Source organism: Alligator mississippiensis, chromosome 2 (genome assembly GCF_030867095.1).
Source record: "Alligator mississippiensis isolate rAllMis1 chromosome 2, rAllMis1, whole genome shotgun sequence".
Classification (NCBI taxonomy): Eukaryota; Metazoa; Chordata; order Crocodylia; family Alligatoridae; genus Alligator; species Alligator mississippiensis.
Window position 1 is genome coordinate 80,214,656 of NC_081825.1, and position 71,406 is coordinate 80,286,061.

The following is a 71,406-nucleotide window of genomic DNA, read 5'->3' on the forward strand; positions in this document are numbered from 1 at the left end:
CTCTGCTTTCTTCCTCACTTCAGATTAACACCGCTAACTACCTCTCTCAATGACTTGGCTGGCATCTTATAAGCCAGTTACCCCTCAGGTTAGACTTGGATGTTACATTTTTTTAAATGGCATACTCTGTTTCTGAAAGATGCATCCCAATTTGACAGAAAAGTCATTTAAAAATACCCTACCACACAGGCATTTTACTGAAGTAGATTTGGGTGAATTTCTCAATCTTATGGTTGATGTTATTTCTGGAACAGCCAAGAATTTTGGCCTCAGTCTGCCTTAGTCTCCATGGGCTAAGAACAGACAGTCAAAAAGCCCCAGTCTGAATTGATTCAATCTTTTCAAGTTAGTCTAAACTGCATAGATCGAACCAATAAGCAAGTGAATAGACATTCACTTTTGAAACCAGAAAGGCAGGCAGACTCCTGAAATGACCCATACCAGTAGCTAGGAGATGATAGAGCACACCTCTCAGCCTGCTGGCCACTGCCAAAGGCACCTGAATGCAGACAACCAGGGCTTATCTTTGATTACCTGCCCAGCATACACCCCCAAAACCCTTGCAGGTCCACCCCCAGGGGGAATAGTCCCTCTAGCCCAGAGCTGACTGGGTCCCCCAGTCTCAGAGTCCACCCCCCCCCCCCATCAGCCCTGTAGCTGCTGCAGAAGAAGGATTCCCCATCTTGGTATCAGATTAATATTAGACTTTAGGGTGGGGGAGAAAACCATAAGAGGAGGGAGAAAATATTATTTGGGGGGCTGAGCAAAACTTAAACTTAAAAGATACTTCTATACACACATGCAGAGACACAGAAACATACACACACACACATAGACACCGCCCAGCAGCTAAGTGTGTAGGCGGGGGAAGTGGCACAGGGGAGGGAAGAGTGTAGGGGGGCAGATCAAGGCCCCTGCTGTGAGGAAGGGAGTGGGGCAAGGGCAGGAACACGGGCTGGGGGAAATGGGGCTCTGGGGGGGTCATGGGAGGGTCAGAGCCCAGGCAGCTTATCCAGGAGCACAGGGGGGCTACTGCCACTGTGTTCACTCCCCTGGCAGACAAGGGGGGCAGGTGCCCCCCAAATCTGTGCACTGGGTGTCACAGAGGTGGGCTGCTGCTGTGTGCTGGGCTCTGCACCCTGCTGCTGGCAGCTGCACAATGCCACATGCCTCCTGCATGCTGGCTGTGCTGCATCCCCTGCCCGCCCCAGGACAGGAGGCACGTGGTATTGCACAGCTGCTGGGGCACTGGCAGTGGAGCACAGAGCCCAGCCCATAGTGGCATCTTGCCTCTACCCCATGTACAAATCCGAGGGACACCTGTCCTTTATGCCTGCCCCAGGAGTGCGCACAACACCGGGAGCCCCTCCCCCTCACCCCTGGATGAGCGGCCCAGACTCTGACCCTTCCATGACCCACCCCAGGGCCCCATTTCCCCCATCCGCTGCTCCTGCCCCACTCCCTCCATCACCACAGGGGCCTCGATCTGCACCCTCATGCCCCTTCCTTCCTACACACTTACCTGCTGGGTGCTGCTCCACACTTGGCCAGGCGAAGCTGAGTGCCCAGCTGCCTGCAGGCTGGGGCTGCTCATCTGTGTCTGTGTGCACCCCTCTCTTGCCCCCCCGCTGCAGCCTCCTAGACCCCACACCCAGGCTGCCCTGTGGTGTGGTGTGCTGTGCTGCCACCACTGCCCCTTGTTTGGGGGAGCTAAGCCTCATTAGCCCTGGCCTTCCACCACCTATGGAGAAAACACCCCCTCTACCCCAGATCCCCAGCTGAGTGCTGCCCCACATGTAGGGAGGAGAGGAGGGGGAAAATCTGAAGCAGGGGCTTTACTCCCTATTCCTTCTCAGAAAGATTCCCCTAGCCACATGCCTCAATTCTGGCTTGGGAGGGAAAAGGAGTGGGGAGGGCTGGACTCTGCCCAAGGGCACACAGATCTGCTTGGTGGGCAGCAAGGGGAGAAGGCAGGGAGCCCTTGAAAGCTTTTCCCCCATTTCTGCTTGACCTGGGGACATGGCTAAGCCCCGGCCTGGCCCCAGCTGGGGTCTGCCTGTTATGGGGAGAAGGCAGGAAGCCCTTAGAGACTTTTCCCTACTCCTGGCTCAAGCGCAGGGGGAAAGGGGGAAAGCCTCTGAGGGTTTTCCCCTGACCCCCTCCAGACATACCCTGGCTAGGTTCTGTGCAGGCCACAATGGGGGTTTAACCCCCCTCCCCCCCTGCCCTCAATGATACTCAGCCAGCTGGTCCAGGGCCTGGCCATAAACCCTGTCTCCACTTGAGTGGGGAAAGGAGAAAAAGCCTCCAAAGGCTTCCCCCCTGCCCTCCCCCCCATCCTCCCTGCCAGACTGACCCCAGCTGGGCTTGGTGCAGACCAGGTTTAACCCCCACCCACATACTCATAGATTTCATGAAATCTCAGCCAGCTGGGGTTCAGTGCTAGAAAGTACCAGCTGATGCTGCTTTGAAACATTTGCTTCTGGAAAGAACGGCAAACATACGTGTGCCCACAACCATAGACAGTTTCAAATGCGGTAGCTACAGTAGCTTAGTATGCTAGGCTGGCCAGTCTTCTCCATTGTAAAGATCTGGAGTTGGTAGTGAAGAGGTCAGGAACAAATGGAGCTGCAATGGTGACCCTACATACGGTATTTAGCATTGATCATTTTGGCTACATGGTAGGCCTCACAAAAGAATACTGGTAATGGCAAAATAGGCAGGTAGATCAGTCTGCCTGGAGAAAAAGGCAGTAAGGGCTGGAGCTGTGTGAACAATCGGAGTAGAGGAGGTTTACAAGCTGCAAAGAGCTACGACAATGATGCTATATCACAGCCATCTTCCATTCCTTAGTGACTGGTTCATTTACATGGAGTAAAACACAAAACATTTTTTCCTGTTATTTAGTTCAGCCTGTCTGCTTCTTGTCCAGATCTGAAGGACAGTTTGTGCATGCAAGTTTGTCCAACATCTCTCCTAATTATGCAATTGATACAATAACAGTTATCACAAAAAGCCCTTGGCATCCTATTATGACCTCTTTGTCCATGCAAAACACCTGTCATTGTACTTCACTGAGACCCTGAGGTTTATGAACAAAGGCCATTTTTGTTTTTGCTGTACATGTCCAGTTTCTTTAGTGCTTGACAGATTAAACTAAGGCAGAGTTAGCAGCATATTTCAATAATGCTTCATGTAGTTCTGATGAAGATACTTCATTTAATAAGATACTTCATTTAATTTTCAACTAAATGCATTCTTTCTTGGTAAGTAAATATTATTACTAGAAAGAATAAGAGGAAGTAATTTTAACACAAAGAATTGTCTTTTCTCTCTGGTGCATGACAAGAAATCCTAGCTTCATTACTGAGCAATTAATATTCCAGTTCAGTTGACAGATATGATTCAATTGCTTTCCAGCAGCTATGAGTAAAATCAAAAACCTTTGGAGCTTTTAAGTCAACAAGCTGTCTGTACTTCATGTCATACTGAGGAGCAAAGGCAGAGAGGAGTTAGAAAGAGAACATAAAGCAAATACAACCTGTTGAGCTAGTACTGATGTTGGGGATGCTGGTATGAGGAAAGTAATTAAAGCCAATGACCAGAGAGGGCAGGACAAAATCCAGGAAACAATCAGAAAAAAAAAAAAAATCAAGACATACAAAAGTCATACTTCTCCTCACTGCAAGATCTGTGATGGTTATGGCATAGCAGGACTTTGAAGTAACTTCTTATACCTTCAGGATACTTATTTCTACTGGATACATCCATTTACCATGTAACACTATACGAATAAAATTACTATGTAGTTTTATATGAATAAAAAGGGATGATTGTTTTGCTTGAGCATAATAATGAGCTTTGATGGCATCCTAGTAAAACACCATTTATTGCTATGATAAATTGCTCCGGAGGGAGCCATTTCCCTGCCTTCCCAGCTGAAGATATAGTGCTGCCATAGCAAAGCAGGGTAAGAAAGGGAGAAAACAATAGCCAAGTCAAGAAGCTGGGGCCTGACCTTAAGCATTGTGGGTGGTATAAGTTTCAGTCCAGAACACCAAATAACTCACTGAAAGGTGATAGATTTTGCTGGAAAGAGGAAATAACAAAATTGAGAAATAACATAGAACAATCATAATATGAAAGTGTATGCGAGTAACTGAAGGTAGTGAGGATTTACTTGTCAAAAGATTCTGCCATTTAGAAAAAACAATAATGAGGGAAGGGGAAAGCCATACATACCTTACTGATAATTAGGAATGATAATAAAGTACATTGCTCACTTGCTAACTGTTCTACCATGGCAAATTTTACACAACTTCCAAACCAAAATTTTAGGGTGTAGTTTTCAATTTTAGGGTGCAGTTGCTAGAAAAAAATATTTCCATTTTTGATTTCTGGCAAAACAGCTGAAGGACAGACTAAAGCTTTTCCTTGCTACCAGATTCGTGCAGTCAAGAAGGACATAAGAATCAAATCCCCTTCCATTTGCCAAGGCACTGATTCAAAGGACAGCTGGATTGGTTCTGGAAGAGCATTCATGTTCCCTTTACACAGAACAATTATGTCTATGTTTTAACAATCCCAGTTCAGTTCTGTATATTCCATGAAACTTCCAGCTGATTGAGGCCAGAAACCTAATCACTGACTTCAAAATTAGCAGTTCCTTCAGTACTAGTGGCCATGGCCTGGCTACATTTATTTTATTCAAGCAGAATTTAATACTTAACAATAATGTGTTTCTTGGGAACTTGAAGAGGGCCCATTTCCCAAAGCATAATGCAACTGTTGGCATAAACTGATGAAGATGTAGTCACACACACAAAGAACTGTTCAAAGACATTCAAGGATTGTCCTAGTAGATTGTCTGAAGAGCCATAATTTCACTTCCATGAACAGTTATTATGGAGAAAAAGCCACCCTTGTTAAAAGGAACAAAACTTAATACAATATATTTAATAAAGGATGCGGAAAAAATCTGCCAATTTTATTAAATAAAAATTATGATTTAAAAATGTAAGTAACCGGGCAGAGAAGCTCAATCAAATTTCAGTGACCAATAGGGAGAAAGACAATACATTAACAATATTTTAAATTTCTTCAAAATGATGCAAGAAGCAAGGATATGCTAGTGATACCTTTTCTTGGACCAACTATGTAATTGGATTAAAGTTAGACATACTTTTGAATGCAAGAGACCTGTTGAAGAAAGTCTTGCATTTGCAAGCTTGTCTAACTTTATCCCAACTACATAGTCGATCCAAGAAAAGATATTACCCTAACAAGTCCTTGCCTCTCATAATTTCTGGATTATCATGCCTACACGACTCTTACACTACCTTCAGAAAGATACCTCAGTTCTGCAGATCTTTTGTGATGCTGTAGAGATGCATCTTCCAGTTGCCAACCCTATTAAGTGTAGCTAGCAGAGCCAACTGTGCCGAGAGCAGCTCTCATTTCCCAACTACAGCTGCCATCCCTTAGCCCTTGCCACCAGCTCCTACCAGCAATGGATTTGACAGCTGCAGTAAGGGGGCATATGAGAGAGAGTGAGCAGGGAGGGCCAAGATGGCAGCAAACAGTGCTTCAGAAACTGTTCAGGGGTGGAGAAATGCTACTGCACAGCTCCCCCCCCGCCCCTCCTCCTCGGCAACATTCCAGTTCTGTGGGCCAGATAATTCTTGGCAGGCTGGCTACAGCCTATAAGCCAAGGTATAGATACTTGAACAGCACATCAGGAACAGGTTATCAGGAAAGGTGGAAAACTCACTATCACACACACCACACACATGCACATATAACCTGAGGCATAGGCAAGCAATAGAATTTCTATCAGAAGAAATCAGAAGCTGAATTAAAGCATATCTTTAAAATATATTTTAAAGTTATGCTTTAATTTAGCGTCTGATAGAAATTCTATCTAGAATAAGTATTTCTAGAATAACACTTATTCTATCTAGAATAAGTATTTCTATCAGAAGAAATCAGAAGCTGAATTAAGCTGAATTAAAGCATATTTTTAATATATATTTTACAGATATGCTTTAATTCAGCTTCTGAGAGAAATTCTATTGCTTGTCTATGCAGCAGGTTAGGCTGGTCGACATAGTTCATATCCCCTCCCTTCATCACCTTCAGGGAAAACAAGATTGTCTACATTATTCTCAACACATTGATAACACTTGCAGGCCTAAGACACTCATTCTAATAGAATCTCATGCTTCAGGGCTTCAGCCAAGCTATTAAAGGAGTGAAGGAAGACATTTAATACATTTTCCCTCTCAATGCACAATTGGCCTCGGGTAATCTGGGTTTTCCTTCCCTTTCTTTGAAACAAAGATTATCCTGTTTCCAGTCATAGTCAACTGATGAGATGAACCAATACTGTGTGTTGATATAGGAAATCCTCTTTCAGGTCTGAAGGGAATTAGACAAATACCTCAATATCTTTAAAACTGTGGCCTGTCACATGCAGGGGTATCTGAGAAAACCTTAAGGATCTGCAATATTCAGGTAATATACAATGATTCGTGTTGTATCAATATAAATGATCCAATGGTCTCTCTGGAATTCTGAGAAAACACGAGTCTTGTCCAAGGCTTTGCCCACAGCCATAATCACCTAATAATAGGTACTGTCCATCTAATGTACTTCACCGGCCCCTGATGAACATTTCACAGTCTTTATATTACTTATTCTGACAACAAAATGATTTGTACAGGGTCACCCCGGAAATCTATAGCTGCAAAAGGATATGAACCAGAACTTCTAAAGCAGTGGTTCTCAGCCTCATTGGATTTAAGACACCTCTCGCTAGACACAAAGCATCCCTCAGAAAATGCCAGCTCTTAGTTTTCACTTGTTTTTTGACTAGGAAAAATTATTAGAGCAATTCTTCTGTTGCAAAGAACTCAGAAAGACCACAACAGGTCAAAGTATTTTTGACACTGTGGATGCCTATTTTGAAACAGTTTATCTTGTGAAGCATGTTTGCAAACCTAACAGTGCCAACACTGTGTGGTATCTCACAGCACTCTTGAAAGGACCGCAGGATGCCACAGCATCCTGGTTGAAAATCACTGGGCTTGTCTACATGTGCACATTTAATACTCATTAGCCCAATTTAAGATGCATTAAGGGTGTGTTTTTACACATGCATGCCCTTAATTCACCTTAAAAATGGCAGTTTAAGGCTATTCAATCCTAAATATGATACCTGCATAAAGCAATTATCACATTTATGTGCAAATAGTTAAATTGCATTAGCAAACATGTAGACACACTAATGCATGTTAAGATGGTGTTTTTCCATTGACAGGAAACACTTTAGTCCCAAATTGGTCCACACACCCCCATTAATATGCATTAGCTCATGCACGTGTGGACACACACCTAAATCGCCTTCATGCACATTAGGCTAATGTGCATTAAATGTAAGTGCACGTAAAAGCACATGTAGACACACCTACTGTACCTAAGTCTCGACTAATGTCTGTACCATAGGTTTATTGTTCGTTACTCGCAAAAGCTCTGAAATGATGCAGAGTGTAGACTTCAATCTAATAATAGAAATAATCTCAGTCCACAAAGAATGAAGTAGTACCTGGAGTTAGGTAACAACTATGGTTTCAAACAAAAAAAAATAGTAAATGACAATGCAAGTCAAAGAGTGTGCAATCTAAACAAAGCAAATGAGTAAGAAAAAGTAGGAGAATACAGTAACAAAAAGATGGTGTATGCAATCCTTAGCCAAATCTCAACTCCTGAGTGCCTAGTCATTACCAGGCCACAGTTTTCTGGCAGGGATTGTGGCAGAGATTATATGTGAGGACCAACTTTAATGGAGAATAGCAGGGTAGCAGTACAGATTTTGACTAGATCTCTGTCAATCTGGTATCACTTCTAGGTTCCATTCTTCCTCCATAAAGGATACAACTTTTCATTCTGTGAGAAAAAAATAGAAAAGGAAAACATGTTTAGCTTTTATTTAAGAAATCAAATGCTTTTCTATACTACATAGTTTCATATAAAAATGGACATTGGGACTCTTCATGTGGAATGCTGTAGACTGAGGAAACAACAGTGCAGATTGTCTCCAATTTCTCTTAATGCAGGATGCACATTGAGAGTGATGGAAAGGGAAATCACATGAGATTGAAGATTACAAGAAATATCATCCTAAGTACCCCAAGAGGAAGTACTAAGAGTTGCTGGGTCTCACTGGTCCACAGCAGGGAAGTAGAAAATGAGAACTAATCTTTAATATGCTACTAGAATAAATGGTAAGAGAATGTGTGTATTCCATCACATTTTCAAGACACACTAGTTGGTAGTACCCAAAGACTTCATTTATAGTAAAAGTTTTCTATGAAAAACAGTCCTTCCACTATAGAGCTTACAAGCTAATTATGCTGCAGGTGCATGACAGGCTGTCCAGCCTCCATCCAAGAAAACAACATGGCATACTGTGAAACAGAGGCCTGTTACAGAGGAATGGGGTAGGGCAGGAACGTTGGTCACAGAACTCAAAAATTCAGATAAACATCTAAACGTTTAAAATTCCTTGCACGTGTAAAAAGAAAGTGATTTTCATTTTAAATACCTTTTCAACTCCAGATTTCATTATTACTATATACTGTATTAAGACAAAGACTGGATGCCACTCAGAAAACTCAGACTGAAAAACATAGCTGCTCATTAAGTCAGTGAGATGGCATAAGAAAAATGTCATTCTATTGGTTTCCATTTAATTTTTCCATGTAAACTAAGCACTAGTTTTGATCAGTAAAGCGTCCTATCATTTAGGACTAATTGCCTAATAATTCACAAATATTTAACAATTATGATTAAACGGTTTATTCAACAAATTCAGCCCCTCATGGAATACCTTAAAACAGATTGCAATGTCTAAGTGAACTGATATTTTCAAATCTTTTATACTAAAAACTGACCTATATTGTTTAGTGGCAATTAGTCAACTACATTAAACAGTATTGGTTGTTTCCTCAGTTTACAAGGACTTTTCTTAGGAATACTGAAATGTGCTTTCTGCAAACACTAAGGCTAATGCTCTGGGATACCCAAGGGGCTGAAATGCATTAGTTTAAGAACTAGAATGACTACTCAGGGAAATGTATTTCTATATTCAATTATCTCTAGTCCTAGGGCAGCACCACCTTAGAAGAACTTTGCCCTTACAGTTCAGATCAGCAGGGACTATTGAGCAGTCTGTCCCTAGCCATGGATATATGACTAGTGGAGGTAAGGCAGTGTCAGAAGAAGATACTTGATTCTAGATTGAACTAACATGGGCTGAGTCAGAGTATAACTCCCTAGCACAATGCAATGCCTATCTTGGAAAAAAAAAGTTGTGTAGTATTAGTTTCTTCCCTCCTTCCCCTGCTTTGGCTTAGTAAGGATTCCTTTATGCTTGTGGGGTTTTTTTTAATAATACCTTTATAATTAATTTGTTTTCATTATTATTTGTGTACATGGTTTTGTTTTGTTTTTGGTAAGCGCACATGGAAAGAGATGATAGAAGGTATGTGCAAACTCAAATAAGGAAAATAAGTAATCCTTCCTAATTCAGCGTGACATCCTCCCTTTAATTTAAAGTCTAATCAGGGAATAAGAAACTAAAAGCAGCTGTAAGCTTTTGCATTACATCTCCCCAAGGATATGTACATAAAGTTTGGATTTGTTTTCACCCAATGGAAATTTTGCAATTTTACACAGCCACTTTTTGTTTAACTGTCTTCTGTTGCAGTTTCCATAACAGAACTTATATGGTCTACAAAAATAAAAAGCAAATTGACCACACTTCAGTTGGGCAACATTCTCATCTTTTTGTCTCAAGCTTCAAGCAAATGAATGCAAAAGCAAAGATTACAGAACGCTTGTGTATTTAATCTGGCTATCTGAACCATAAATTCAGTGGACACAAAAGATTTTTATCACTAAAAACAGGTCTGGAAACTTTGTATGGCATAGCACCATGTACACTTTTCAGTTTTACTAGTGTCTTATGTTAGATGAACTTTTAAACAGGCCACAGCCACAGTCAAAAGCCTTTTAAAGCTCTCTTCTCTGTGTATATCAATCTTGGACTATGGCGCAGAAATAAAAATGCATGGTGAGCTCAGAAGTGAATACTTCCAAGTATTAAAATGTTCCACTAAGCATTCCAATAACAAGACTAAGTCAGAGAGTATGAGAGAATGTTGAGACCTAGCAGCACAAAAGGACACAACCCTTGGAATAGAGTAGTACAACAATACCTCACTATTAAAGGAAATAGGAAGAGATCCAATGGAACTGAGACACAAGCAGAAGCCTGTATCCTCTAAATTCAATGGGAAGTGAATAATCTGATTATGGTTTGAATCTCTTTGAAAGTCAGTTGCTAATTAAAAGTTTTTCAAAAAGGCCCTGCTGTTGAATCTGGCTCCAACAAAATGCACAGTATTTGTGAACAGCAATGCCTTATGAATCCAAAGCTAATGCTAGCAAACAACCTCTTAATCTGTACTTAATAATCTTTTGGCAGACAGAGAGAGTGACCCAAGACAAGTTTAATGATCAAACTGGCAATTATAGCTATTGCTAACAATTCATTTTTCTGTGCCTTCATATTAGGAAGTACATCTATTATATTCTTATATTTTTAGCTATATTTTAAAAATGAGGGACTGTCAACTTCAAATGCTGTGCAAATTCGTGTTTGATGTTAGATTACTACATGTGTACACCGTATTCCCAGTACTCCTTATTAAACCACAACAATAGGATCTTGCCAAAATTAGGGCACCATATGAAGTGTGACAGTTTGTTGATGAAATCCCTTGGCCAGAGTCACTTCTATGACTTTTCATGTATGTTTTCCTGTTGACGTGTATAGTGACACAGACAATTTAAAACAAATAAGTAGAATTTCACAATGCCATTAATTCTCTCAAGTCAAATTCTTTTGAACATGTCCAAGGACAAAGAAAACAAAAGTCTACAGAGCAAACCTTGCCCGTGGTATTTGTGCATGGCACCCATGCAAGCCCAATTCCTTCAGTGAGGCTGCACAGTTTTAACATGGGATAGAAGTAGGGCCTGCCAAGCCAATCCAGCAAAGCTCTTGCTTATGTTTAAACATTAAAGTGTAATGGGTATATTCATAGTAGCTAAGGTTAAACATGTGTATGTTCTTTGCTGAAATGGAGTTTGAGAGGGAATGCTCAGAGGCCTAACTCTGCTCTGGCTGAAATCAAAGGAAGTTTTACTGCCACAAACTTTAATGGAAACAGTTTAATCAACTTCAAGTTCATTAAAAAATAATCCCACTCTATGTATCAATGTAAATCCGCTGTTTGTTGTCACAATGTGGCTCCATTAGACCTCTTTGTTATCATCATACTCATGTTGAAATCCTTGTTTAAACCATGGTAGGGTTGATATTATAATATTATTCTATCTTTACTACAAGGAATAAAAAAATCCTCTCCCTGTTCTACACAATACATCAGTGACTCTCAGCCTCGGTACAGTAGCACCCTGGGGTGCCTTGAGACCTTTCAGAGGTGCCATGGTGTGCCACACAGTGTTAGCACTGTTAGGTTTGAGAACACGATTCATAAGATAAACAAAGATATTTCACATAGGAATCCATAGCTGTGGTCTTTCTGAGTTCTTTGCATAAAAAAAAAAAAACCTGCTCTAATTAATTTTCTGTAGTCAAAAAATTTGAAAATAAAGAGCTGGCACTTTTGAGGCGTGCTACAAGTCTACAGATATCCAGGGGTGACTCAAGTCTAAAAATGTTTAGAGCCACTGCTATAATCAATGACCATGTCACAGAGGACAAATAACAAGGAAAAAAGGAACATTTAAAAAAACAAAAACCAAAAAAAAGTTCTCATCTTTTTTTTTTTAACCAACAATTTATTCAGAGAACAGACAGATTTGGGAGCACATGCTTCAAACATGACAAAGTTTCTCCTCTGTATTTTTAGAGCCCCTTTTCGTCTTTTTCAACTAATTACTAATTTTATTTCACTGAAAACTGAAATATGAAACCAAAACACTGCAAAGCAGATTTTACTGAGGCCATTAATACACATCTTGAGTATATAAAGGAACAAAGTTGCACTTAAGGAAAGTATTAATGGCCTAGTAAAACACATATTGTTATGTCTTAAAGTTACAGTCAGTAAGAATTGCACACATGGTAAAAAAATGTTCATGTATAACTATATATAAAAAAACATTTTCATGTTATCTTTAAATTAATGTTACAAGAAAAAAAGAGCCAAGCCTGGGACCTCCATATATATCCCTAGTCAAATCATTACCCATTGTACAAAATCTTTTGGAATTACTGGATATTATAAATGTTTATTATTAAATAAAAACATATTCTTCAGCATGCTTTAAAACTTTAATACATTGTATAATTCAAATCATGACAGGGCAAAACAGATACAAGTCAAAATAAAGTTACATACAATTCAGATGGCTTTGTCTATTATTGTGACGCTCCCTTTTCTTTGCTTGAAGGGTATATTCCTGCAACAGAGAAGTCTGGCAGCTATAACCATCAACTAACTACTTGCAAATGCTAACATGCAGTAAAGTGGAACATTAATACAAGATCCATCTGGTGCACACTAGCAGAAACCTAAGGTTTAAAGCTGTTACATTGTGCACATGAATTTACACCTTAAAAACTGGCAAAAAAAGTAGACTTCACCCATAACACTTATACTAAAAGGGAGACAGCAAACCATGCAGTAACCTACCTTCATCTCAAATTGTAGATGCTGTATACCACACCCAGGTTTCACACCAGACATGAATTATCCCTGTCCCAAATATAACATGTTGGTTAGAAATTAAACACCACAATAGGAAGACCCAATTATTTTCTATTTCCCATTCTTATGACTTAAAAAGGAAGTCTTCAGGGTCTGGTAAAATAAGGAATACATCTCAGCTGACCAAAAATGCCATGACTGAGGGAGAAACAGGTGAACTACATCAATCAGCTTTGTCTTGCAACTTCATGGACATTGTTTTCAAATACACTTCTTGTAGTGTTTTCTGCCCAGTCTTCCCCATTATATCACTCAGTACAAAGTAGGCCTCATTACTAGGATTTTAACTTTATTTTTATGTATACATTATTAAAACATTTTAAACAAGGGCAAAAGAAAATGTAGTTTGAATATAAAAATATAATACGTCAATATAATAAAAGTTTTAAGAGGAATTTGTATCCTCCACACTGCTACTGAAAGTTTTGCTTGAAGGCAAAATAAAATACTTAAGGAATTCACTATTGACCTCTACTGGTTACCTTGGTGAATTTTAATAAATTGGACTTTCCCTAAAGTAAACTGGACTAGTCTTTTTTAATTTTTTTTTATTTTTACAAGGTGGGCTTAAGTTATCTGACTGTATTAGATTACTATTTAAAATTTTGTACCTTTATGCTATTTTCTATCTGTAAAGTACAGCACCACAGTAGATGAAGATATTTTAGTGCATTGTATTGGGATATTTTCAGCTGCAGGTAGAAATATTAAAAACAGAAGCAGAGATGTTGGTAACTAGACTATTGTCCCTGTCTATTTCCTTTAAACAGCAGATGGCACTAGACAATAAAGTTTCAATTAGCTATTGCAGTTATTGCTTGGTGAAGCATTAATGAGAAGTATGAATTATCAGGCTTCTAACTGCAATATAAGAATTCAATACAAGTTACAGAGTTGTAGTAAAATGCAGAATCCTATATTCATACAAAATGCATCCTACATGCCTTGATCCTGTTCTGGCAAACAGCTTCATCTACCAAATTCACATTTCACAACAGAGGCCATAACGGAACTTTTTTAAAGCAGCATTTGTTGTTGTTTTTTAATAAAGGTTAAAAGTACAACTTGCTCAGTAAGAGCCAGATTTTCTACGTACTCTCGGTAGGCTTTAGTCTTCTCCTACTGACACTGACTTCAGCAGGAGCAAAGTTAGCCCGACTGAGCATTTTTGCTCACCACCTTGAGTATGCCAACACTGAGTTAGGGCATCCTGGTAAAAGACAAAGATCTTAACAGTGTAACCTCTGTTTATTTCACCACTCTCAAGCTGACACAAAGCATCTGATGCAATCTGTTGTGTGAAAGGAAACATCAGTTACTTTTACTTTTTACTAGGGTGTGCTCAGAATTGTATGTGCATGATAAAAAAGCTTAGGACAGGATCACATCTTGATCTTGCTGCTGTGCTGTGGAATATAAATGGCAACCTGCTGCATTCCCAGACCCCACACTATAAGTGAGTTATGCCAATCCTAAGCGTATACCCCTGATCGATCAAAAATGAAATATGGGACCAGCTCTTATTTGTTTATATCATACTTACCATTAAAGTGGCTATACATAAACCTGTTAGCCAGACATTGAAAATAGCCATATGCTGTGAAAGCATCACATTGCAATGTTTTCTATACAATTTGGCAAACACAAAATTAAACAACCACCACTATCACCGACTTAGAGGAAGGAGAAAATTCAGATCTGTTATGTAAATTTAAGTAACTTCACTGATGGCAGTCATGTACATACCTCTGAATTCCCTCAGTAACCAAGAAAAAAGGTTTTGATCTTTAACTAAAGACACATCTTAGCTATTTAGATGCATCTGTTAAGATGAGTTCCATACCAAAGCATTCCCATATGCAAGTTCATGGAGTCACTGGAAAGGAACCAAGCTAGCTCTGATGACATTCAGTTTAACTGGCAATTTAAAGAGTTGATTTTGTACTTGCTGTACATGTTTAGTCAAATACATCATCCATTTGGTTTTATTTTCTTATGGAAAAATTATTTTTTTTCCTATCACGCCAAAATATAACTATGTTTTTTAAAATTAGGAACCTCAACACTCTCTGAATCTATAAGCTTCTCTTTCAGAGCAGGTAAGTTATCCATCCACTATTTTTTTTTAGATAAGTCAAAACTACTACAAACTGTCCACCAGAGGGCGCTTAGGAATTGCAGTGAAACAGAAACCTGTTTTTTCTTTATAAACTATTCATATCACTGCTTTCAGTGCGAAGAACTTGACATTTCACTACATTCACTGTAGTTTCTCTAACAAATAAGCACAGAAGGGGTTAAAATCTTCTATAGTTGAGCGGAAATGTTTGAATTATTTGCCCAAATTTGTATCAAACTCCACACACACTACTGTAAAACCAATACTAACAATCATGGCTGCTATCCTGATTTGGTAGTGTTTCAACCTACTTTACCCTCATATAAAAGGAACTGCACAGTATATGCAGCAAGTGAAAATAAAGGCAAATAGCTAAGACCACAAACTTGTATTGCATCACTATACCAATACACTTAAAGTAGAAAGAAGTTCCTTAGAGCAAAATAGTTATACACTAGAGAATAAGCTACAGATATAAGTACAGTTATCACCATGCCCTGTACTGGTAGGATTTGGTAATAAGTCAAGAAATAAAATTTGTGTAGACCACAAAGAATAAAGGGTAGGTGGGGAGAGAAACTTTTCTTAATAGCAGAAAGAATTAAGGAAGTATATTGTGAGATAGGAAATAAAATTAAGCCATTTCATTAAAGAAACAAAATCTATGCTGTAATACCAAATTACAGCATTCTGCAATTAAAAGCAATTAACAGTTATTTAAAGGACAATGTTCTTCAATATAATGGTGGAATTCAGTAGCTCATGTTTCATTGTGATTCTTTACCCGAAACCTTTCTATACAATTTACAGTGCTTTTACTCTGGAAGTTCATGACTTCAAATTTTGAAAGATTCCCTGTACGTGATCCCCTGGATAATGCTAAATAAGATTTTCTTACAATTCTCTCTCTGAACAAATGATCAAGCACTTGTCCTGAATACTTGAGTCTTATGCAGTAGAGCTTGAGTACTCCCCTAAAATTAGATATATCTGTTTTCATAGGCTATCACCTATGAAAGCGTATGTATTTCTGAATGTGTTAGATCTCTATGGTGCCACCTTGCCCTACTTTATCTACTTTTGGAATAAAACAAAAGTTGGCCAGCAAGATTTCTTGATTATAGTAAAATCAAATAAGTGGACACTGAAAAGTCATCATGTCTTTGTTAAAGGCTAAAGAAAGTTAGGAATAAAAGCTGTGCAACTTTTACCAAATTCCTGGTTTGATTTATTAAAGTCATAATTGCTGTTTTAAGAGACAGTTGGTACAAGCAGCTGAATACCAAAAGCTGTAGGTTGTAACTTCGGATTTTCTTTCATAAGGGATCAGCATGCTTTCTAGTGCTCTTAGCACTTAGGAGCACATAGTGATTCAGGCAATTTTTTTTCAATTTCTGTGCCATTTTTAAATAAGTGTGATCCCTTGTGAAAAAATAATTGATTGCATGTTCCCCTCACCAATTTCATAGATTCATAGATGTTAGGGTCGGAAGGGACCTCAATAGATCATCGAGTCTGACCCCCTGCATAGGCAGGAAAGAGTGCTGGGTCTAGATAACCCTAGCTAGATGGTTATCTAACTTCCTCTTGAAGACCCCCAGGGTAGGGGAGAGCACCACCTCCCTTGGGAGCCCATTCCAGACCTTGGCCACTCGAACTGTGAAGAAGTTCCTCCTAATGTCCAGTCTAAATCTGCTCTCTGCTAGCTTGTGGCCATTGTTTCTTGTAACCACCAGGGGCGCCTTGGTGAATAAATACTCACCAATTCCCTTCTGTGCCCCCGGGATGAACTTATAGGCAGCCACAAGGTTGCCTCTCAACCTTCTCTTGCGGAGGCTGAAAAGGTCCAGTTTCTCTAGTCTCTCCTCATAGGGCTTGGTCTGTAGGCGCTTAACTATACGAGTGGCCCTTCTCTGGACCCTCTCCAGGTTATCCGCATCCCTCTTGAAGTGTGGTGCCCAGAATTGCATGCAGTATTCCAACTGCGGTCTGACCAGCGCCCGATAGAGGGGAAGTATCACCTCCTTGAATCTATTCGTCATGCAGCTGCTGATGCACGATAAAGTGCCATTGACTTTTTTGATGGCTTCGTCACACTGCCGACTCATGTTCATCTTGGAGTCCACTAGGACTCCAAGATCCCTTTCCACTTCCGTTCCACCCAGCAGGTCATTCCCTAGGCTGTAGGTGTGCTGGACATTTTTCCTCCCTAGGTGCAGCACTTTGCATTTCTCCTTGTTGAACTGCATTCTGTTGTTTTCTGCCCACTTGTCCAACCTGTCCAGGTCTGCTTGCAGCTGTTCCCTGCCCTCCAGCGTGTCCACTTCTCCCCATAGCTTTGTGTCATCTGCAAACTTGGACAGAGTACATTTGACTCCCTCGTCCAAGTCGCTGATGAAGACATTAAAGAGTATCGGTCCAAGGACCGAGCCCTGTGGGACCCCACTGCCCACACCCTTCCAGGTCAAAACCGACCCATCTACCACGACTCTCTGGGTGCGACCCTCCAGCCAATTCGCCACCCACCGGACTTTGTAGTCATCCAAGTCACAGCCTCTTAACTTGTTCACCAGTATGGGGTGGGATACCGTATCGAAGGCCTTCCTGAAGTCTAAGTATACGACATCCACCCCTCCTCCTGTGTCCAGGCGTTTCATAACCTGGTCATAAAAAGAGACTAGATTGGTCAGGCACGATCTGCCTGCCACGAACCCGTGCTGGTTTCCCCTCAGCATAATTTGTCCTGCCGGGCTCTCACAAATGTGAGCCTTGATAATTTTTTCAAAGACTTTGCCAAGGATGGAGGTGAGACTGACTGGCCTATAGTTGCCCAGGTCCTCCTTCCTCCCCTTCTTGAAAATGGGGACCATATTGGCCTTTTTCCAGTCCTCCGGGACTTGGCCCGTGCGCCACAAGCATACAAATATTCCTGCCAGTGGCTCTGCAATGATGTCGGCCAGTGCCTTCAGCACCCTCGGATGGAGCTCATCCAGGCCTGCCGACTTAAAGGCATCCAGTTCTTCCAAGTGACTCTGCACCATCTCAGGGTCTACGCATGGAAGTCTGGCGCCTTGCTGCTGCCTCTCTACAACCCAAGTGAGAGACTTGTCGTGCCCTTCGCTTAGGAACACTGAGGCAAAGAACTCATTGAGGAGTTCAGCCTTGTCCCCCCTGTCCGTCACCAATTGTTTCTGCCTCAAAAACAGCTCTCATTTAAAACCAAATTTTGTGCCCATACAGACTACTCAAATAAACAGTGATTATTTAGGTAAATAAAGACCTTGTTAGGCCCCAAAATATTTAGGGACCCATATGTTTTCATAATGACTTACGGGAGTAAGACTTTGCAAGGGCAAGCTCTGGTATTGAGTTTTATGACATATGATACTTGGACATTTACATGGAAAATATTATAGCAAGACATATTTTGTCAAGTAAGTTAGATAAACTTTTACAAAACAATGTTTTGTAAACTCCTCAACGAGTTCTTTGCCTCAGTGTTCCTAAGCGAGGGCCAGGACAAGTCTCTCACTGGGGTTGTAGAGAGGCAGCAGCAAGGCGCCAGACTACCATGCGTAGACCCTGAGATGGTGCAGAGTCACTTGGAAGAACTGGATGCCTTTAAGTCGGCAGGCCCGGATGAGCTCCATCCAAGGGTGCTGAAGGCACTGGCCGACATCATTGCAGAGCCACTGGTGGGAATATTTGTACGCTCGTGGCGCACGGGCCAAGTCCCGGAGGACTGGAAAAGGGCCAATATGGTCCCCATTTTCAAGAAGGGGAGGAAGGAGGACCTGGGCAACTATAGGCCAGTCAGTCTCACCTCCATCCTTGGCAAAGTTTTTGAAAAAATTATCAAGGCTCACATTTGTGAGAGCCCAGCAGGACAAATTATGCTGAGGGGAAACCAGCACGGGTTCGTGGCAGGCAGATCGTGCCTGACCAATCTAGTCTCTTTTTATGACCAGGTTACGAAACGCCTGGACACAGGAGGAGGGGTGGATGTCGTATACTTAGACTTCAGGAAGGCCTTCGATACGGTATCCCACCCCATACTGATGAACAAGTTAAGAGGCTGTGACTTGGATGACTACACAGTCCGGTGGGTGGCGAATTGGCTGGAGGGTCACACCCAGAGAGTCGTGGTGGATGGGTTGGCTTTGACCTGGAAGGGTGTGGGCAGTGGGGTCCCGCAGGGCTCGGTCCTTGGACCGATACTCTTTAATGTCTTCATCAGCGACTTGGACGAGGGAGTCAAATGTACTCTGTCCAAGTTTGCAGATGACACAAAGCTATGGGGAGAAGTGGACACGCTGGAGGGCAGGGAACAGCTGCAAGCAGACCTGGACAGGTTGGACAAGTGGGCAGAAAACAACAGGATGCAGTTCAACAAGGAGAAATGCAAAGTGCTGCACCTAGGGAGGAAAAATGTCCAGCACACCTACAGCCTAGGGAATGACCTGCTGGGTGGAACAGAAGTGGAAAGGGATCTTGGAGTCCTAGTGGACTCCAAGATGAACATGAGTCGGCAGTGTGACGAAGCCATCAAAAAAGCCAATAGCACTTTATTGTGCATCAGCAGATGCATGACGAATAGGTCCAGGGAGGTGTTACTTCCCCTCTATCGGGCGCTGGTCAGATCGCAGTTGGAGTACTGCGTGCAATTCCGGGCGCTGCACTTCAAGAGGGATGCGGATAACCTGGAGAGGGTCCAGAGAAGGGCCACTCATATGATTAAGGGCCTACAGACCAAACCCTACGAGGAGAGACTAGAGAAACTGGACCTTTTCAGCCTCCGCAAGAGAAGGTTGAGAGGCAACCTTGTGGCTGCCTATAAGTTCATCCCGGGGGCACAGAAGGGAATTGGTGAGTATTTATTCACCAAGGCGCCCCCGGTGGTTACAAGAAACAATGGCCACAAGCTAGCAGAGAGCAGATTTAGATTGGACATTAGGAAGAACTTCTTCACAGTTCGAGTGGCCAAGGTCTGGAACGGGCTCCCAAGGGAGGTGGTGCTCTCCCCTACCCTGGGGGTCTTCAAGAGGAAGTTAGATAACCATCTAGCTGAGGTCATCTAGACCCAGCACTCTTTCCTGCCTTTGCGGGGGGTCGGACTCAATGATCTATTAAGGTCCCTTCTGACCCTAACATCTATGAATCTATGAATGTTACAAGCTTGGGAATTTCACTGTCGCTCTTTCCCTCCCCGCCCTTCTTATTTCACTATAGAATAAAACTTTTTTAATTTTTATTTTTTAAAGAAAAATAAGATAGAGACATAGGGCCAGAACCAGCTTGGACTTCTAGTTACTTCTGTATAGGCTTTAGCATGCATTAAAAAAATAGAAGGGTTAAGTAGACAGAGTTCCATGTACAGGCAAGAGTGAGATGCTTCCAAAGGGTAATTCAGAGCATGTAGATCAGAGGCAGGCAATTATTTTGGGAGGAGGACTGCTTACTGAGTTTTAGCAAGCTGTTGAGGGCCACATGGGTAGCCCCGCCCCTTGACAGGTGCCCTGCCCCCTGGTTGGCATCTTGTGACCAGAATTCCCGCCCCTAATCCCTGACCTTTGCCACCAGAACTACTTCTTTCAGCAAGGAGTTTTGTCATCTCAGAACCAGAAAAATACCAAATTATATTCTAAAAAGTGAACAACTACTACACACATTAATTTGATTTCAAAAAATATTTTTGTCCTGCTTTACATGTGTTTGTGTAGTGTACATAGAGATGATTGCACAATAGCTTAAAATGAAGTCTTACTCACATATTATGGGGGGGGTATAGGTTTGTGGGGGGCTGTGGGTGTGTGAGTATGTGGGGTGTGGGTGTGTCTGTGGGGGTGGATAGGTGTGGGGGATGTGGGTGTGGGGTGAGGGAGCATGTGGGTGTGTGTATGGATATGTGGGATGTGGGTGGGTATGGGGTTTGTAGGGGGCTGTGTGTGAGGGGAGGGTGGTTGGGGTGTGTGGGGGGTGTGGGTGCATGTATATGGTGGGGTGTGCATGTGGGACTTACTCACTCACTCATCCCCTCCCACTCCTGACCCCAGGGTACCAGAATGGGACCCATGCTCCCTCAATCCGGCCATTTAGCCAGGAGCCATGTGGTGCCAGAGCAGTGCGCAGGCAAAAAAGCAGGGAAATGGCTTGGGGTGGGGTAGGGATGAGTTTTATACTTGCTTCAGCCCAAGGAGATTAAATTCCACTACTCTAACTTCTCAGAACAGTGTCCTAACCTCCGGCTTACAGAATAGTTGGTTGAGGACAATTTCCACTACTCCTGTGGAGGCAGGGTCATCAAGTAGTAAGAGACATGGAACTAGGAAGAGTGAGCAAACAAGGGGAGCCTGACTGCAACACAGCAAAGAGGACACTACTTTGGGAGGTAGAAAGCCTAAGTTCTGGTTGCTGCTTCTAGGACTGTTTAAGCATCTTTTATTAGGCAGTTACTGAACAACAGAAATATCCTTGGCAGCAGAGGCTGGAACCCAGGACTTTCACCTCCCAGAGGAATGATCTCACTAGCTGGCTAAAGAGTCAGCTGCCTCTTGCTCTTGTAACCCTGACATTTTTGGTTAACTTCAATGTGCCTACCTTCTGTATCTGTCTTAGTTTTGACATTCAAGTTGCCCAAAGATTAAAGTTCGCTTTATAGTTCTTGACAGTGCTGAACAGCTCTGCACTGAGCTCCCTCAACCAAGAGTTCCTCCATCTTTACCTGCCAAGGGGCATGCTCTGTTAGCTATGCACTCATCTAGGGTGTGTGTGTTGATCACAAACCTACTCAAAGTTAAGGAATCCAGAAGTGGTCGGCTTCATTCAGTGTCTGTGTTGAAACTAATTAGCACTGCTTAACATGAGCCTCTGTACAAGGCAACTGGTTTCAACTGATGCAATGCCAGAAACTTAAGGAAGATTTCTCCACAATGTAGCAAACACATGGGCCCAGTTCCTCCTTTTGCCTCCCTGTAGAACATCGCAGAGCCAGGCTATTGTCTAGTCTAGACTTGGAGCAGGAAAAGCTCTCACTCCCGCCTGGTGAACTTACTTGTCTTTCCCTGGGATGAAGATTAATTGAGGCCTAAAATGGCAAGTAAACATGAGCTATTCTAGCACTCAGGACATTTATTTGCCTGCCAATATTCACAAAAGCAAATGGCTTTTCAATTTTAGGTAAAACGGTTTCCTATACCTACTTTCTTCATCAGCATTTACCTACAAGACCAGCGGGGCCCAGCTTTTTTGGCAGGCATGTCACAAATTAGCCCACACCTTCTAAGTCCTGCTCCCATCCCTTTCCCAATCTGCTGGTCTAGTTTCTGTCCCTTACCCTGTGCCCCTACACAATCTACTGGTCTGCTTTCTGCTCCCTGCCCTGTACTCACTGCCTGATTTGTTGCTCTGTTTTTGGCTCCCTGCCCTACCTACTACTGTGTTGCTTGTCCCCTCCCTGGTCTGCTGTGTGCCACACACAGAGGCTGCCAGTGCAACTTGCAGGTTCACCACCTCTATTAAACCATTTTCTGGACATACCAGCAGATGACAAGATACATGCAGAACAGAAAGGGAATGTTGGCAAATGTAAGCAGCAACCTTTGGGACTGACGGGACAGTTAAAGGCAAAAAAAGGCTTTATTTATATAAGCAAAATCCATGTTTTTCTGTGATTAAAATGGAATATTTGATTTTTTTTTTTTTATCATGGAGAAAAATCAGAGCTCCCCCTGCCATCTTCATTCACCAGGACATGGGGGGCAGCTTCGGCTGTCCCCCTCACTCCCTGAGCCTTAGTGGTGCCCCTCACTCCTGACCCACGGCCCCCTGGCCCTACCAGTGCCTCTTACTCCCCACACAACAATCCTCCATGCCCCCCCAACCCTGCTGGCGCTCCTCACTTTCAACTTTCTGCCCCCTACCCTCAAGCCCCAGCATGTGGGGGCAGAAGAGGTGTGGGCAGGGCAAGGGGATGTAGACATAGATGACAACATAGGCAACATATTGAGGGAGGTATGGGGGGGCACATCCCCCCCCCAATTTAAGTGCCTACAGCAGGGCATGGGGCTGTGGCCTGGCAAGCCTGGCATCGGGCAAGAGCTGCATCCACAGCCCAATGGGTAGGACCTGGTGTAGGAGGGAGCACTACGGCAACATGGCCACTGAGGTGAGGTTCCCCCTGCCTACCTGGCAACAGCAAGGGGGACACAACTCCATGCCGCCACCTCCAGGAGCCGCACACCAGCTCCACTGCCATGGCTACCAAAGTGAGGTGCCATGGCAGCAGCGTGGAGTTGTGCCCCCCTGCTGCTCCCAGGTAGGCAGGGGACACCTCACATTGGTGGCCATGGTGACATGGCACTCCTGGTGGCAGCAGTGGCAGCACTAAGCCTCCCTGCCCCACTCTACTCTCTTGAACTGGGTCCCACCCACTGGGCCACTGAGACAAGCCTGCCTGGTGCCCATCTGGCCAGGCTACAACCCCATGCCCTTCTATGGATGCAGAAATCTAGGGGGCACATGACCTCTTGATGTGTCGCCTATGCCCCCTCATACACTTACTTGCAGGGAGCTGCAGGAGATGCTCTCCACCATGCTGCCTGGCTACATTGTAGGCCATGTGTATGTGTGTGCATGCACATGCACATGGCTCCCTGCCTCTGATCTCTCTCCTCCTGCTCCTCCCAGCCCCAAGCAGCCCCTTGCAGGCTAGAACTCTGCCAGCCTGAAAGGGGAAACCCATGGTTTCTTGTGGTTTTCTCCTTTAAAGGAGAAAAAATGCACATTTTTCCTCAGGAAAAAGAAAACCTGGATCCCAACCGATCAGAATAATAAACTGGTATATCACTACTCAAAAGAACACGTCAAGAGAATCTTAAATTAAATAAAAATAAAATATTGCCATGTCTTGTCATCTGTGTGGTATATTGAACATCTAAAGCAGATGGCTTAAATTAGACCCGGAGAAAAGTTAACCAATTTTGGCTATGCCCGGTCCACAAACTTTGACATATGCCACTTTTGCAAATGTATCTGCTTTCTGTTCAAATTCCTGTCACCCTTCTTCATGAGTCAGTGAACCCTATTATATTTGCCATAAGAAGGCTCTATGCTTTCAGTTATTGGTTAGTGATCTAGTTCTAACATGTTGCGTTAAAAGGCGTTTGTAATCTAGTGAATGGAAACTGCAAGCACCATAACAGTAAGTTCTCCCTGTAAAATTAGCTGACAGAACACCATCTCTGGAGCAAAAATATGCTCAGCAAATAAGTAATCATTATTTTGCCAAACTTGACTAGCTTCACTTGGGATGTAATCATCTTGAAGAATGATGATTTTATGTTACTCTTTTTTTAAAAAAATCCTTTATCAGCAGGTCCAAAATATCTTCAAAAAGAGGTTAACAAGAATTTTTTTTAAATATTGCTCAAGTATACAGTACAAACAAGCATCTCAAATTCATTGCAGACTTCTTGTCTAGAGCAATAATACTCCAGAAGATAGCAACCAGTTAATTCATGATCACAAAGTCTTCAGTACATGAAAAAAGTTTCACTGGGTTGGGCGGGGAGGTGCAGAGCAAGCATTGCTGTGCCTGGCCAAGCCAAGCTACCCACTCAGCTGCTCCCTGCAGTACCGGGCAGCAAGGCTAGGGACAGACATTATACATAAGCCAGTTTAAGAGATCAGAAACTGGTTTAAACCTGTAGCAGAACAGATGTTCAGTGCACATAAACCAGTTTGAAAATGGGTGAAACCAGTTTGAGATAAACCTAGTTGAATGTAGTATCAGACTTAACTGATTTGGGTCAAACTGGTTTATGCAATGTCTGTATCAGACCCTTTCCTGGTTTCATAGTTTCATATTTGAAGTTAAAGTTAAACCAGACTCCCCCAGCATCTCAGCATGGTATCTGGGCTGGGTGGTGCTCTCTGCTGCACAGGAGAGCTGGCCCCTCCCCTCTGCTCCCTGGCTGCAGCTCCGGCAGGGACTGCAGGCATCCGCCTGGCTTCCCTCTGTTCCCCACCCACCACTTCCTGCTAAGCAGGGATCTCCCCTCCTCTCTGCCTTACACAGAAACCTCTCAGCACTAGCTAGCATACCACATGCTGGCTATAGTCTATGCTGTGGGAGACAGGACTATGTCTGCTTAGGACTTTTTAGAGCTAATCAACAGGTCACCTGGTAATGTTCCTCCATTCCCTCTTTGGAACAAATTATTTAAGAAGAGCTTGAACTAATGAGAGTGACTGTTGTTTTCTGATGGGGTAATAAATGCTGCTAACAGAGCTGATAAATGCTGTGTTATCAAGGGTGGGGGGAAACCCCTCCCTCATCAGAGCATCCTGTCAGGGTTTGGCCATGCCCCACTCCCCCCCTCAGCTCAGCATTGTGGAAGAAAAGAGAGGGCTGCTCTAGCACCCCCCACGTTCTATCCTAAGCCACTGCAGGTATGTGCCTGGATTTCTGGGAGGTCTGTAAGGTTACAAACTGATTCAGCCTAGCCAAGTTATACTAACCTGCAAAGATTGAATCAATTCAGGCTCAGGCTTTTTGAATGTCTGTCCCTAGCCCAGGAGGTTAGGACTAGTCCCTCCCTCTCCCCCCCCCCCCCCCCCGCAAGCCTGGATCAGCTGGAAACAACATCACTCCTCATAGATCCTCGCTGAAGCAGTCCCACACTTGATTCTAAGACAACTTTGTTTTCCCCATGTTCAATGGGTAAAAAAGACTTTGTCATGGGATGGAGTAAATTGCAGTATTTGAATTATTAGGAAAGATTCCTTACCAACACAAGTGTCCCTCACTGAATACTGCAAGGCTCAGTTTGCCCACATGGAATTCCAGAGTCTGTTTTTGGAGACTGTGGACCTCTGTGTGCCCAGCAAATTTTGTAACATCAGCAAATTCTGAACATAAGCACACACCTTCTTTTCATCACAGCCAATATAATAGCCAAGCAAAAGCTTTTGTGAAGATTGCCAAGAAACTATTAAACATGGTACACTGGGATAATAAATACCCATGGATCGTATTTTTGGCCTTAAGAACTATATGAACAGAAGGCCTGGCAGGAATCCGGTATCATGCCTCATATTCCACCAAACATTGATTTTATTGCCTGCAGTAAATAAACTTACAAACCAACACTAGTGGAAAAGCTGACAGCAAAATTAAACAGCAGTAACAGCCAGCCAGACATTAGTATAATCCCATGACCAAAAGAACACCAGGAGATGAGCAAGCAAGTATATAACTAGCACCTAATGACATATAGAAATGATGGAAGACAGGGATAAATGTATAGAGAGAAGCACCACACATACCCACATGGTATAAGTACAAGGACAGCTCAACCACTCAACTATCATGTCTTAAGGACCACTAAATTAATTGTCCTCAAGAAAAAGACTCAGAGCCCCCTATATTCAGGGCAGACAGAGGGGTGTTTAATAGCACCTTCTTCAGCCCTCCCCCTCCCCCAACTGTGCATTCACTGAAGTAGTAGTAGTGTAGCAGGAACTAAACTAATGTAGCTGATGTTAACATAGAGTGTAATAGTAGTGAAATGTAACCATATTAGTTTTGTCCTGTAAGTAACTTGAAAACTCTATTTTATATTCTTTTGCTTGACATAAGTGAATGAACTCTGTATGCCCTTTTTTGAATGAGTGTATGTGAAAGGGTGAATGGTGAGAGAATGGCATAAAGATGGGAGAAGAAGATTTAACTGTTTATGTAAGCAACAAGGCGCCAAATGTAAGCTACCAGTCACTAAACTAACGAGGAGGAGGAAGGCACACATCTTGACAGATGGGCAGCAAGGACACTCCAAGGATGAGATACCAACTTTTACAACCAAACTGACCTCAGGCTGAGATAAGCAGAAGATGGATGAAAAACAACTGCAAAAACAGAAGCTGGGTATGGAAAAAACCCGAAGCACTGAAACAAAGGATGCCAATCCCTATAAAAGAGGACTTTGAAAATGCCAAGTTGGGTGAGTCTCTCTCTCAACTGCTGTTTCTTCAGAGCACAGATGCATCTGTTCACCCCGCTGCAAGCTGCTATCTCCAGGATCTCTCTCATAATAACCACCCTGCCTGCTATCTGCATCTTCTCTCAATAAGGCCTGGGCCGGCCACCTAGTGCTATTATTGAACAAATGCTGCTGGTAACTGTAATTCCTGAGAAAATGGAATGGTTGTTTCATGTTTGTGTGGGTCTGTGTGAGTGTTGTGTCCAAACCTCTATGTCTAATTCATGTAATCAATAAACGTGGCATTTTGCCTTCTCCCCCTTTATAAGGTCTTGCTCTTGATTTGATGAATTGGAATTGTAAATAACAGTAGGCAACCATTGATCCTTCTGGATCTTGTTATACGGGTGAGAGGTCACCAGAACCTTTGCCATGTATGCCTAGGCAGGAGTAAGGAGGAATGAAAGCTGCTCAGACCTCCCATCCACCCTTTAGACCATTGAGACAGAATCCAAAGGCCAGACTGAGTCTGGTCATTCAGTACCTTGGTGGCTGCAGTTGTATTCACATCTGGGAATGCAACCCAGGTCTCCTGCATGGCAGACAAGGACTCTACCACTGAACCAGAACAGTGAGCTGCACTCACTGTAAACAGTACTTAAGTACTCAACTGACATACAAATTTTACTCCCAGAACCAGGCACCTACAATTAGGTGTGGTGACACAATCCTTTTGTGGCTAAGATCAATACACCTTCCAAGGTCCTACTCAAATGCATACCTCAAAAATGAATGGTAGAAAAACAGTATTCTTTCTGGAGATCTCCCTCTTGAAGTGTGATGGTTGTATTCCTCCCTGTGAGAAACCTGCAAGTAAACTGAAGCATGAGCACAGGCATCAATCTTGCTACAGGTGAATATACAAAAAGTGAAAGTCAAAACACATCTATAATTTCAGGCTGAGGGCATGTGGCTCACTTTAGCAATACAGAATTCAGATGGAAGGCCAAGTAGCTCCCGTACTTACCAAATAATTAGAGATCTAGGCTATTCACAGTGAGATCTGAGCATGTTACACAGTATACTAAAATCAAAATTAGATTTGTGTGTGGATCACATAAAACAGGGATGTCAAGTGTCTTAAGTCAGACATAGTACATATTAGGGAGCTCCATCATGGCAATGATACAGCCAGTCAGGAGCTTTGAAGGGTGACAGCAGGGCTGCAGAGACAAAAGCAGGCTTTTACTTATAGTACTCATACCTGTAACAAAGTGCTAAGGCTGGGGAGAGAAAGATAGTCTCATCCTTACTGTCATTACTTTCACTGCTGGCACTGAGCCAGCCTACAGGGTGACAGCAACTCAATTCCACTAGGCTAGAAACAGATGTGGCATTAGTCTCTGGACAAATCATGCCTGCGTTGGTCATGGTGCAAAAAGTATCCTGGGACTGACATGTACACATATTGCTCTTCTAATTAGGGTTTAGTGGGCAGCTGAAGGTGCTGCAGTTTTTCTGCCATTGACATGGATGTCCAAACAATTGCAACAATTGCGATTCATCCTAGGATGAAATGGTTTATCCCAGGATAAATGTGATGTCCATTTGTAGTCTTGGTGACTCAGCAGCAAGGAGTGAAGAGCCAGAAAAGGATGAAAAGAACTGCAGGGAAACACAATACAATTGGTTAGTACAGCCAGGAGGTAGTAACAGAGGGACAAGACAACACAGGCAAAAAAAAAAGAGATTGGAATACAGTGGGTAAATGGAAAGGAAGGACAAAACTGCTTCATGTCTCACCCTTTCCTGATCAGCTACCCTTCCCCCCAAACACCCTCCTTCTTTCCTGAAGTCAGGGTTCCTTCCCAACAATCTTCCCCTGCTTCCCTCCAATATTCTGCACCCAACTAGCTTTTCCAGATTCCCAAGAATCTCTGGTTCCCTCAAACTCTGAACAGCCCCGGCTTTACTTTCCCCACCCCTACAAAATTGCCTACAGGCGGGGTGGGAAGACGGTGGGGGAAGGGCTTGGAAATAAAGGGACTGTTTTCATTGAAGGAAAGTAAAAACTGTGCAAAACTTGACAGATATACTACAAATTTCTCTACTCCTACTAAGAATAGCAGAACACTCTGCAATGAAAAATATTCCGTTATAACTCTATCCCCACAGTAGTACTAAAGGAGCCATCAAAAGCTTGATCAAATAGATAGGACTGTCATGGTGGAAGGAGGTTTCAGAAACATAGACTCTCTCTAGGAATACCACCAGCACCAGAGAACTCAAGTGAAAACCAGGTGATCCCATTATAATTGTTACCTGTTGCAATAGTGCAACAGGGAATGAGATACTTTCTCTCAACACCAGGTCTAAAATCACTCATAAGAAATTACTTCACTTTTGTGCGCCACTGAAAAGGCATTCAGTGCACAACACTGGCATTATTGTTCTTGGAAGGGCTTTGCTCTCCTGTCATATTGGTTTTACCCCCTGCAACTCTTATGACCTTAGTGGAGTTGATTAATCCTACATACTTATGCCAATATAAGGGGGAGAGACTGGTACATTCTGTACTTGCTGAAGCTAGTACTGCTTGAAAGGTAGATTACTGTAATCTTTGATTCAATGAAGGGATCACTGGGCTGGTGGTCCACATCAGAAAGGAACCGTTATAACTTCTGTGATAGTAGCAGATGGAGAAAACCCACTGACATCTGAAAAGCTAAAAAGCCACAATGGAGTCAAAATAATCAACTGCAAAATGTATGTAACCTTTGTCATTATCATCACTTCAAGACATAGTCATACTTGGATCTACTAGCATCATTTCCTTGCCCCCTCTACACCTACATCGTTTTATACCCAGTCAAGAAAGACAATGTCTGGATTTGAAGAAAAAGCAAGGGCAGGCCCAAGATGTCCACAGCAAGTCACTGGCTAAAACACAAGAATCTGTATCTAAAATACTTGTATTCTATCCCCTGGATTCTCCTGTCTACAAAAAAGTTTAACTTAGTTTAAAGTTATTTAACTGTTTCTAATACCTCAAGTTGAAGTATTTTAAGGAAAACACTGTACTCTTCCACTAACACTATTACTCCAAAAAGTACTGTACTAAAACACTGGCTGATAAGTCTGTTTTACCATTACAAAATGCCTAAGTGTTCTTTAAATGACTAGCTCTTATCTGCTGCAAGCTTGCTACAGTACATATTACCCAAAATCCAATTAAACTGACTGAAAGGTGTAGTAATTATTTTGCACTTTAGATCAGAGCAGAATCTTGAAATCAAAGGATGGGTCAAATTAATTAGGGTCCTCATAATTTTGGTGGCAAAGTGAAAGACTATAAGAACAAGGCAGCTCAAAAACCTGCTAAACACAATGTATCCTGTCATCAAATTATGCTCTCCTGCATATTCATATAATTTTGGCAGCTTCAGTTCCTAGTTTTTCTACTGTCCTTTTCTCCTATCTTTCCAAATGTAGTTCAGACAAGAAAAGTTATTCCCTGTTTTTTCTTCTTGTGAATTATTATCTTTTACTCTCCGATGAGGCTCCCCCTCTCTGGACCCTGTATAGACTATTTGTTCCCTGCTGGTAAAGGAGCTGTTCATTTCTTTTTTGTCTGGGTTGGAAGTTGCTGAAAGGAGTAGTTCTTGCAGCCCATCCTCTAGCCCCTGGCTGGAGGAGAAAAACTGTCAGTCAGCAGCTGAAGTCAGGGCAGACAAAGGGGTGTTTGTACAGCACCTTGTTCAGCCCTCCCTCTCCTCATCTCCAGATCTCAGCTTGTACATTTAAGAGACACAGTTGCCAAGAGAGAGAGGGAGAAAGCAGCAAAAGAGAAAGGTATGTCTTGCTCCTGAAATTATCCTTTTATTTTTTTCTCTTTATGCACAGATAAAGGTGAATGTGAAGAAAGGCAAAGGCAAAAGGCAATTTGGCAAGGTACAGGTTCAATCAAAAGATGCTTTACAGGATAGATGTAGGGAGACAGTCCAACTTATAAATAAAAAAAAATGATGTTTAAAATATTTTACTCTTTCTCAGAAAGTTGGATATTACACTCACTAACTCTACCACACTGTTTTCCTGTGCTTAATGCTATTGCAAAAGCTTGTTAATAAGGAGTGAGACGTGTCCTTAATGAAAAGAAAAACTAAATGGGTTTTAAATGAGAACCTGATTCCTGGAAAGAATCATGGTATTGATAGATTTTATAAAGAAGCAATTGACTGAAATCATCCTCTGTGGAGAAACTGCTGTCCTCATCAGTTTACAATGCACAAACTGTTCAAGCAAGATATATTGGCATTACTTTAAAATTCTTCAAACTACCTCAGTTTTGTTGATCTTGCTTAATGATTTTGTATAGATGCACTTACCAGTTGTCAAACTGAATATTACATACCACTAGGCACAGCCTTCTGGAAAAGTTTTGGACAAAGGATGGTTTGACAGATGATTCTTAAATGAGCTGAGGGGTATTTCTATTTTGAATACTGTCCTTAACAGTTGACTTGAACTAACTGCATGTACATTAAAAAAATACTTAACAAAAACTATTTGTGAGCTTTGAGCTCAGATGACCACTCTATTAACGTAAGGGGGGCATCCTGATTACTGAAGGACCACAAGAGAAGAGTACCAGCTACAATAAAATAGTATCTTTCATTTTCAAGATTGGAGAGAGAGAGAGTGTATATGGTTACAATTCAGTAAATATATTCCTTTTATTAAAGGGTTTATTCTTTTTCCCTGCCAAACATGGAAGTCTCAAGACAAGACACCTACACTTAACACTGATGCTCCTTACTGACATCTGCTTACTTCAAACTTGCATGGCTATCTTCAAAAAACAGAGCTGTTTGTCTTGGCCCCCGAAGCAGAAGCTTTTTAAAATCACCCTGTGGAGTTACCTGTTCCAACAAATATATGGTGTCAAGTTGCCTAGGAGAGCAAACCTTTGGAAATCCAGCATTAATTCAAATATAGTAATGATTCCTAGCTCAGCAGGTCTTCTTCCCATCAGATTGACTATCATCACACAGGTAATTCAAGCAGGTTTTGCAACACTGAATTTCCTGCCCATCTTATCTTGCTCTGAATTTTAGCAGTGTCAAATAACATCCACAAATATTAATCAAAGGGCCTATTTTCAGGTGTTGGTATTCCTGATGGAACAAAAAAGGGAATATTCTTGACAAAGTGAACCTGTTAGAGCTTAATATGATTAAAAGACACCAAAGTTGATAAGGCAAAAGTGCACATATCACATAAAGAAACTGGGAACTGTTCAAGTCATCTTTATGACATCTGTTCAGGTTTAACTGGCTTGATAAATATCAAAACAATTTTAACTGCATAGGGTGATGGCGAAGCTCTAATGTCTGCATTTTGTAGTACACATGCTTAGTAGCAGTTTATCAAAACACCTACCTGTCCAGCAGCTCTTTATCAGCTGTGCAACTTTCCACCTTGTTAGCTATTTAACAGCATAGAAAGAGAATTTGCAGCAAGCTTGAAACAGAAGGTTTTCTGTTTTATTTTATGTACTGCATAGAAGCACTGCCAAGCCTACCACCATCTCTACCAAGAACAGTGATGCATTGACAAAACTGTAGCCTCCATCAGTTCCCATGATCCCTTCCCTTCTTATCTGAAAACTGATAACTTTCCCCACAGTGAAGGGCAAGCCAGTTGGAAGAAGCTATTGATTATGCAAATTAGGATCTGCAAAAACAGAATAGTCAGAGTGTATCTTGCACTGTAATAGAAAAATAGGCAAACTTTTGAATACCAGAAAATTAAGCAGGTTGTGACACATCTAAAAGTGAATCATCATGTATAACCAGTGGCCTGTCATTCTCTATTCTGGCTGCAGCTGACAAAGCAATTACAACCTGAAGATGTTAAACCTATCAATTGGCCACATCAAACCCCTCTGTAGCATATTATGTTGTAAGACAGTGTGGGTCCTATTTTCAGGTGTTGGAAGAGTTTTTGGGAGGCATTCTTGTGCCCCCTCCAAGTGCCACTTTGATCCCCTTCCCCTGCCTGATCTGCTGCTCTGTTGTCTGCTCTCTGCCCTCCTATATCTGCCACATGCCATACACACTAGGGGTATGCAAAATGGGCCCTATTTGATTTGAATTTGGCTCGAATCAGGGACAGTGATTTAATTCATTGATTCAGATCACTGTCCCCATTTTGAATCTGAAGATTCAGTGCTGATTTGGAGAATCAGTGATTCGGACATAGACAGAGCTTTAAATGTTTTTTTTACATACCTTGAAGTACCAGGCATGGCTTGTGAATGCTGTGATGATGGGGCGGATGGAGCATCCCACAGAAGCACAGCCCCCCCCGCCCGCATGCTCAGCAGCAAACCTGGCAGTGGATGGGAAGTACTTCCGGTCCACTTCTGGGTCTGCCGGGGAGAGTGCGGGTGGGCCCCTCCATGTCCTCCCCAGCTCGGCAATCAGCCGAGGGGGGACCTCAGGTGCCCTGCCAGATCCAGGAGCCACTAGTCACTGAGCCAGGGCAGGGGGCCTTCTGGTCCACTTTCAGGTCTGCCAAGCATGCTGGGGATCCCACCGCTCTTCTGTGGGACGCTGCATCTGCCCCACCATTGCAGCATTCACAAGCTGCCTACTACCTTGAAGTATGTAGAAAAAACATTTAAAGCTGTGTCTATGTCCAAATCTTTCCGAATCTCTCTGAATCAATTCAGAGAGAATAAAGGGTCTCCTGATTCAATTTGGATTTGCAGATTCAGCCACCAAATCGGGCTGAATCTCCCCCAAATCGAATCAGCGACCAAAGCTTCGCACAACCCTAATGCACACTGCCTTGGCCACTTGTGGTACATGTGCTGTAGATTGACAACTCCTGTTGTAAGGAATAATCATAGAATCATAGAAGTAGGGTTGGAAGGGACCTTGTAGATCTTCAGGTCCGACCCCCTCCCTGGGCAGGAAGAAACCTGGGCTCAAATGACCCCAGCCAGGTAGGCATCAAGCCGCCTCTTAAAGACCCCCAGGGTAGGAGCCAGCACCACTTCCCTTGGAAGCTGGTTCCAGATCCTAGCCACCCTAACTGTGAAGTAGTTCTTACAGATGTCTAATCTAAACCTAATGACAGAACAGATGTTTTCTGATGAAAAATATGGATAATCTGGGCAGGTCCTTCTGCACTGAAAACATCATTTTTCTTTCTTTTTTTTTTTTTTTTTTTTTTTTAACTTTGAATAGCCTACCAGCTTATTTCTGGGCACAACTCAAGATGTACTTATCTTTGAAAGACCGCAGTTTTGAAATCCTCCTGACCAGCAGTTTAGACAATGAAGCGCTTGTGATACTAATATTTTGAATCCCAGGAACCAGCATTCCAGGACCAGCAGCAGCTTGTTTTCTACTGCTAGTCCTTGCCTTTGAAAACCACAGTCTTCAGTATTATCACTTAAAGCTCCATGAAATGTAGTACAGGGGCCCGTACTGGTTTGGAACTATTTTATTAACCTGGGTAGAATGGGTCCAATCTGTTCTTCTAGCAAACTATAACTTCCTTTCTGCAGGACCCTTATCCATTGCATGCTAAATAATAAATTGTATATAATAAAACATAATGATTGTATGGCACCATATCCTTCTTGAGTTCAATTTTAAGGGGATTCAGATTTAAAAGGTTACTTTATGTGAGTAGTAGATTTGCACTTGTCTAGAATTAGGAACCAGAACACTAAATAATTTAGGTTTAAAAACTCTAATAGGGGCATTTTAAATGAAAAATAAATTAAGTAAGCTACTTATATTCAAATAAACGCATACACAATTTCACTGAGGTCAGAAGTCATCATATTTTTGCTATAGAAGCAAAATTCAGGAAACAAGAACTTCCTTTCAGTTGTTATATGTCCTCATAAATAGGCTGCTTTCTGCAAAGCCTGTTTTAATGTAAGCAGAAGAAAACAAGCTTGAAGTGCACACAGATCTGACAACCTTGACCTGAGAATGCTAGCATTTTTTTCTTCCTGATAATGGCTCCACTCTCCAGAAATGATGCTCTTAGACAGCTATACCTCTAAAGTTCTGGACAGTTCCTTTGCCAAAAAGGCTGGCGGACTAGAAAACCAGCAGGTGGAAAATGCTGATGATGTAACCAATTCAGAATTCATTGCCAGAAGTGTAATGAAATCCAAAAACGTTCCCTCTTTTCAAGCTTGACTCTTCTTTGAAGAGTGACAAAGTGGCATGCTGGGAAATGTTTGATATGGAAATTACTGAAATAACAAACATACTTAATTTACAAAAATACTTTCCCTCCTGCCCAGCTATCAGCCCTGCCACCAAAAGCTGTGATATGAGATTAAGAACAAGCTCTCTTTGAACATACATCACCTGCTCCAATAAAGATTTTAGAGGTTAAGATTTATTCCTGGCTGTTGGTATCATCAAGTTGGGCTACTCTATTTTGCAGATGCACAAGAAGGAATAGATTCTAGCTCATAAGCCCTTAGCTATGTCATTGCTACAGTACTAACAGGATAAAAATTCAGCTGAACCTTATTTGTCAGTAAGCAGATATTATTAGAAATAAACAGAGGGAACAGATCTAGTTTCATTATCAGTGGATCAGTTTTCAGAGTAGAGTTTCACTTTAAAACTGGGGTGCACCAATAGAAATTTTTTGGACCGATACCAATGGCTGAATATTAATGAGACATATTGGCTGATACCAATCCACTTGCCGATATGCAGCCCTGCAGCTTGGAGATCAGTGTCTGGCTGGTAAGTCTGTTGGGGAGAAGGGGCTGGGCAAAGGAACATGGTGGGGGCAGACAGAGGCCCACACAGTGAGGGAAGGGGTGGGGCTGGGGCTGTGGCAGACGCTGTCCAGCTGGAGCAGAGTGCTGGAGAGAGCTGCGAGTGACTCATGGGGGGACAGGGGGGCTCCTGCCACTGTGCACACCCATGGGGGAGGCATGGGAGGTACATGCCCCCTGAAACTGTGTGCAAGACAAGGGCAGGCTGCTGCTGTGAGCTGGGACTGGGGGTGGCACCAAACTTTTCCCAGTGGGGGGGGGGGGGACTGAGCCAGGGCTCCACTCAGGGAGAAGAAGCAACACTGGGAGGGGAGTTACAGGGGAACTATGGTGATTCTGGAGTGGCTGTAGCCTACTGTGTATCCCCCCCTCTCAGTGCTACCCCCCACCTGCCCCAAGCGCATCCCTGGCCCAGTCCCTCTCCCCCACCAGGAAGAGCCCAGTGCTGCCCCAGGTTCAGCCCGCCCTCACCCCATGCACAGATATGGAAGGCAGGTGCCCCCACCCCCTCCCCGTGCCTCCCCCAGGGGTGTGCACAGCAGCGATAAGATATAGACCAATGTTATGGATGTACCTCTACTTTCAACTCAGAGAAATATAAGAATCTCTATATGTTCCTAGAAGTAAAAGCCTCTTTTCCCCACAATTCCTATAACTCAAAAAAACTAAGGTGAATCACAGCTCAAAATCCTAGCCTAATGTGCAACTGAATGCAAGTTAAATGGTCTTGTGCAGCTCTCTCTACAGCAGTGGTCACCAGCTGGTAAATCTTGGAGCCTCTTGGAGTTGAACTGAGGTTGTGGGGGGCTGAGCACACCTCCATAGGCCCCCCTCCCAGTGCTGCCACTGCTTGGCCCAAGTGAGGCATGGCCCAACCCCCTGCTGTGAACAGTGGGGCACTGCCTTCCCCCCCAGGGGGTCTGCACAAAGGGGGGAGAGTGGGCTGGGAGGCAGTGTCGCACTCTTCAGAGTGTGTGTGGTGGGGGTGGGGGGGACTGCACAGTGCTCGGGCCAAGCAGCAGCAATGGGAATGGGGGCTTTGGTGAATTCTGGGGTGCCTGCAGCCTCCTGCATATCTCCATCACTGCTGCCTGCCTGGTGAAGACCCAGCCCCAGCGCTCAGTGGTAGCTGACCTGGCCAGCATGCAGATCCGGAAGCACACGCCACCCATACTCTTCCAGGATACGTGCCCCCCCCCCGCACCCCCAGATGAGCTGTCCTGAACCCCAGTTGTGCAAGGCCTGCCCCTGCTCCAGCCCCGCTCCCTCCCTCACCGCCATTGGGGGTGAGAGGGGGCAGATCGAGGCCTCAATGCTGAGGGAGGAAGTGGGGCTAAGGCTGGGGCCTTGATCTTCCCCCCTACCCCCCACGGCCTTTTCTCCTCCCCCTGCCCCTTCTCCCAGACTTACCTGCTAGGGGGCACACCCCCAAATATTTTTTTCTCCCTCTGCCTCAATCTGCCCCCCCCCTTCCCTCCTCACAGACAGACAGGGGGAGGGGGTGGCAGCGCATGGTAGATCTTGGGTTACTTTTAAATGCCAAAGGTGATCTCCTACAAAATTGCTCTACAGCATGTGTTCAACAGAAGCACAGGGTTAAAATCCAGTGTAACCTGTAGGTAACTGCCTGCAATACTGGTTCAGTTACTAGAAGCCATCTAGAGCTTAGACGAAGCTAATTTATCCTGCTTTTGAGCCCACACTGAATTCCACGCTGCTTCAGCTATACTAGAGGTAGGGGCCTGGTCCATGGTCTGGGTGAATGGTGCCTATAAGCTGGTTGAATTGCACTGCATGTCCCAGACTAGCCAGGCCAGGTCCTGCTTGCAGCACATGTCTGTGGGGGAAAGCACCAGAGACTAGATAGGGATCTGCGGGCTGAGTCTAGTGCTGGGCTGTATGTTTGATACCCTAAGCTATACTGTTTCTGCTTGTTTAAAGCTGGCTTGGGAAGCTCTGTGCAACACCAACCAGCGGAAGAAACATGTACAACATTACATTGCCAGACAGCAGTTTTTTAGGTCTACAGAGAGCTTAACTTTTTTGTTTGGCCCTCCAGTTTCTTTGGAAGTTGATCCTGTCCAGACATCTTCAGTCAGAATAAGCTAAATGCTTCCCCTTTCTGAATGCATTTAACAGGTGCTGTGACCACGTAGTTTCCACAATACTTTGGGGAGGGTAAATCTTCAGTTGAGTAATTCTAAGTTTCCGCAAAGCCAAAATGAACAGTAAACTAGGGACATGCATCGGAACATTTTACATCAGCTTGCTAAAAGTTAGGTTTGGCTAATACTTCAGAACAGGCGAGAAGACATTTGTTGTTATACTAATGGGAGAATTTTGACTAGAAACAAAATAATAGTCTGAAGAAGAAAGGCCAAAGAAAACAGAACTACCAGTAAAGGCCTCAATTAACAGAGGAGGAAAACAAAGTCTAGCGTGCACAAATGCAATGAATGCCAACTCCACAATAGATGGCCTGTGGAGCACCAATATTTGCTGCCTCCCGGCAAATAATTTTTCAGCAGCACATGGACCCACCCTGCAAAATAACTTAAAAGGGCAAGTTGAAGAACTGAATTGGGGAAACTAAGCTGTTTGTCATCAGGATACATCTAGTATAATCTCTTTTCTCTTTAGCGCTAGTGTCAGAAGGAAGCTTTCCAAAGATGAAAATGAAGATTCTATCAGCTTTTGTCTTGCTGAGCATGTTGCTTGGTGCCAACCTGATGCCTTCCAGCCGTCTCTCTTGTTACAAGAAACTGCTAAAAGATCGCAACTGTCACAACATCCCGGATGGTGTGTCCAACCTTCGACAAATAGATGGAAGTCTTCAGGATCACTATTGGGAAGGGAAGGGGTGTGAAATGATCTGTTACTGCAATTTTAGTGAATTACTCTGCTGCCCAAAGTAAGGTTACTTTTTCATTAGTCTATATTAATATTTTACATGTTTGTGTTCTACCAGAGTATGGCTACTGACTGATAGAGAAGCTGCCATTTTAAACAAATCAGAATCTTTATGTAGCTTAGATGTTAGACCAAGACCCAGCCAATTTCTTATCACTTTTTCTTGAAAGGAGAGTAGAAGGTTCACGTTAAATTTGCTTGCAGCACTGCAGATGGCCAGCCCTGAGGTATCTCCCCACTGGCTGCAGAGTGAGAGGCTGGGGGAAGTAGCAACGGTACAGGTGCAGCTCCCAGTTGCAAGCTCCCTGCACAGGCAAAGCCCGCTGCCACTGATGTGTACTGAAAGCACCAAGTCCATATCAGACTGGAGTCAGGAGGGCTGGGATAAGCGCAGCAGCACAGGCAGAGCCGGAAGTTGCCCAGCCCTGGCATAGGCATAGGCACAGGTGAAACTGTATGGGCTGAATGTGGCCTGCAGGCCATATGTTACCAATCCCTGTACTACACCATAAGCATTTATTTTGTTATCACTGCTTTTCAGAAATATTGAACGTTTTTCTTATTGTGTCATTTAATTTCTCAGGCAAACTTTTTTTCCCCAGGTAGTTTAGGATAATTAAAGCATGCAGAGCCATGGTAGCCTGCCCATATGCAACAGTAATATCTGTTTGCCATACTAACTTTGAGAATAACAGAAGATGAGTGTAAGGGTCATAAATTTACTCTCTCTCAAAAAAAAAAAAAAAAAAGAGAGAGAAAACTTTTTCAACGTGCCTCTCAGAATACTACGCCAGGCTACCTAAGAACGCATTTCAGACTCAAAAGTTCTCTCACAGAATATTGAATATAACAGCACTTACTTCCTTTTAAATAAGAGAAATGCTCATGAATAGCAACTTTCCACATTTTCCCAGAACCACTTCAGGTACCCTACACAAGACACCTGCTAACTTACTAAGTAAGGGTTTCCCTCACCAGCCACAGTTTTGCCATCCACAGTTTTGAGTATCCAGTTTTGCTCCCTCAGCCCTGCCGGAGGGGGCTCCCAGGTGCCAGGGCTATGGACCCAGGTCTGCAGCCCACTGCGGCCTGCTGTGGGCTCAGGCAAGGCAGCTCCCTGCCACTATGCGCACTCCTGGGAGCAGGGGGGACCCCCCCCCCTCAGATCTGTACACTGCTCAAGCGCAGGTTGCAGGCACAGGTTCCCACCCTGCTTTGCTCTTTTGGGACCTCCACCACCCGGTGGGCACCACCTGGTGCAGCTGGGGACAGTGGGGCCACATGGGGCCACTGCTTGTCCCCTGCTGCCCTGGCAATGCACCTCCTACACCTACCACTGCTTTGAGGGGCACAGCCCCACATGCAGGAGGTGAGTCACCAAGGCAGCGTGGGGTGAGCAGTGGTGGGCGAGATCCCCATGCAGCTCCTCTGCTCCCTGATGCACCCGGTTGCAGCCCTCCCCCTTCCCCAGATGAACCACCCACGGCCCCATCCTGCTCCCTGCTGAGGCCCTTCAGCCACACATTGCGGCTCCAAGCACTGCCCACCTGGGCAGCATCCCCAGCTTTGCCCAGCTCCCCGCCTACAGGGGCCTCAATCCCCTTCTCCCCACCAACTTACCTGCTGGAGCTGCTCTGCAGGCTGCCTGGGGCTATACGCGTGTACTGTACGTGCATGTGGCGCCTCGTCTCACTGCCTTCCTTCTGCTCCCTCCAAGCTCCCTGCAGGCTGGAACTCATATTCAAGTCCCTAACCCCACTTTTCCCCATAAGCCTTTTGTCTTACCAACCACAGTTTTGCCAACCATGGGAACTTTCAGGAACCTAACCCCTGCAGTTGGCAAGTTGGTTTGAAACCTGCATTCAAAATCTGAGGCCCTTGACGCACATTACTTTTAAGATGCAATTAACAGGTTAGTTGTGCCTTAAATAGTAACCAGCCAAATGTTCTAGTCATTTTGAGTTGTGACAATACAGTAAGCAAGCCACTAATTCCATTTATTATATGTAACAACTTTGTGGCTCTTTTGCATCACACCTTAAATTGAACATGTGGCTGGTTGGGGCTGGCCCACGACTAGGGACCTAACAAATTCATGACAGAAATGGGGTGCTCTGTGGCTCATTTAATCTTACAGATTCCCCCGTGCTCCCCTCCCTGCTGTTGATTGGTGGAGGGGCCCCACTTGCAGCTCACTCCTGATCCATGAGGAGGTAAAAATGATGCCATGTTTAAAACCAAGGTTTTAGCTTCCCTGTTGATTAGAAGTGGTGGGGTCCTCTGCTAATTAGCAGCAGGGGGGGGAGGGAGGGAGGCAAGGGGTGAGGTGTACTCAGGGGGAACATGTTTTTAAAAGGTCCAGTGTGACAGTGCATCCCGCAATGAGGGGGAAGGTTGAGCTCAGAATTCCCATGCTCCAGGATTTGTAAAACCAAGCGTTGCCCAGCCAGACAAAACACGATTTTTACTCATCTCTGGCCATGGGAACCTCTGGATTGGGCTGCCGCAGCTGTATTCTAGGTTCCCCATGCACTAGGACCTGGAAAACCATATGTTATCCAGCTGGGCAGCACACTTGGTTTCACTGATCCCCAGGCCTGGGGGTGAGTAAAAACTAGGTGTCAAAACCCCAGCTGGGAGGCACAAACAGCTGATTGTTGGCTGGGGCCAAGGACCAGACGGGAGCCGGTTACAGTTCGTCCCTGGCCCCACTTGACAACCAACTCCCTGGTTTCAACTTACTGGTACAGTGGTGAGCTCCCTCTGCACAGCAAGTAACACATGATTGAGATCTAATTCCTGATCCCAAAATTGCACCTCCTGCCAATACACCTTAACCTGAAACTCTGTCAGCAGTCTGATAGACAAACTTACATATGTTATGAAAAGATTTCCTTAAGTGGCTAAAACACCACCCACCAACTTGGAGCTCAGTATAAAGAAGTCATTAAACTCTGTGCATATGTTTCCTGTACTTGCATGTTACCTCTTGTAGAAGGAGGCTTGGTGCTCCGGCTACTTTAAGAGAAGGCAGACAGCAGATGGAGCAGTCTGCAGGTGCTGCGGGAGGCAGTGAGGAGTCATGTGACCCAAAAGAGGGCTGGGCTTACAGGATATAAGCTCAGGACCTGAGCTGAGGCAATAGTCTGATCCTAGCAGCCAAGATGTGAAGAACTCCTGAACAGCTGGGCAGCAGCCAAGCTTCTGGCAAGCACCTAAGCTGGGGTTAAACCAGCAGGTGGTTGTGACTGCAAGAGAAAGTACAGGGACCAAATAGAGGACTTGTGGGGTGCAGGAAAAGATGACATCCATAACAGTCAGCCTTAGAGAACCAAATAGGGATCACTTGCAGACAAAGTTGGATGCAGGGAGGTGAGGATGGAAGACCCCAGGTTAAGGTGTGAACAAAAAAGGGGAAGTATGTGACCAGGCCCTCAGTGTGTGTGTCACTAAGATGGAAGAGGTTGTTTGAGGAGCAGTCTGCAGATGTGGCAGGGGCCAATTAGAATCACTTGACCAGAAGAGGGCCAGGCTTGGGGCATGTAAGCCCAGGGTTTGAGCTGGTTTGGCACCCCAGCTCTGAGCCACAGGGAAAGGAGCTCCTGAGCAGTGGGGCTGCAGCAGGGCGGCAGGATTAACACCCGAGATGGGGGTGAGCAACCCTGCTGGTTTGTGGAAGGGACTAAGGGAAGATACAGAGGTCCCAGGTGGTCCAGAAGGAAGAGGGGCCAGGAAGCCTGGAAGTCTATAGCCCAGGAGAGGCGAGTGTCAACAGTGCCAGGGAGCCCGAAGGTCACACTGGCTCAGGAGTGGGGCCAGGGCCCAGAGGCCAAGGAGGGCTACAGCCAGAGACTGGCAGGCCAGGGGGAGCCCAGGAATCTCACCTGGCCTAGGAGCAGAGCCAGGGCCCAGAGAGAGAGGGCAAAGGCGAGAGGTCACAGCCAGAGCAAGAGGGGGTCAAAGATCCCATAGGTCAGAAGGGGTATATCAGCAGGAATGAGTAACATCTGTGAGGCATCAGCATGGCATAAAGGGCAGTCAGATCCATGCAATCAGTCCTTAAGGCAGAGACACCTAAGCTCAGCAGCATGAGATCAAAGCTTGGGAAGCCCAGGGGCACCCTCCCTTTATCTAAAATATAAATACATCAAGGCATAGCAGGCTAGTGATGGGGTGATTGCCCAAAGAGAGTGAAATTAACAAGGACCAAGGGGACTCCAGGGGCAACCTGGCCACTTCTAGAGTGGAACCAAATTACACTCTGTAAAAAGTGAAGTTATGACGCCAAAGGGGAGTTTTTCCATTACACTAGTTTAGTTTCTGCACAAATTTCACTACATACATTTCTCCCAATTCCTTTTACCAAAGCTATCTGCAGCAGAGAAGTTATAAATGGATTTCTTTTTATAGGTTCTAATAACTTTACAACTTTAAATATCTGCTATTTTCTTTCAGGGGTATTTTCTTTGGACCAAAAATTTCTTTCGTGGTTCCTTGCAACAGTGAGTGATGAATGTCATGTGAACCAGTGATGACGATATATGGACTTAACGGAAGAATAATACTGCATGAAAAAATTCTATTCCATTAAACAGTCCTAGTGCACCGAGCCTTACTGTACAAAGTAGAACAAGCTTCCTTTTCAAAGACAGATGTAGCCTTGAAGTTTTAATACTAAAAGCTCTCCTTTCTAACTTGGTAGCAACATTGATTTTTCAATGGAAAAAACAAGAAGGGGTGCACTAGAAACTTCCATTCACTATTGTTCTGATATGTAAGATCACCATTCTTTAAAAATCTCCTGCTGTCATTCTGTATCTTAGCAAGAAAGATTTTTAGGACCAGATTGCCATTTACTGTAGCCTGGAGCTTCATTTGCTAATACTAGAGGACAATTTCAGTGGCATCACAACAGAGTTCTAAATTCACAAGGAGTTATCCATAATTGGGGTCCCTAGCATTATTAATTATCAAGATTTTAAAAACTCATGTTTGCACTATACAGCTGCTATAAACTTAGCAATTTAAAGGAGATGTATTGTACGGGGCTCGATCAAGTCTGCTATAGGATATGGAAATAGACTCCAATAGGACTTGGATTGAAACCCATTTGAACTATGGTACATCTCAGTAGCGAAGATACAGAACTAGCATTTTGTTTGAACAGCTCTTTAGGAAGACAGAAATACAATTAGAACTCATGAAAAGAAGTTTCATTCTTTTCTTTGTTTTGTTTTTAAAAAGAGAAAGCTCATTAAAATTAAATGAAGTGCCTCTCGGCAAGTTGATCCTCTCTTCCTCCATGCTAAGCTCTTACTGATGCCAGTGGCAGATGCAAACAAAGAGAACAGTTTCTGAACAGCTCATTTAATGCAAGTTATTGAAGCGAGAGCCTCACTTCGGCTATCAGAAATACTTTTCCATTAACAAAAAAGTACTCTCCTGAAGCTATCAAGTTAGACAGACGAGGGGGAAAAAAAAGAAGCTTAGTGCAGAATATCTTTACATAGCTATTTCATGTTGCTATCCTTTTCAAAAACACTTTCTGTAGTATAGTGTGCAATAATCATGGTATAAGTTATAAGCATTAGTGCTACTACCAAATAGATAAACATACTTTACTCTTACACAAAGAGTTTGTATTATGTGCAAGTACATTATAAAAAACACAAAAAACAAAGTGTTTGTAAGTCTTACTATCTTACTACTGCTAACATTATTGAAAAACTACATTCTCTGCCAGTGGTGATGCAGTACTGACTGGCAAAAAAAGATGGTTTGCTGAAGTATATGGAAGTGATAATATACTTATGTAGTAAACCAACATTCTAAGTTGTTTGTATAAAGTATTTTCAAAATTACTTAAAGCCATGCTTGTCTTACACCTAGTAATCTCACAACATAGGATTTTCTTTGTTCATTTTCTTCCCTATTGCCAGATCAAATTGACATTTAAAAGCAGACTACCAAATCAAATCTAGGCTAAGTCCAGGGATAAATACGCTTAAAAAGAATTTCAGCAGGTGCAAAAAGCCCTGGTAGGAAGTCAAAGACTGCTTAGAACTTCAGAGGCTTTCTTGCCAATAATCATGGCATACTGCTTAGTCCTCCACTTTTACGTTGCAAGAACAAGGCCTTACTTGCCCCTGTTGCTTGTAGCTGTCCAAAGCACTAGCAGCAGAATGGCAGACCTGACAATTTAGTTAACTGGACTATTTTTGAAAATTTTGTTGCAAGCTTCCTCCTTCTGCTGCCGGTTTGCAGATTCTCAAAGCTATCACCACATTACACATGCAACCAGTTAAAATGGCAGGTGCTGGCCTTAAATTTAGGATTTCTCTCCCTGTCAGCGAAAGAAAATTCTGCTTGCCGCAGTTAAGTACACAAAAATAATTTAAGCCTTAACAAAACACAGTTAAGATATCATAGGTTAGATGCACCTTTTAGGATTCTTATCAGGCTGTCTAACTTGCTCTGTAAAGAGACCAGTTCTCTCTCAGTTGGATGATGTATCCAATTTATGACCCTTGAAATGCAATTAGCTTGCAATCTTTAAGCACTTCATATTACAATAAATGCATGCACAAACATGTTTAGTGAAGAGATGCTTGAAATGTACAAACACTGACTTCAGCTAAATAGCACTGTTCAGCTTGAACTGAAGCCAGCACCGCAGAACTTTAATGTGGAAATAGATGGGACACTGAAAAAGTAAAGAAATTCCATTATTTAATAACTGCAGTGAAAGATATTGTTTTGCACTAAGTGATGACGACTAAGTTGTGAACAAAGCATAACAGGTGAAGGGGAGGCGGGGAAGGAGGAAGAACAAAACAGAACCTTAAATCAAACATCTAATTAACCTGATGTTGAGCAGAAAGAACAATTTTTTTGATTCCAGCAAGAGCTTGCTAAAACACCTATGTGTAGTACCAAGAAAATGTGTGTGTTTTAAATACAAAAATGGTCTTTTTTCTTGCAGAGGAAGTGGCTGAGAATTGGTTAGGAAGTGATATCCAATATGTCTATCAAGCAAATCTAGGGGGACACAGATGTATCCTGACATAGATACTAGTACCTCTTTGCTCCTTCCTCATACACACAGGAGTCAGTAGGCATCACAGAGGGAAAAGCACTTCAACTAGATCCTAATGTTTCCGTCTTAAGTGGAACTACAGAATGTTTAATATCACTGGTAACAAATGTTGTAGAACCTGCGGCATGAGTGTTACAAGTGGCATGTGACGACAAACAGCTCTGCCAGGGGGCATAGCAGAAGATTCGGCAGGGGACACAGGGTTGAGAGCAGAAAGCAGAGTAGCAGATTGAACAGGGGAAGACGATTGGAGTAACTCTTGTGGAGGATGCGGGGCTAATTTGTGGCATGCATGGCAAAAGGGTTGGCCCCGCTGCTTTAGACAACTAAAGAAAAAATATACAGTGTGCAGATTGCAGTGATGTACCTGAAGATTTGTTACCTTCTTGTGTTTATAGTTTTAGTTATTGCAGGCTTCAATGGAACAAGAAATGAAATGAATTAACATACTACAGACTGCACAGCAAAAACTCAATTCTCCATTCTTCAATGTAAGATCTACAACACAGCATATTTTTATATTATAGATAGACAGAGATAAATGGAGTAGCAGCATTCAGAACCTCTTTTCGAAGAACAGATCTATACTTAGAACTGCGGGTATTATAACACTGAATAACCAACAGTCCTAACAATAACCTCTCTTCTACACTGGCAGGAAGACCTTAAATATTGGCAGTTGATATCCCAAAAGATAAGATAATGAAGAGATAAATCTAAAAAAACCCCAGCATGTCAGTTTTAGTAGACTAGGAGTTATTCAGACAGTTATGCTTATTATTAAGTACAAGTAGAACTTTTTCACGATGTCCAGCGCAATTCTATTATGGCCTTTTATCTTAAAACACTTTTCTAAATGCTGCAGCAATATTGCACTGTGATTCTTTCTAAACATATTTCAAACATTTAGTATAGTTCTATAACTGAAGAACACAATGAACATTTAATAGTAATAAATATATATTGACTAATCTCAAACTATGCAGACACAGCAACTCACTAAATAAATTCCAAACACACCCACTTCAGCAACAATATCAATAATATTTATTTAAAATATTTTTGCCAAGGAAATTGCATTTTAGAGGAGGCTGTTTTCAAATGAGTCAGCAAGACCATGAAAAATAAAAGTCAGAGACAATTCTCTGAAAAAAATTTACAAAGAAGGCTTCTGTATGTCAAAAACAGTCTTTTGATTTGTAACTTGAGTCTTAGTCCCAATTTTCTCTATCCTAGTGAACACTACTATCCATCTTTAGATCTGGTTTGTTCTTGTCATTCTTCACTGAGTAGATGAAATATGTTAAGGTGTCCTTTTCATTCACTGGAATAGTCCTAAAATGGCAACCAATTATCTACAAAGAAAAAGTTCAAGGAAGTTAAATAGCCATTTGATCATATAAGTCAATACACTCACAATTTCCACATGCAGAAACTAAGGTTAAAAATTAACTAACGGAGTTGACATATTCCTTTAAATGAAAAGAAAAGAAAAAGAAAAAGCTTTCATCAGGCAGGTGAAAAATAGAACTGGTAAAGACATATGACTCAGGCTGCTGGACAGAGGCAAAATAAGTAGGCTGTGAATCACTGCATTATTGAGAAGTATATTCTAGTAGGGCAGCCAAGGTCTGATCCAGCAAAAGCCACCGTTTCCTGAGCTACAGGAAAAGAATGTCCCAGTGTGAAAGAAAAAAAGAAAATAAAAAAGGACAGGGCCGGGGGGGGGGGGGGGGGGCGGGCGGGCGGCAGATGGACACGACACACAACAGGGAAGAAAGAGGGATAAAAATCCCCAAAAGATATCTGTGAACAGGTTCAGTGCTAAAAGCACAGAATAGAAAAAAGGACAAGAACTGTGTTAGTAAAAATGGAGCCCCAAGAAGGTGGTTGGGTAGAAGAGGCCCTTCTATTTCTTCCTCTATGCAATGGAACTGTTACAATAGTGGAATTTCAATGTCTGTTACAACCTTTTACAAGAGATACCATTTAATTTCCCCCCCCCCCCACAAAAAAAAGCCTCTCTAGTCACTTCAGAGTATTGAGAATTTTACTTGGTATTACTTTAGGCTGCCAGTTTCAAGAAACAGAGTAGTCTCAGGTACTTTCCCTGTTTCTAGTTGCTAATTTCTTGGTTTTACAATTTTACTCTTTCCCCTGATGGTGTGTAAAATACCCACATAGACACAGGAAGTTTACAGAAGGTTCCAAAAGAATGAGAAAATAAGATTATTTTTGTAATCAAGTGAACGAGTTAAGATATAGCTGCATGTAGAAGCAGGAAATTCTCATATCTGTCTAAAAACATTAAATTTCACAGTTTGCTTTAAGATGAAAGCCAGAGTTGGCTAGTAAAGGGGCTATTCTGCATTACAGAACCTGAGGACTCATTGAACATGTTCTTTAAGACTCGACTTCATCCCCAAGAACCTAACTTATTTTAATTTGTAAAAACAAGCCACTTGTGCCTTCATTCCAGTTTTAGTTACACCAATTTAAATGAGCACCCTACTCTTTTTTAAGTCACAGGTGAACAGGAAAGTACCGAGTTTAAACTCATACTTAGCTGCAAAAACATTGAAAGTATTCTATAATTTTACAGCGGTCTTGAAACTTGTACTTAGGAGATCTACAAAATGCCTGCACATAAATGTTATAATACAGCACTGAAGTAGCCTAAGAACTAAACATGCATCTAAGTTTTTAATAGGGAAGCAGAAGTTGTCAGAAGAGGTATTTAAATGAGCATTCTAGGACTGCATGCCAGGAGTGCAAAACTGAAGACATTAAAAGAACAAGTCAAGTGAACAAAACTGAAAAGCAAAAAGTGTTTTGCAATATTTTAAATATGGAACATTGATCTTTTTACCAAGTCAGACAGGCTTGTTATTCTCACAGAAATTTCTCTGTTTTATTTTGTAAGCTTGTATTCTAGGCTTGTAAGTGGAAACATGAAATAGGATATGCAAGTTTCACATTACGTTACCATGATCCCTTCATTAAAAACACAGTAAAAACTTTAGGGCAGAATAAGTGAACCTCATTCCACTGTCATTCCTACTGAAATCTATAGGCTTTATAGCACAAGTGAGGCCAAGTATTCAGAAACATATAGGATGCTTCTCAATGCCACAGTTCCAATTCTGCACCTGATTCCAGGTTTCTTTTAAAAGTACCTAGTTCTAAAAATCAATTCCTCTAAACTGAACTTTTACTTACGATTTATTTTGATAACCCCAGCTCTGTTGGCTGTGGGGCTGGGGACAGAAAAACCAGGTCAGCAAGAAACTAAATGAACGCTTTCTTTTTGTTGTCAAAAAAATCCAGTCCACTTGTTATCTTTATGTTAGAGAAAAAGCTTTTAGAACAGGATCTAATCCAATTATAATTCAGTAGTTGACTGAATTTTGTAAGCTTACATCTGTCAGTTACAGAGGCTGTTATGTTAATCTGTACGGATATTCTCTACAAAGGTAAGGATGTATTACTTGTCCTATGGTTCACCTTTTCCAGAGATTCACATATTATAGCAAGTTGCATTGCCTGCTACAGAACAGATGTTCATACTTACTTCAACAAGCTGTGCTTTGTTGAGTCCTGGTCTAGTCTGTAACTTGAAGTGTCTTTTGTACCTTCGAAGCGTGTTTACTTGCAACTGATATAAGTCAACCTAGGAAAAAAGAAACAATGGCATTAAATCATCATTAAATATGGCAACTGAAATGAAGGCAGAAGACATGCAGTATGTACTGTCCTTCTGTTCCAAGCAGCCTTTAGTATTCCGCCCAAAATAACATTCTGAACTGCCCTCTGAAACAGACTTGGAGGTGAAATTAGTAGATCACTGGCACAGAACTTTTTCTTCCTGGAAACGGTAGAGATTGCATTGGGCACTCATTTCTTTTCCATCAGTGAAGTCATGAGTCTCTCTGGTGCAGTGCCCAGATTGGGGGTGGGGGGTGGCAAGGAGAGAGGAATAAAAACACCTTTGGGTTTTCTGGCACCGTCTAAACTGACAACTGTAGCTTTTAGAATGTGGGTCTGAACTAAGCCTCCTTTGCAGGAGCGGATGCGTTAAGCAGTACATTTGTCACTATTATTTTTTTTGTCCTTCACAAGAGTCGGCAGCAGATATCAGCTGTGGCAAGAACTGCTGATCCCATAAAACTTGAAAAAGAGAACTGGCTTGTTCAGGAACTGTGGTCCGCACGGTGCCAAAATTGCAGCCCTGGGATTCAAGAGGGTAACTGCAAAGATAATTGTGGGGAAGACTACAAAAAACAGTCTCTAGGAACTGAGATAAGACCTTACAGGACTCAGAATATTCCAGGACCTCAGACATCTTCACCAGAGGCTTAAAAAAAAAAAGTGTTTTCCTTCCTGTCAACCCAGAATTCTTTAGCAGAGTGCTGGCAGTGAAAAGGCCTTATGGACAAATGCATTACCGGGGAACTTGAAGGAACAAGTTCTGCAGCCAAATCTTAAAAATGCTATTTGAGATCTTTGATACCTCGAACAGGCAACCTACCCTCCAGCTTAGTGCACTTATCCAGGGCATATAAAAAAAAAAAAAAAGGGTATTTCATACCATCTGAAATGGGAAACAAAAAGGTGCATATACGTTTTAAACACCACTTTTGTATATGGGATGTGCCAGATCAAAGCAACCACTTCCCCAAAAACTGGAATGTAATAGTGGCACTACAGTACATACTTTTACATTTAAGATTTAACTCTACTATGCTTTTATGTATGACACATATCTATTCTAAGTGTTTTTTTAACAGAATGGAGCAACTTCTGACTGTTCTGTAGCCATCCTGGCAGGACGGGGGAAAAGCCAAGGGACAGTTAAAAGGTGATAAAACATTTTATACACCGAAAGTATAAATGCTGGGCTCATGGTTCAGTAACTGCCTGACTCCTGCTGAAAAATGGTTCTGCTACTATGTGGCTAAGCACGTAACTCCAATACTAGGGATCTGGGGAGAAAGGTAAAATATTTCAGAATCAAAACTGATTTACGATTTAGGTTAGGCTTTATTTCCAGGAGAAGTATGATGAATAAAATGGAGAAAACAAATATTCCTTATGTAAGCATCTTAGAATATATCATTCTAACATACACAATGAATACAGAAGCATAGCCATAAGAAATGTTATATTTTTGTGACTAAAGCATGACAATTAAGAATCAGTTTTACATGGCAACCACATAAATAACTAGGCAGGTACCTCTGGAGTGTCAATGTCTTGCACTGGCGAGTCACCATCATCATCACTGCCTTTTCTCTTTCTTCTGTTTCTCACGCTCTGAATTAAGTTTTTGTGAAAGTCACAAATATAAAGATGCCTTGCCTAAAATAAAATGAGAAAAAGCCATGTTTTCCACGATTATTTTGCCAGGGTTTGGACACGTGCGGTCACACACAGCAGCGGCAGAGCCATCGCCATGTCTCGTGGCCTGAACTCGGGGCGGAGGAGATCTGCTGGTCCCGGCCAGACCCCCCCCCCCCCCTCCTTTCCCCCTCCGCGCTGCAGCAACGAGCCGACTCCAGGGAGCAGCCGAGCCCAGCCCCCTCCCGCCATCAGCAGGAAAATGACTTCTCCGTCGTCATCTTTTTAAAAGCCGCCGATGTCTCCCCCTGGTCCTCGCCGCCCTCCCCGAGCCCCTGCCGGCGAAGCAGGCACTCTCCGCCGGGCCCGGGGGGTTTAACAAGCCGCGCTCAGGCCCGCAGCGGCGCGGATCGGCTGCAGTTTCACTTTCAGCGACTCCGGGACCGCAGCCTCCCCCCTCCTCCCCCCCGGGCTCTTCCAACGCGAAGTTTCCGCAGCTGAAACCTCCCGGCACCCCCCGCAGCAGCAGCAGTCACAGCAACAGCCCCCTTTGTGCCGCTCGGGAGGGGGCTCCCCGCGCTCCCCACCGCGGGGCTTTGTCTGGGGCCGGCGCGGCTCTACCCCATGGCGGCCGGGCGGCCCCCGCGGGGACAGGGCAAGCAGCTCCCCTGCGGCAGGCGGGCGCGCCAAGGGCAAGGACGCGGCGCCCGGGCCGGGGGCAGTGGCGGTGCCTGCGCCGCAGCCCCCCCGCCGCCGCCTCCCCCCCCGACCCCGGGCCCGCGGGCACTCACGCTCTTGTCCAGCTCGATCTTCACCTTCTTCTGCGAGATGCTCTTCTGGATGCGCTTGCTGAAGCTGGCGTTGCCGGCGGCCCGGCCGCAGCGCTCGCCCTCCTCGCGCAGGCAGCACAGCTGCCCGGCTCCGGGCCCCGCCGCGCCCGCCGGGCCCGCAGCGGCGGCGGCGGCAGCAGCAGCGGCAACCGCGGCGGCGTTAGCGCCCGCGACGGCCCCGGCCCCGGCTGCGGCCCCGAGAGGCGGCGGCGGCGGCGGCACTGGAGGCGGTGGCGGCGGCACCTCCACAGCGGAGCCCGCGCTGGCCCCGGCGGCGGCGGCGGCGGCGGCAGCAGCAGCAGCAGCGGCGGCGGCGGCTGCGGGGTCCCCCCCGCGCGGAGCCGCGTCCTCAGGCGCGAAGCCGTTCATGACCGCGCCGCCAGCGGCTGCGTCCTGCCCCTCAGTTCAGCCCCGCGGCGTCGCGCACGCCCCGCGCCCCTCTGTCATGTGCGGACTTTTCAGCTGTTTCCTCTGTAACAACAGCAACCCACCCGCCCTAGCGCGCATGCGCAACCCGCCGCCTACCGGGACCTGTAGTTGGCGCCGCGGCGCCCGCTCCGCCCGCGGGGAGGCCTGGGAAACTACCGCTCCCGGCGTGCCCCACGCGCGCTCCGCCGCCATTTTGCGGAGCGCGGCAAGGAACAAGACGGGGAGGGGTGGGGTTATTTTGGAGGTTGCGCTTGCCTCCCCACCCCCACCCCCTGCTCGCTGCAGAAGGGAGAGGGGACGCGGGCTTCTGGTCCCGTTCGCAACGCGCATGTGCGGGGAGTTCTGTGTTGCGGTGTTTGTCGTACAAAGGCTCGGAGCAGCCGTTAGGATTTGAAATGTGGCCGTTCGGAGGCCGCGGACCTGCGGCAGTTCCCCCCAGAGAGCGCCCGGGCCCTTCCCTTCCCTTCCCTCCCTCCTCCCGCTGCAGCGCTGCCCCAGCGGCCTCACCTGGGCCGGTAGGCCGGGCCTGGGGAAAAGGCGGGAGTGCTGGGCTAGTCTGACTGAGCACTGGCGAGCTGCTGTCTGCCCGAGAAGCTGGCAGCCTGGCGCTCCGTGACGGCCTTTCGCCCTGGGTCTTTTTTCAGCGTTTCCCCTGGCAGAGGACAGCGTCAGTTGGAGTAACTGGGCTCGCTCCCACCGCCCCGCTGCGGGGAGCTCCTGCCCCAGACAGTTCCCCCCGCCATACTTCCACACACACACACACACGATGAGTAAATCTGACCGACCATTTTTTTTCATGTGCTTGCTGTGAGGGAAAAGGCTAAGTGGGCTGAGTTCTAGCCTGTAGTTCATACTGGGAATATCTGGGGGGGAGGGGGTCATTGTGAGAAGGCTTTGTTATAAAGAAATCTTGTAAATAACCTCATAAGCAACCCACCTATATGTCCTTTTCACCCCAGTGGGGAGATAGCAGTCTAGACCTGGCAGCAGGGCCCAGAGACTGCTCCCTGATTGGTTCCTCGTGACTTTATTTTTCATTGTACTGGCTGAGTGGTGTGCCCAGGTAACCAGTTCTGTAACTTCTATTGAAGTGTGGCTGACTGGGCCTCAGGAGAAAGCGTGAGGCTCTGATAAAGCTCGATGGAGAAAGTCCCAGGGAAGACAGATTAGTGAGAAAAAGAAGAGTCTCAGGGAGGATGGAACAGAGTCAAAGGAAGAACAGGGGGAACTGGTGTGGCACAATAGAGACTGGCTGTTTCAGAGCAGAGATTGCTGTGCTGTTGGGACACATCATTCTGCTACCCCTCCTCTTTAAAAGAGCACTCCCACTTCCACCCCCCCCCCCCTTCATGGGAGCTGATGAAAAGGAAGGAGCTGTTGGAGGTGTGGGTGCTATTGATCACTGAGGAAGCGGGAGACTGAGAAGATCCAGGGTCTCCAAGTCAGAGGCTCTCCCCTGCTAGGGGCTGGCTTCTAGGGGTCCTCTCAAGACAGGGAGACCAAATAAGGCTGCTTCTTGGAGAGTTGCAAGGCAGAGCTCCCCCCTCCAACAAAAGGGCATTGATCTTATGACACCTGCAAAGCACATTTGCACTGGCGTTGGAGTGTTTTGTTTGTCAAATAACTTATTTGACAAACAAAATACTCCAACCTCCCTGCCCCTTTTGGTCAGCTATTCCTTTCAAGTTAAGACAGCGGGAAAGGCCATAGGCCAAAGAAAATGGTTTAATTTAATTGAAAACATTTCAATGTATGAATTATGGCCTATTCGAAGTTATAGAATCAAAATAGGGAGTGTGACAAAACCCAATAATTTAAGGAGATACGGGCTCAGTGCATTGCGCACTCAGGGGTTACAACGGTTTCAATTTCTACTTCTTAACCTGATTTTATAACCCAGTCTTACAGAGTATGGGTACAATCCCACATCAAACTTGCATCTGTGTTGTGATTCAGAGGGTCAGATTCAAACAAAAACTGAGGCATGTAAATCCAAAAGTGCAATCCACCTGCTTAACTGTTGTTTGAGACTGTGATGGTCCACAGTCTCAAGCTTTTGCTTGGTAGGCAGGTGCCTACGGTTTTGTTACTTCACATGCCCAGAGATGTACCAATACAAAGGATGTACAGAGGCTGAGCCAATATCACCAACGCCTATCACACATTTCAATCCACTTGAGACTCAAGGGTTCATTTCAAGAGGCCTACTCTGAGTACACTTACCCATAAATCACACCAAAAGCATTAAGTTCAGCACAAAGCAGAAGACACTTTCATGGTCCCAGAGGAACAGACTTGCACCTTCAGCTTCCTCTGTGCAAAAATGAAGTTTATTTTCTACCTATGGGGACTTTTTATCATCTTTTATTTTTCCTGAGCCTGAGGAAGGGCGTGTGTGCCAGAAAGCTTGCAGAAAAAGAGATTTTTTTAATGATTTCTTAGTTGGTCTAATAAAAGGTATCACCTCTGAACCAAGAGTTCTAGAGTTTTGCATTTCTAAGTCACAATCGCTTTCATTCAAAACCATAGCTGATGGTGGCGCCGCCTATCTTTTGCATAGACAAATGATTAGAACACAGCAATCAATCACTACTACACATTGCTATTAGATAGCATAGGAGCAAGAGATAGCCTTACCTTTAGCCAACTTAGAATGGATGCAGCAGCAAAAGTTAACCCAGGCTGTCTTTACACTGATAGTTTTAGCTCTGATTTGTTCAGTAGTTCAGGGATTCCCCCAGTTTAGCGGCTGCTGCTTTTTATAGGCAGGTAACCCTTTACCCTGGTTAAACATTTCATCTGTCTGTGCCGAGTCACATTCCTTCTTTCTTACTCTCTTGGGCCCTATGAATCCTGCATTCTTGGCTTCCAAGATAGTGTATTCAACACTGGATGACAGAGTCATGTGCTATCTTTTCATGGCCGTATGATGTTGCATTCCTTTTTATGCAACAGTCCTGCTTTAGCAGCAGGGGCAGAAGATTAGAGCACTCTCCTGGAGGTGAGAAAGATACCAGTAGATTTGAAACTCCTCAGGCTGTAAAGCAGTATAACTAGGTCTACCACTTCCTGGGTGCATGCTTAAACCACTAGGTATAATACAAAGGGTGGATTGTCATCATTGCCAGCTGTGTAAGAGTGATGAAAAAGTAAGCCAGTTACCTGCATCCAAAGGAAGAAATCAGTTGATAAGTGCATGAAGGCACTTTGCAGGAGAAGATTGATTCCAGAGATGTCCCCCTGTTCCACATTTCCTAATGGCTACCTTAGGTGTCCTCCCTGCTTGGCATACCAGCTGTTGTGAGTTGCAGTTATCTAAACTCTTCTCATCCCTTGTATAGGAACACAGGTATCCTAAAAGATATGTAAATTCTACACTTGGATCTGACTGCCTAAATGGCATGGCCATACCAAAATGATGCTGTGCCCAGTTCCCTTAGTAAGTGAATTTATATTAGGCATAAAGATATAGATGCCAGTTGCACAGAAGGGATATAACTAGGGACCTACTTAATCTGTGGTTTTGTGGAGTTTGCAGAAACAATGAAATCTGGGATAATCTACAAAATCAACATTAAAAAAATCTTAATAAAAATAAAATGCTGGCTCCCTCTGGGAGCCATTGGTTCCTGCTGCCTGAAGGGGAAAGTGCCAGCTGGTATGGTGGCAGGATAGGATGGTGGCTGCCCTCTTGTTCCTCCTCCCCACCCCGGGGCCTCTCTGCCAATCAGCACCAAGGGGCGGGGCCACCACACAATGCCCACAAAATCAGCTCTGTATGCTGCAAACAGGTTGTGAAAAACCCTTCCTCTCACTGCAACTTAAGTAGGTCCCTAGATATAACCCCAGGGCTCCAGAATCTACACTGGTTCCCAAGAGCTTTCTGGGTACAACTCATGGTACTAGTTTGATGGATAAAGCTCTAATCATTCTGGGCCCGATGTACCTTATGACTGTCTTATGCCCTATCACCAGGGATCCTGGTTTTCTCTGATTTAAAAAAAATCCCCAATTTTCAGATTAAAAAAAGTATTCCCAAATTCACATTTTCTCGTGATTAAAATGAAACACCACACACACACACATATATATACACATGTATATATAAGTGACTTTTTAAATCCGAAAATTAGGGATTTTTTTTAAAATCAGAGAAAAGCAGGATCCCTACCCATCACAATCCAAAAGGTCAGCTAAGATTAACCTTCTGTAAGCCTCTGACAAAGACATTGAATTACAGGCTCATATACTTACCTATATAAAGAAACAATCAGTATAAAAAAAATAACGTTTGAAGTCAAGCGTTATTAGGTCATGCATTGCTTTAAAGCCTTGATCTTGTAGGGGCCCTAGGGACTGTGCTAATGGGTACACAAGACTGGTAAAATTATTGCAGACATCAGGATCTAACTTGTGGTTCTAGGAAATACCATCATGTACTACTACATTAGGATCACTCCCTAAACCTGAGTGTTCCTGCACACTGATTTTAATGCAGCTTCTTGACACAAATCATAAGTTAAAAAGATAGTTATCTACTAAATGGGTGATTTATCATTCATCATTTTAACATGCTAAAACATAAAATTAATAAAAATGAACCTTAATAAGAATATTAAGCTACGTGATTGCTTAAATCCAGATATAGAATTATAATGTTCTCTTTTAGGTAGCAAAAAAAAAAAATGTACCAAGGCAAGCGTAGAGGCTCCATGTAGTTATAAATCATTGTTTAATGTTTACATTAACCAATGCGAATGCACTCTTTTTTAACCAAAAAGCACTAATGAGAAAGTTGATTAAAATTAATTATTTAAATACAGGCTCTACACCTGGATATGTAATTGCCTTGATTTAAATCAATCTGTTTATCAACCTCCTAGTGTAGACATTGTTATGCTGGTATATAGATGCCTAGACGGGTATAATTTATTGCTCTATGATTTACCAATTCTTTTAAAACATAAAAATCCCACCCATTACCACTGTAGCCAAAGTGGTATAAAACGGAATTTAGAATGGTATAAAATGGAATTATCTGAATGATCCAATTGAATCTGCCACCATTTTCTTTGTTAGTCCTCCATTATCATTATCATAGAGAAGTAAGGTTGGAAGGAACCTCAAGAGATCATCTAGTCCAGCTAGGGATCACTGTCTAACAGTGTTATGTGGTTTTAATAAAAGATTTAATGCTGTAAACAAGTTCCAAAAATAAACATTGCATTTTAAGCATAATCTAGGTGTTATAGGATTAAGACTGATAAACCTATGTGCTGTAAAGTCTTGGAAGATTTGTATACATATCCATCAGTTTGTACCAATCCAGTTCTTGAAAGAGCTGTTACATTTAGTCACAAAATGCTCCAAGGTCTCTCTAGTAAGAGGCTTCATTTTTTATGCAAAGAATTTTAAAAAATTGTTATAACTATTGATATAGAATAATTCAGTGTCAAATGCAAGCAAAAGACTCTTTTGTCCTTGATTGTTTGAAAATTACCTGAATGTACACCACTAGGGGATGGCAAATTATTTTCCTTCATTAAACACAATATAGGGATCTATTTTCAAATGTAACACCATGTGCACAAACACATGACTGTGTGTTCAACTTTGCATCTGGGTCATACAAGTTTTGCTAGTTGCTCCCTCTAAAAAAAACCTTGGTTCTGATAGATTTTGAAATAAGCCAAGTTGTGGATGAACATCCATTGACATTTCCATATAGGACTCAGTCACTATTTCAGTGGTTCATTTGTCTACCTTTTTTGGTTTTGTTAACGTTCTGTTCCATTTTGTTATGTATAACTTAAGGCCATGTAATGTAGAAGCAATAATACTAATACTACTTCAATTACTACTACTACTTTGGGTACTTAAAAGATTGGGTACTTAAAAGATTTTTAAAAAATCACACCTGACATAACTTCCTATGTAGTGCTTGACTACCCTCCTAGTGAGAACATTCTTCCCAATATCTAACCTAAACTTCCCTTGCTGCAACTTGAGACCATTGCTCCTTGTTCTGTCATTTGCCACCACTAAGAACAGTTTAGCTCCATCCTCCTTTGAACCCCTCTTCAGGTAGCTGAAAGCTGCTATTAAATCCTCTCTGTCTCCTCTTCTCTAGACTAAATAAGCCCAATTCCCTCAGACTTTCCCCATAAGCATGAATGACTCGTGTCTGCTGAGGCTGGGGGGGGAACACGGCAACTGCCCGCATGCAGCGGGGGCGTGGTGGTGGCAAGCGGGGACCACCTGCAGGTGGCCGCAGTGACATTAGCAGCGAGGGCAGGCTGAGCGGGGACTGCCCACAGGTGGCCGCGGCAGTGTTGGCAGCGAGGGTTGGGGGTGGCAAGCGGCAACCGGCCACATACCCTGGCAGCAGCGGCCAATCTTAGGGGGTGCATGTGCCCCCCCATATTCCCCTACGCATCACCTATGCCCATAAGTCATGTCCCTCAGCCTCACTATTTTTGTTGCCCTCCACTGGACTCCCTCCAATTTGTCAATATCCTCTGCAGTGGAGGGCCCAAAACTGAACACAGTACTCCAAATGTGGCCTTACCAGTGCTGAATCAAGGGGAATAATCACTTCTCTTGACCTACTGGCAACATACCTACCAATGCAACCCAATGTGCTGTTAGACTTTTTGGCAACAGGGGCACACTGTTGGCTTATATTCAGCTTATTGCCCACTGTAACCCCCAGGTCCTTTTCTGCAGAGCTGCTGTTTAGCCAATCAGCCCCCCGCCTGTACTGGTACATGGGATTGTTCCAACCTCAGTGCAGGACTTTGCACTTGTCCTCGTTGAACCTCATGAGATTTCTTTTAGCTCAATGCTCCCATTTGTTTAGGTCACTCTGAATCCTATCCCTACCCTCCAGCATATCTACTACTCCCCTCAGCTTGGTGTGATCTGCAAACTTGCTGAGGGTGCACTCTGTGCCATCTTTCAGGTCATTGATGAAGACATTGAACAAAACTTGCTCCAGGACTAACCCCTGGAGCACTCCACTTGATACCAGCTACCAACTATAGACATTTGAGTCGTTGATAACTAGTCTTTGAGCCCAATGCTCCAGCCACTTTTCTATCCACCTTACAGTCCATTCATCCAGCCAGTACTTCCTTATCTTGCCTGCAAGAATGTTGTGGGAGACCATATCAAATGCCTTGCTAAAATCAAGGTACACCACATCCACCAGTTTCCCCACATCCAGAGTTATTTCCTCACAGACAGCAATCAGACTGGTCAGGCATGACTTGTCCCTGGTGAATCCATGCTGACCATTCCTAATCACTTTTTCTCCTCTAGAAATGGATTCCTTGAGGATCTGCTCCTTGATTTTTCCAGAGACTGGGGTGAGGCTGACTGGTCTGTAGTTCTGTATCCTCTTTTTTCCTTCTTAAGTATGGGCACTATTTTCACTTTTCTAATCACCTAGGTAGGACCTCTCCTGATTGTCCTGAGTTTTCAAAGATGATGGCCAATGGCTCTGCAATCACATCACCTATCTCCCTCAGCACCCTTGGGTGGCACCCTACCTGGCCCCATAGACAGCTTTTCTAAGTAGTCCCTAACCTGTTCTTTCACTGCTGAGGGCTGTTCACCTCCTCCCCAAACTGTGCTTCCCGCTGTAGTAGTCTGGGAGCTAACCTTGCCAGTAAAGACAGAGGCAAAAAAGGTATTGAGCATTTCAGCCTTTTCTGCATCCTCTGTCACAAGGTTGCCTCCCCTATTCAGTAAGGGACCCCGTTTCCCTGATGATAATATTCAAGAATCAATTTACATTTTTTAAATCAGTTCAATTTTAATATTATATGATACAAGTAACATAAAAAAACAGTCTTTTAAATAATCATCTAACTTCCATTTAAATAGAATAATGGAAGAATGGGACGACAAGACTGCACACTTTTACTAAGGCAGAACAGTGAATCTTCTGAAGCACAGCAGGGATCATATCTTTTTTTATAAACTGGCACAGTGCCTAAGCTTTATCCTTTATTCAAAATATTATATTTATGCCCTACTTGATATAAAATCCTACCTTTTCATTAGACAGCACATCTCGCAACATTTTATTTTCTTAAAGGCCCACCTCCTAAGACTGGGGAGTCTCAGCTTTCATTTAAAAAAAAAAAGTTTCCAGTTCTTATACTTACTGATGACATTTTGAAGACAGGACCAAAACATACCCTGAAAGTGTTTTGCCATACACTGATGAAAAGTTCTGTATAAGGATTTGACGCTACTATTTTGAAAGGGCCCTGAATCAGGCCCCAGACAGAAAACTTAGAAAACTGCAAATGACAAAAGTAATTTTGTATTGTTGAATGGAATGTGGAAAAAGTTCAGTTACAAACTTGTAAATATGAGTGAAATAATTATTGTGACCAAAGAGCAGCTGGTGTTCCTAATATTATCTGCCTTAGTACCAAGATAGATTTGTTGTATTTATTTCCTATCATATGACCACTTCAGTTTCACTGTGCTCTGCAGCTGTCCTTAGCAGTTCTAATGTACGTTGTCTTTGAGATATTTGGTATACAGCATGAAGTCAAAACAACTCACTTGAACTTTCAGACTAGTGTGACAAATGTGCCTCTGAAAAGACAGCAAATTGCATTTGCAACAGTAAGAGCTGCTTAAATTAGTTATGCAGACTTTTCCTAGCCTATGCAATAGCCACAAAATTTTAGTAGAAAAATTGTTTTGTTTTTATGTTATAAAGTGAATCATTGTATAGAACCAATCAAAGAATGAGTCTTCACAAATTATTTTCTACCTTTCCTTTACCATTTGGACAATTTTTGAGCAGCACTATTCTTGTAACTACTTTTATCAGATTCAAATACAGGAAAGGGAAATAATTGTGATCTCAAAGACCCAGTAAATTTAGTAAGTCAATTGCTAAAGTAGCTCTGGTTAACCTCAAACATATAACTGATATAGAAGCTGTTATGGAATTGACCAGAACTACCATATTTTGTTGTAGACCACAGACCCCTCCCCCCACCCCCAAATAAATAAACAAATAAATACAAGGCACACCTCATTTTTAGGAAGGCAGAATGAACAAATCTTTTCTTCCAGTGTTATAGCTAAATAGAGAAGCGATGAAGTCCAATCTTCAGTTCACTAGCCCTTCCTTTTTCTGCTCAAGCAAAAGCTACAGTTTTAACCCTTTCACAGGTGAAATGTCAGCAGCTCTTGACTGCTCAGCCAAAAGCTGAAACTGTAGCTGCTGCTTTGGACTCCATGGTCAGAACTATGATTTTTAAAAGATAGAGCGGCCTGCAGGCCTATGAAATAAGAGGAGACCAAGATTAGAAAAAACCCCAGAAAAATTGTTGGAGAAGGCTTGATGGCTTAATTAGCGGAGCTTTAAGAAAAATAAAAAGGAGAGAGGGTTATTTACGCCTGTGGACTGAAGAGTGATTAATAGAAATCATGTAGGTTATAATGAGCTATGAAGTCAATTTACTCCAGCCATGCCTGAATAGAAATAGTAGTGTTGCTCCTAGACAGTTTTAAATTTTGGATAGAGCAAGAATCAAATGGAGTGCTACCTCCCACTGTACCCCAACCTGCCCCTCCCTCTCTGCAGCTGCTGGGGAAGAGAAGGAAGAGAATGTAAAGCAGCAGCAGCAGCCATTTTACAGTATTTCCATGCTTCTATTCTGGGGAGAAAACCAACTTCCCCAATTTTGGAAGGCTAATTATTTGGGGAAAGGTGCATGCAATATGCAAGTAAACTTGGTATATATGCTCACTTCTTTTTTGTCATGGAATTTGTAAGAGGCTGTTTAATGAAGTGGTTTCAGCAACAAAAAGAAGCCTTCAAATGCTTTCCATAGCTTGGGATTTAGTCTTCTGCACACAAAAATGTTCAGAGCAGTCAACTCTATTCACATGTCATTTTTATCAACACAATCACTAGAAACCAAGTTAAGGTAGCATTAAAATCCAGATCTCTTGGAGTTCACATTTCTTGTTAAATTAGCACTTTCTTCAGCTGTGCATCCAGTTACAGTATGTAACCAAACACAGTATACCTTGAATCAATCACTGTTACAACCTGACCTTCAACTATAGCTACATTTAGATCCCCTGGAGGCCCACAGGTAGTGGGCTAATCTATGGGGAAAATCCTAATCCCACTGAAATAAATGGCAAATTGGTTTTGACTAACAGAAGTTACAATGTGATAGTTGTATGTGAAAAGTTTGAGGTCAGTTAAGATTAGCTATAACATTTTAGGATATTTGAATGCTTACTGATGCAAGTTGAAGTTGGTTTGTATATTAGTTTGGCTGTATCTAATGATTTCTTCTTCCATGTGTAGCTATTCTGTTTATAGAAGATTCACTTGTGCAATCTTAAATTTTAGTTTCCTGTTCTTTGCCCCCCTTTACTAAATGCATCATGCACTGTTCAACAGCAATTGTACAGAAGTAGAACAAAGGCAAAAGGAATTGCCCAGATAAATTGATGTGGACAGGAGGATTTGAAAAGCAGACATTTTACTACTATGTTTATAACCACTCATTTTCTCACTGTTCACATTTCCCTTAACCAGTTCCCCAGCTTGACCTGGCTCCCTTGTGCTCTGTCCCCCTCTGTGCCCAGCATTTCCAATTGCTCCACAATTTTTCTTCATTTTGGTTTACAGAAAAATTAGCAACATTAGCAAGCCCCTCCAACCTTTCATTATAGAATGGGATTAGGAATTAACCAATGGATCTAAGGGGCCATGCAATTTACATGACAATGCTGTGCCACTGAAAGGTAAGCCTGGAGTCTTGAGGATACACTTCCTGCCAACTACTGCAGTCCACATGTTGCTTACAAGCTGAGTATGGATTGATCGACACCAGAAATACAGTATGAGAAAAAAAACCCCCATAAAACATAATAGTGCTCTCAGTTTTGTAATCATCCTTGAGAAGAGTAATAAGGACTGGATTTCCTGGGAAGAAGTATACATCAGAATGTACAACTTCGGTTTATTTAAATTTGTGGTTTTGTTGGAAAGAAAAATAATAGCATAGCATGACAGGAAAACATCAACTGCTTAGTTTACATGTTGGACAAAGTCAGACACACACAAAATATGTCTCCCTGCACCAGCATGCTGGCAGAGAAACATTTACACGCTGCAGTTTTGAAGCTGGGAGGCTTCCACACAAGAATGCTGATATTACTTTAAGAATCAATACTGCTGTAGGAAACCTTTCAGACATTATATTCAGACCTGAACAGTTTTCAATGGCTTCCTTGCTAGAAGAAATATACAATAGAAACTACCCATTTTTTTTCATGCTGTCCTATGCACAGATACAGCTCTTTAAATATAATTTTAATCGTATTTTTTCTATTTTGAAGTTAAAAAAGGTCTGGAAACATTTTTTTCCAAAGTACAAAGAGGCTAATTTTAATCAATAACTACTTTAAAAACATTTGACAATTTTTCATCCTTTAACAGTAACCTTCCAACCTCATGCCCCCTGATTTAATTTCTCTTCCGTTCTTTGTTAGAGCTGGGTTTGGCAAAGGTATATAATGGAACTCTGTCTGCAACCATACTTGTGATATAGAGCAGACTCTCAACCTTCTCAGGGTTGTGACTCCTTACTCAGAAGTAAGAAACATTTTCACAACTTTATATTTACATTAAAAGCATATGTGGGTGTGCATTAATGGTCAAATTATATAATTTGTGTGACAGGGAATACTTGACCTTCAAAGGTCCATAAGGAGAGAGGGGAATGACATTTTTTTCCTTTACCTGTAATAACATTTTCAGTGTATTCTGATCATCCTCAATTATTTTTCATAAACCCCATTCCAGGGTCACAGCACTGGTTGAGAAATTTGCATATATAGAGAGATGCCTCTTCAGAACATAAAACTGTGGAAATACAACCCTTATGAGCCAAACTCTGCTTTCAGTTAAATCAGTATACTCTGGTTTCCAAGGTTAATTATGGACTTCAGTGGAGTGTTTTGAGATTTATGATGAATAAAGACCACAAAATATGATCCTACAAGATTGTCATGAGTAGAATGGTACAGATGTGAGAAATACAGAACTCCTTGTGTCACTAGGGAACAGGGTGAGACTCTTAGATCAGTTGTACCACTGATAAGATAAATCATTGTGTGCTAATATTCTAAGAACTGTTACAGACCATACTTTGTGAAGCAGACATGTAGGAATGTTTCACCAGAAAGAATGAAAGAGTAACCTACCAACTAGTAAGGTTCTGAAAACAAACTGTTTTACAAATAAAAAAATGGATAGCTATATGAATGACAGCTGCGAAGTAAAACAAACTTTTAAACAATGTATATGAAATAAGGCAGCACCTGCAGCAAAATAAATGAATAGTTGAGGTAATGATTTAAAATCATAATAAGCACATATTAAGGTAGCACAGAATTCCCAAAACTTAGACTCTTAGGTTTAAAAAGCTATGAGTAAACTTTGGTTGCAGGTTGTGCACTCTCAACAGATGCAACCATGGATATGATTACCAGGTGTTTTTTTTCCAAGCCTTGCCCACAAGGGGAAATTTGTTAATATAGTTCTGCTGATTTAACTCCCCCTAGGTACACTTATTTTCTTTAAATTTAGAATATATTTTTAGGCCAGTTTGTCTCTTTGGCTAGGAGCAGCCATTGTTTGTTCCTGGACAAGTTGTGCCTGTTTGTCCCAGAACAAAAATATCTGGGGATTGGCATGTGTACAACCTATTCAGGGTTTTAGTTGTGGCTGAATGCATACCCTCTCTTCTGCTACCGATTCAATGGTGCAATCCCAGGTCAACTGTACAGGTACACTTCGTGATGTCCTAGGATAAACCGCAAGCGCTTATCCTGAAAACCTTTTTAAGCTTCATCCCAGGACAGGGATGCCTGAATCACTTTCCCAGGATAAGCCATTTTATCCTAGGACAAAAATGCAATGTCTATTTGCAGCCTTTGGAAGTGGTTAAAGCACTAAAGCTAAATGTGGTTTGTTTGGACTGTAAGAGGGTTTTACAGTCCCACACAGAGATGAATACTGAGGCACACACATTTCTTTGTGTGAACCATATCTTTGTAACAGGACGTTGGATATTTCTCTTCTGCATCTGGCAGTCCCCGAGTTGGACTGGGATAGGATGGTTGCAGGAATTCAGAACTGAGCAATATTAACTGATCCACCTGGGAGCACTTGCACAGCATCTTCCTGCATGACACATGACTCGAATCATAGAAAAATTAGGGTTGCAAGGGACCTCAGGAGGTAATCTAGTCTAACACCCTACTCAAAGCAAGACCAACCCTATCATCCCAGCCAAAGCTTTTAACAGCGTTTCTCAATCCATGGGTTGCAAGAACATATGCAAGGATCACAAACTTGAAAAATGGATTCTTCTTTAAAAGAGAAAAAGATGGGTGATTATGGCTTGTCCCTTGCAGTCTTCCAGCCTGCAAGGGGCTGCCCCCTCCCCCACACACACTTGGGGCCTGGAGGCAGTAGGTCAGGAGTGAGGAGCACTGGGTCATGACTGGCCATCAATGTTTACAAATAGGTCCTGGTACAAAAAGTTTGAAAAGCATGAGTCTAGTGGGTCTTAAAAACCTCCAAGGATGGCAATCACAGTCCCTCTCTGGGGAACCTATTCCAGTGCTTTACCAACCCACCTACTGAGACAGTTTTTCCTAACATCTAACCTCAACTTCCCTTGCTGCAACTTGAGACCGTTGCTCCTTGTTCGGTCACCTGCCATCACTGAGAAGTCTAGCTCCATCCTCTTTCAAACCTCACTTTAGCTAGTTGAAGGCAACTATTAGACCCCCCTCAGTCTTCTTTTCTCCAGGCTAAACAAGCCCGGCTCCCTCAGCCCTGACTGCCCCAGGCTCCCCTAGCCATCTCCTTTTCCCTAATCAACCTGACCCGCCATGACTTGGGCCTCCTCTAGCTTGGGGCACGTTTGCCCGCTCAGGCCGCTCTCACGTGCCTGCCACTGCCGAGTCCCTGCAGCAGGTGCCCCCCAGGCAAAGCGGCGACACAGGAACATCGCTGTCCCCCGCAATGAGGGGCCGCCCATAGATTTCGTGCAGGCCGGCTGGGGGAAGGGAAGAGGCCACGCGCTCCTGCAGCAGGCGGGGGCAGCTCCAGAGCCTCCAGCTCCCAGCATGCCGCGCGCCTCAAGGTTGAATGACCCGGGCCCGGGCCCGCGCCCCTGCTACACGGCTGCAAGTCCCCGCGCCGCCCGGCCGCTCCCGCCGCCCTCGCAGCCTCCAGCCTCTGGACGCCTCGGAGACCTCCCTGCCGCCTTTGTATTTTTAAACCATGCTCCTTCATCCCGCCCGGACCAATCAGCTCACGGGCAGGCCGCGGCAACCAATAGCAGCACTCCCCGCGGTTTTTTAAACGGTCGCTGTCCTCCAATCGTTGCCTCGGCGTCTAGTCCCGCCCTTCCCCCCCCTCGAACCGGTTCCAACGAGTCCCCGAGCCCGCGGCCCCGCCTCCCCTCCTCCCCCGCGCGCGACCTAACCTCCGCGGGTGACATCACCGGTCACGGCGGCCAATGGGCTACGCGGAGGCGCCGGGGGGCGTGATCGGGCGCGATTCGAACGCACACTGCAGCCAATGGGACGGCGCGGTGGGGAGGGGCGCGGCGGGGCAGGGCAGGGCAAGCTGCTGTGGCGGGTGCGACTGTGGAAAACAAGAGGCTGCCAGTGCCCGGCGAGGGAACCATTCGGCTGCAGCAGCGGGCAGACGCGTTACACACGCCGTAGCCCAGCCGCTGTCGTCGCCGCGCCAGGCAAGAGTTCCGCCGGGCCCGCTCGGCTCGGGGCGCCCAGGTCGAGCCCTTGGGGCCGGCCGGGCGGGTGGGGGAGGGGAGGAGCGGGTGACCCGGGACCCGTCGCAGCCCCCGTCGCCCCGCGGGCCAGCGGCCGGGGTGGGGCGAGGAGGGGCCGCAGGGGCGTGTTTGGGCGGGAAACCGCGAGTGGGGGAGGGGCCGCCACCGCCCTGTGACGCGCCACCCCGCTGCTGTGCTCCGCGTGCAGGTACCCGCCGCCGCCATGGGCAAGGGCGACCCCAACAAGCCGCGGGGCAAGATGTCTTCGTACGCCTACTTCGTGCAGACGTGCCGCGAGGAGCACAAGAAGAAGCATCCAGACTCCTCCGTCAACTTCGCCGAGTTCTCGCGGAAGTGCTCGGAGCGGTGGAAGGTGAGCGCGGGCCGGGCCCGGCCGGGCGGGCGGGGCGGGGCGGGGCGGAGTGAGGAGAGGGGAGCAGGCGCCGCCCGGGCAGCAGCTGCCGTGGACGGGCGGGCCGGCCCAGACGCCCTGCAGCGGCTCTGACCCCTCCTCCCTGCCCGGCGCTCGCAGACCATGTCCGGCAAGGAGAAGGGCAAGTTCGAGGAAATGGCAAAAGGAGACAAAGCTCGCTATGACAGAGAGATGAAGAACTACGTTCCCCCCAAAGGCGAGAAGAAGGGAAAGAAAAAGGACCCCAATGCCCCCAAAAGGCCACCGTAAGCTGTCATCCTGGGGGGAGGAGGGAGTGGGTGTTCTTCATTTTCACCCATGTGAAACCTGGTTGGGGTTTTTCCCCTCCCTCTCCTTAGATCTGCCTTCTTCCTCTTCTGTTCCGAGCATCGTCCAAAGATCAAGACGGAACATCCTGGCCTGTCTATTGGGGACACAGCCAAGAAACTAGGTGAAATGTGGTCTGAGCAGTCAGCCAAAGATAAACAGCCATATGAACAGAAGGCAGCAAAACTAAAGGAGAAATATGAAAAGGTACGGTGAAGACAGCCAGGAATGCACAGGTTGAGCAGTTAGAAATGAAATGGCAGCATTCACCCTGCTGTACACAAAACGGCACTTGGCTCAGGTGCAGTCCTAAACACTGTGTGATGTTGTTTGAAACTGAAGAATGGTCAAAATGCCTAGTCATTAGCCCCAAGGAAGGTGGTGTATTGATCTGAAGATTTTAAGCTTTGTTTGGGGAAAACTAAAATCATTTAACTTATTTGGGTGGCTTTCTCTTGGATACTGCAATTCCAAATTAAAACAGAAATGTATCTGTGACCACTTCCATAAGTGCCTCATAATAAATGGCCTGAATGCCTGAACCCAGGTGAAGGACACAGGAGTCTTAAGTGGCAAACTTATCACTTGCATCTCATGTGTTTTACATGCATCTTGCTGTCCAATATACTAACAAAATCTTTTGAAACTGGTATTAAACTAGCATTTATAAAACTTCTGTTACCAGAAACTCAGTGCCTTGACTTTTTCAGGATATTGCAGCATATCGTGCCAAGAGCAAGAGTGATGCAGGGAAAAAGGGTCCAGGTAGGCCTGCAGGGTCTAAGAAGAAGGCAGAGCCAGAAGAAGAGGAGGAGGAAGAAGATGATGATGATGAGGAAGAGGAGGAGGAAGAGGATGAGGAGTAAATAGTTCTGCTGCTGTAAAGATTTCTGCTCAAAGCCCAATGTTTTGCTAAGAATGTGAACTCAAGTGCAGCTCGTTAGCTTCAGTATAAAAACTGTACAGAATTGTGTATAGGTAATGTGATTCTCTGTAGGGAGACCTATATTTTTTAATGTAAGTGGTAGCTGAGGGCTGCTACGCTTCAGTTTGGGGCGGAGGGAGGACCTGATGTCGAATGTTTCTTGCATATTTAATGGTTTTTTTGAAATTCAGTGACTGATAGCCTGATATCTTTTTTCTTTCCTTGGGTTTTTTGTTTGTTTGTTTTTAGCAAAGTCAAACAAAGAAAGTAGCATAATAGCTGATCTTATATTTTGTAGGATACTGCCTTGTATTACTTTTTTTAACAACTTTTGTAATAAAATGATGTACATGACTTTCTGTCTGCTGTTACTTTCTTTAAACTGCAAGCATGCATTACCATCCAGAAGGAACGTTCTGCTACGGTCAAGAACTTAGTGTTGCCTGTAAGCTCTTTTGGAATAGTACTTTACTTAGTCAATACCCTTGCAAGGCCCTAGGTGTAAGTAGCGTTGCTAGCTCCTATTGTAATGTTAATAATTGGGGCTTGAATTCAGCCTTTCCTCAAGGGATGAAGGTATCAACATAACATTCATTTATGACACTGTTCTTGTACCTGGTTAATTCATCACTTTTTTTAGTAGAATTCTCAACTGGTAGTTTTCTTTTAATAACAAATTAGGTTTAAATGTTGCTGGCATTTCTCAGGCTTCCAGTCAGAGGTGGTGTTTGAAGTTTTGTGTGAACAGTTGTGTAATAGTCAGCTAGCAGCTAGTCCTAAAACTTGTATGGTAAATAATAGTTTATCACTTCTTTTAGTTCATTGTAGGCTCTATCTAGTCAGGTTCAACATAGGTTCTCAACCCCAGTGAAAAGGGCAGAAGTGATATCCAGTCTAACGGCTAGTAATTTTGTCATACTCTAGTACAATAGTTCAATTACGGCTGTGGAATCAGAAAAAATATATGCCTTAAACTTTGATTATTTTAGTTATAAGATGACATAACCGCTTTGTGTAGAATTGCTGGCTCGGTACAGTAGAACAGATAAGGGCAAGTGTTTGTTTTTTGTAACTTCTGCAAATGCTTCGCTCACTGCGGCCTTGAAGGTAAAAAAAAAAAAAAGTATGTACAAAGTAGATTTCCAGGTGCAAGAAGGAGGTTTGTAAACTAACCCTATCTCCCCCATAATTCCCATCCTGATAACAACAAAAAAAAATAAAGTAATATTATAGCCGCTTTTCATGCTAATTTCACTATATGATCACGTGAGTTGTAAGCGACTGTTAAAAAGTATATAAGCCTCCTGATTTTGCTCTTGGGGGGGGACCCCTTCCAAGTGCTTGGAAAATCCATGTCACTTTGGAACTCCCCCTACAGCTGTAGTTTCTTTTAAATAAAAGCTTCTGCTGACCTGACCCACAAGTACTCTGTGTGTGTTTCCACGACACTTCATAACATGTTTACATTATGAAATAACTCGGGAGCTAGGATTTTGCAGCTGTGTAATTTTTACCCCACTCCCTACAAAAACAGGTTTTAAATTGTGCCTTAGGTCATAGTTTTAGATGGGGTTATGTTTTCACCGTAGGCACACTCAGTACAGTGATTCTCAACTAAAGTGCTACGAGATTCTCTTACGGACACTGAAAAATATTAGGTATGCAACTGGTTAAGCAAAATTCACAAGCCCAGAGATTAAAAAAAAAAAATGTACACTGTCAAGAACATTTTGAGTTCTTTGCAGCAAAAGAGCTCTATTTTGTAGACAAGAAACTAGCGAAAGGTAAGAGCTTGGATTTTTTGAGGTGCCTTGAGTCTAGAAAGGTTGAGAACTGAATTAGAGAAAATCAACCTTCGTAAATAAGGATGTATGCTATAAGTTTACCAAATAGCTATCATGCCTATTTAAGCATTAAGCTGTTAAGCATTTCCCTATAGTTGGAGACTTGAAAAACATTTTTTTTCCTGCTGTAAGTATTTGGAAGAGCTATTTTCACTCAGCCTTTTGGACAGGGTGGGTTATATATATCTATACTTTTAATTTAAAAAAAAAATACTATTTGTGGAAAAAATACTAGAATGTTAATATTGTTCCAAATTTAGGAAAGTTATGTACTTAAATGCTGCTATATAGATTCCTTTCTTTCCCAAGCAAGATGGGCCTACAAAAAATTTGATAATTTATGTTAACATTTAAACTAACAAAAGCCATCAACAGTGGCAAAAGATGTTCTTAGGGCTCAGAAGCATACATATGCTAGGGTTTAACAGTAGGAAACATTCTGAACTGAAATTCAGTTGGTAGCATAGACGAGATGCAAAGTAATGGACTGACACGTTCAATGGTAAACAGAATCAGAAAAGTAGTGCTGGAAGGGGCCCCCGGCCTAGAGGTCATCTAGGCAAGATCATCCCTGTCCAAATAGTCCCAAGCAAGTTTTTGTCTAGCCCATGGATTCCCTAACTTTTTCTTACTACATACCCCCTT

General features: G+C 43.6%; 3 protein-coding genes across 5 annotated transcripts; 2 read left to right on the top strand and 1 right to left on the bottom strand.

Annotated features, from left to right (window-relative positions):
• The first annotated feature begins 30,701 nt into the window (after positions 1-30,701).
• On the top strand, positions 30,702-44,555 carry SCRG1 (stimulator of chondrogenesis 1). The gene is made up of 3 exons (XM_006273370.4): positions 30,702-30,809; positions 38,425-38,695; positions 43,150-44,555. Exons 2-3 carry the CDS (start codon positions 38,454-38,456, stop codon positions 43,202-43,204), a joined length of 297 nt encoding a protein of 98 aa, XP_006273432.1. The 5' UTR covers positions 30,702-30,809; positions 38,425-38,453; the 3' UTR covers positions 43,205-44,555.
• Positions 44,556-46,814: 2,259 nt separating this feature from the next.
• Positions 46,815-52,413, bottom strand: SAP30 (Sin3A associated protein 30). 2 transcript variants are annotated; one of them, XM_059721881.1, is made up of 4 exons: positions 51,943-52,413; positions 51,026-51,148; positions 49,362-49,460; positions 46,815-47,145 (listed from the first exon to the last, which is right to left on the bottom strand). In XM_059721881.1, the coding sequence occupies exons 1-4, from the start codon at positions 52,324-52,326 to the stop codon at positions 47,023-47,025; spliced, it is 729 nt and encodes a 242-aa protein (XP_059577864.1). In that variant the 5' UTR covers positions 52,327-52,413; the 3' UTR covers positions 46,815-47,022. The 2 variants fall into 2 exon arrangements, with proteins under 2 accessions (XP_059577864.1, XP_059577863.1); XM_059721880.1 differs by having other exon boundaries at positions 51,919-52,413.
• Positions 52,414-67,119: 14,706 nt separating this feature from the next.
• On the top strand, positions 67,120-69,271 carry HMGB2 (high mobility group box 2). Of its 2 annotated transcripts, none has more exons than XM_059721879.1 (5): positions 67,120-67,254; positions 67,462-67,626; positions 67,786-67,931; positions 68,025-68,199; positions 68,703-69,271. In XM_059721879.1, the coding sequence occupies exons 2-5, from the start codon at positions 67,477-67,479 to the stop codon at positions 68,856-68,858; spliced, it is 627 nt and encodes a 208-aa protein (XP_059577862.1). In that variant the 5' UTR covers positions 67,120-67,254; positions 67,462-67,476; the 3' UTR covers positions 68,859-69,271. The 2 variants fall into 2 exon arrangements, with proteins under 2 accessions (XP_059577862.1, XP_006273433.1); XM_006273371.4 differs by having other exon boundaries at positions 67,126-67,214.
• Positions 69,272-71,406: the final 2,135 nt, after the last annotated feature.

Bases quoted from the DNA above. Each gene is read 5' to 3' on its own strand.
- SAP30 (XM_059721880.1), bottom strand. From the start codon at position 52,326: ATGAACGGCTTCGCGCCTGAGGACGCGGCTCCGCGCGGGGGGGACCCC. The intron at 51,149-51,918 runs GTGAGTGCCCGC...ATTTTATTTTAG, and splicing joins AGATCGAGCTGGACAAGAGC to GCAAGGCATCTTTATATTTG. The intron at 47,146-49,361 runs GTAAGTATGAAC...TTTTCTTTGTAG, and splicing joins ACAAAGCACAGCTTGTTGAA to ATAATTGGTTGCCATTTTAG.
- HMGB2 (XM_059721879.1), top strand. From the start codon at position 67,477: ATGGGCAAGGGCGACCCCAACAAGCCGCGGGGCAAGATGTCTTCGTAC. The intron at 67,627-67,785 runs GTGAGCGCGGGC...CGGCGCTCGCAG, and splicing joins AGTGCTCGGAGCGGTGGAAG to ACCATGTCCGGCAAGGAGAA. The intron at 67,932-68,024 runs GTAAGCTGTCAT...CCCTCTCCTTAG, and splicing joins AATGCCCCCAAAAGGCCACC to ATCTGCCTTCTTCCTCTTCT.
- SCRG1 (XM_006273370.4), top strand. From the start codon at position 38,454: ATGAAAATGAAGATTCTATCAGCTTTTGTCTTGCTGAGCATGTTGCTT. The intron at 38,696-43,149 runs GTAAGGTTACTT...ATTTTCTTTCAG, and splicing joins GAATTACTCTGCTGCCCAAA to GGGTATTTTCTTTGGACCAA.